Here is a 72,089-nt window from a genome sequence, read left to right as displayed (position 1 = left end):
CTTCTGATGGTCACACTGCAGTTATAGTGTGGCTGCTTTGCCACTCTAATAATATGCCTCATATAAGTAAATGTGGGAGGACAAGACATTAGAAACATCACTCCCTTTACCACATTCTAATGCAAATCCACCACTAACTGCAGCCTCTAAATGAGCACAGATTTAGATCAACACCTCTGAAACAGTGTCAGTAAAAAGCTTCACAAAGACAGGATGTATTCAGGTCAGTTGTGTTGAACTGCACCAGGCTGTACAACCCTGTGTATTTAATAAAGTGGTAACTACAGCCCCCCAATTTGACAGTGAATATTTTGTCACTTGACTAATTGAGCCTTAATTCGCCCAAAATGAAGAAACAATTAACTGCACAACAATGTCAGTCACCCCATGTCTGTCCTCCCCTCCCCACTCTCTCTGTGGTCTCGTTAAAGAGCCATAAGTGAGTGACAGACAGGAAGTCAGATCATAAAGGTGTCATCGTGTCACCTCATCTCTTCTTTTCCCATTTCAATTAACAGATCGCTCCTGATTTGTATTGTCAGGACAGATTTCCCAGCATGTGGTCCTGTGCTGCTCTTTCCTTGCTGCTAATTCTGAGGTTTGGCAGTGGAATTCACCACTATGATCACAGCTATCATACTAAGAAAAGTTAGTACAATATAGTCGATGTATTCAAATTACATGTTATCTATCTATTGTTACATGTTCTCGACTATATGTCTCAACAACATAGATCATTCATCAAACTGTTGTGTACCTGTTAAGTCAGGTTCCTACATCACTGTTTGGTTTTGGACCAATTTAGTTTCAACAATATTGATGAAATCTGGCACCAACAACCAAACAATATACGTGATTAGGAATGCATGATATGTGTGGTCTTGAGGCTAATTTACCTCAGTGGATGTGTAAACTTGGTAATAGAGTTTGGTAAATCAGTTTACAATAAGGTGAAGAGGGGGTTGTTGTGTTTTTTTCTTAATACAATCTGTCATCTGTGATTAAGCCTAACATAAAGAGCTGATAGGGTAATGAACATGAAGATAGAAATAGTAATAGTAATAACAGTAATAGATAATCACACATTCAAACTGTAGGATATTACATGAAATGGTAACAATTGAAATACAAACATGGCATAACATAGCAGGAATAACATGTTTCAAGATTTTTATGTGATGGATAAGGGTTAACACATTTATTTCTTGTCTTTTCTTTGTCTTATCCTCATTCAAGATTTCAAAGTGAGTGGCAGTCAGCCCACAGAAAAATATTTTCACAATTACATATAGGTTCTGTGTATCACTAAAAGCAAAACTTAAGACAAAAAATACTATTATATACTATTATATTTTTGTCTTATGTTTTGTATAAAGTTTTGTTTTTAGTGATACACACAACCTGATATAGTGATACATATGGAGCCCAGGAGGGGGCATGAAAAGATCTTGTGACCTTTGTGAGCTCTTGCAAAAAGTTTGCAAGAGCTCACAAAGGTACATCTTTATTTATTTATTTATTTTTTTAGCATTCATTTTTTTCATGTCCTCTTTGCAAGATCTTCGGAAACTTTTGCGAGAGAAAAAAAACAGGAAGTTGTCGTCAGCGGAACTGAATACAGGCGGACCATACAGCTTGTTTTCAAGGGGACTCTTAACACCGTTGTACACTATGTCGTCTCTCACGCGACAGCACTAGTCTTTAAGGTATGTTCAGAGATGTACACCCAGAACACACACAGAGAAAGACCTAAATGTGTCTGTTTAATGCGCTTTACTTACCACTAGCTAACGTTAAACGGCAACGTTTCCGGATTCATTAACGTTGAACATTGATTCCATACAGTTCATCTCGTGGCTGTGTTTTGGTGTGAGCTAAAGGATTTGTGGACATACCGCAATGTTTTTTTCCATAACTCAGTGTAGATAACGTTGGGGAATAGTTTTTCGAAAACACAGACAGAGTCGCAGCTTCGGACCCAGCATGCTGCTCTCTACACTCCGGTCAGTTCAGTCTGTACCGTGAGTAGCGACTCCACACTGTCTCCAGCTTCACTGCTTCCCAAAACACCTCAAAAATCAACCACTTCGGATGGAGAAGAATCAGTATTGTTAAGAACTCAAAACAAAAGTAAGTCCCCAGTTCAAGCTAGCTTTGCAGAAAAACGTTGATAGCTATCCCTATGTATATTTGTTCAATTCTTTACGTTTATAAAAAGGTCTGTGAGCCTAGTGACTGTTACTAGTTCACTGTCCTACACTTGAAAATATAGTTTGGATAACAATATTTACACTTAAAAAAGTTTTTAATAGGTATATTACTTATATAAAAGTATCTAAATAACTGATTAATTTGTTGATTATTATCTGGATAAATCAATTAATTTTGTGGTTAGAAACTGGTGAAAAATACCGCCATAATACTCTAAAACTCAAGGTGATGGTGTCAAGAAATCCAAATGTCAAAGATATTCAATATTATAAGAATATTGAATATGAATATGGCTGAATATGTAAATATTGAATGGCCAAAGTAGTTGCTGATTAATTGTTTTGTTATCCTAAAACAGTGGTGAGCATTCACAATGATTATGTGAATACAAGAATAGTGAGCATCTTCTTGAGATGTCCCAATCAATTTCCCTTTGAGTGGTAAAACACAGTTTGTTTTAATGTTTATATGTCATATATCATGTAATCCAGCCGCACAGTGAATACTGAGTAAAGTAAATTAGTGTCTCGTTGTATTTGAAATAGTGTCTGTAAAGAGAAGATTGTTAGGTTAGATCTCAATAGCCTCTCCCAGAATACTGAGTGTAGTGTTCAGCTAATAGCAGCAGAAGATGTTTTATCCACCTGACACACTGAAGAGACACAAAATGACCATGTGATGCTTGTTGTATTAATGACACATGTAGAACTGCTACTTCTTCTCTACTATCAATTTATTTGCAGTTCTGACCATTACAAATTCTGGGAGTGTGTAATTTAGTTGTCTTTGAGCTGTGTGCTGGCTACTTATCAAGCAAAACAGCAATTGATCAGGCAGGTTTCAACTATGTTTTTGTAGTTTTAGAGATGCACAGCATTCAGCTGTGAACCCAGTGATGCTTCTATGCAAAGGTCTGTGGGAATGCTTCAGCTCTACCAACAGAGTTGTGTTATTGCTGCGTCAGTCTTATGTCAGTGTTGTGTTGGAGTAGGGATGTGTGAAGCAGAAAAGAAGGACCTGTATGCTATCCTGGGAGCCAGCCCCTCAGACTCAGTCCAGCAGCTCAGACACAGATACCAGCAGCTGGCCTTACAGGTAAACACACTACTCTCTCCATCAGCTTACTAGGGTTGTCACAAGAACCGATACTTCCGGTACCAATTCGATACCAACACGCAAAAAATACATCGATACCTGCTTTTTCTGGTACCGTCAGAACCGAATATTCAACTTTTCCCTCGGCGAGCCGTGTCGATTCTTGGCGGAACTGATGGGGGCAGTATACGCATGTGAGCAGCACAGAGCAGTCAGCGGCACTGAAGAAGAAAACCTGAGATAATAACTTTTATATACAGTCTATTTATAACAATAACAATGGCTTCAGCAAGTGGGAGTGGAAGCACAACACGTTGGCTCGTTGACGAAACAGGTACGAAGAGTCGCGAGTGGAAATATTTTGCATTGGAGGCGGATGAATACGGAGCAATTCTAGACACAAACAGGCCGACATGCAAACAGTGCCTGGTGTTAGAGGTTTTAGTTATGTGAGATCAGGCTCCACACCACTGTTGTTTAGTTATTTATTTGCATATTTATAAGAAGAAGAATATTGTTTGTTTTATATACTTGAAGGCTCCATGCCACTGCTGTTCTTTTTTGAATGTAAATAGTTGAATATTGTTGTTATTTATTACCATAAAGCACAGTATTGCTTGTTTTTATAGTGGTATTAAATACTTGACAGTTTAAAGCACTTTTCAATAAATTTTTTTTTTTAAGATATTTTTTGGGGCATTTTTTTGCCTTTATTGACAGGATAGGGGCAGAGAGAGAGGGGGAATGACACGCAGGAAAGAGTCGGGCCGGTGGGGAGTTGAACCGGCACTCGCCTGCTAAGAGCATCCGCTCATGTGGTACGCGCCCTAACCACTCCGCCATCGGGCCGCCCTGTTTTTTTTTTTTTTTTTTTTTTTTTTTTTTAATTGTGGTATCGAATTAGTATCGAGAATCGTGGAAAATCACAGGTATTGGTATCGACTACTGAAATTCTGGTATCGTGACAACCCTACAGCTTATAGTAACCCACAACTACTACTACATAGTTTATGAGGATATCTCTCCGTCTATCTAAGGTTTGTACTGGGCGTTCAACAAGCCCAACACAGGGTACATCTGACTGATTAAAAGAAATAATAATTCTGTGTTTTGGTCAATTCACGTATCTTCAGCTCATGTAACGTGAATCATTTATTCTAAAATTTTAGCTCAACTGAAATCTGTTTATCAAGTCTGTCTTAATACAACACACAACATCTGCATGTATGTGGAGGAAATTATTATTATGGGTCACTGCAATCATTCTTCCTGCTCATGCTGCTGTAAAGTCATCTTGTCTTGGCTGAACTACATGGTAGAAGAGTCGGGAAAAAATCCTGTCATTGTGTGTGTGTGTGTGCGTGTGTGCGTGTGCGTGCGTGTACCACAGTACCACCCAGACCGTCTCAGAGGTTGTACAGAAGCACAGTCTGGTCTGCAGAAGTTCCTGGAGGTTAATGCAGCCTGGAGGATCCTCAGTGACCAGAACAGCAGGAGACAGTATGACCTGCAGAGGAGAGGTATGACGTCACATTTCACTGTATGTTATAATATATTGTTTTATTAATTGTCACAGAGGTAATAATCATGACACTAATTTTGTGGGATATCACTCAGCCCTTGAAGCTAATGCAGATGAAGGTGGGCAAACTACCTTATCAAGGTACACTCCACTGAAAATTTATCTGGATGTATAGTCTGGCATCATTTAAACATTTTTACACTAGTGCCTATACAATACTTGGTACGGACAGCAGAACAATGCCTTTACAATGCTGAAGTTCAAATCGAGCATCAGAATGAGGAAGAAAGGTGATTTAAGTGACTTTGAACGTGGCATGGTTGTTGGTGCCAGACGGGCTGGTCTGAGTCTTTCAGAAACTGCTGATCTACTGGGATTTTCCCACACAACCATCTCGAGGGTTTACAGAGAATGGTCAGAGAAAGAGAAAATATCCAGTGAGCAGCAGTTCTCTGGGAGAAAATACCTTGTTGATGCCAGAGGTCAGAGGAGAATGGCCAGACTGCTTCGAGCTGATAGGAAGGCAACAGTAACTCAAATAACCACTCATTACAACCAAGGCATGCAGAAGAGCATTTCTGAACGCACAACACGTTGAACATGGAAGCAGATGGGCTACAGCAGCAGAAGACCACATTGGGTACCACTCCTGTCAGCTAAGAACAGGAAACTGAGGCTACAGTTCACATGGGCTCAACAATAGACAATAGAAGATTGAAAAAACATTGCCTTGTCTGATGAGTCTCGATTTCTGCTGCAGCATTTGGATCATATGGTCAGAGGTCAACAACATGAAAGCATAGATCCATCCAGTGGTTCAGGCTGCTGGTGGTGGTGTAATGGTGTGGGGGATATTTTCTTGGCACACTTTGGGCCCCTTAGTACCAACTGAGCATCGTTTAAACGCCACAGCCTACCTGAGCATTGTTGCTGACCATGTCCATCCCTTTATGACCACAGTGTACCATCTTCTGATGCTGCTTCCAGCAGGATAACGCACCATGTCACAAAGCTCAAATCATCTCAGACTGGTTTCTTCAACATGACAATGAGTTCACTGTACTCAAAAGGCCTCCACAGTCACCAGATCTCAGTCCAGTAGAGCAGCTTTGGGATGTGGTGGAACAGGAGATTCACATCATGGATGTGCAGTTGACAAATCTGCAGCAACTGTGTGATGCTATCATTTCAATATGGACCAAAATCTCTGAGGAATGTTACCAGCAACTTGTTGAATCTGTGCCACAAAGAATTAAGGCAGTTCTGAAGGCAAAAGGGGGTCCATCCTGGTACGAGCAAGGTGTAGCTAATAAAGTGGCCGGTGAGTGTAGTCAGCACAGCAATAAAAGCCCTGTCCCTTGAAATGGTTACAGAAGGTGTTGAGTTTGTATTAACAGTTATGGCAGCAACTTTAACATGGAAAATGGGAGCAACTGAAATTGAAGCTTTGTACTAAAATACTGACATGACCAATTCTACATTGCATTACAAAGGGGATTAAAGATAAAGGCCTGCCTTTAATGAAGACCTGTTACTTTATGCAGTTGAGGTAGATAAAGGCCCAACCTATTTTCTGAGGAAATAAAGTAGTTGAAAACTGTTCTGGATCCAGGCAGAGGCTGTGCCATGTGAGAGACAAAATAAGAAAGATATTCTGTCACTTCTAACTTTCTCTACTGCAGTATATACTGCAGAAATCATGGCTCGGTCTTTGTCTGATCCATTTTCATGACAACAGACACAGAAAAAAAACATATGAGCAGCTTTACTGTGAATTCAACTGTATTCAAATATTGTCTATGTGAGCACAACTGACATTAGACTGAAACCAGATGACACTAGGCTGAAACCAGCTTACATTAGACTGAAACCAGATGACACTAGGCTGAAACCAGCTTACATTAGACTGAAACCAGCTGACACTAGGCTGAAATCAGCTGATACTAGGCTGAAACTAGCTGATACTAGACTGAAAACAGCTGACACTAGGTTGACACTAGACTGAATGTAAATACGATGTAATGATGTCAGTTTTCTTCAGTTGTTCCACAACAGTTTTTAACAATGACCACAGTTTCACACATTGTCAATCGGTGCTCCAGCCATATACTAGGTTAAAACCTAGTAGAAAAACCTTGTTTTAAAAATGTCATTCAAGCAAAGATGAAAAGTGTTCCTTGGTCTCTCTCAGGCTGCATTTCTGATGAATGACCATTGTGTGAAATCTGCTGCCTGTTTTATAATATCAGCAGTGACAAGCACTGAATGACGTGACGTTAAGTTGGACACTTGTTTTATTCCTATTTGCATATGAACAAATGGGAATAAAACGCTCTGCTGTATATTCATTTATTCATTCATTAGTAGGCATAAAGAGGGTTGGTCAGATTAATACTTTGTTTTAATCGGTTTAGATATTGTGATTTGAGAAGAATCTTCTCAACAACTTAAAATTGTCTCACAGTGTGTCTTAGTTTATGACACTGATTTTATTTTCTTTGTGCAAAAGGGATGAAGATTGAGATAATTTATTGCAGTGACCTTAGAAGATGGAACAAGAAGCACATTTCTCTCTCTTTCTTTGTTTCCCTTTGTGCTGCCGCAGCTTTCATTTCAGACCCATGTCATGTTCAAAGTGTTACAGAAATCTTACAAGTCTGACTGATTGAGATTGTTGTTGTGACTTTCACAGAAAAGTGACTTAGGTGCTTGTTCTTCCTGAGACTGACATGGGCTGTTGTCAGCTTGGATTCACAACATTTACAGTGTTGTCCTTGAGTCAGTGTGTAAGAAACCTCTCAGGCAATCCTATTGTCGTCTCAGAAACAAAACTGTAGGAATTAAGAGACATGCTTCTGTTGGTTAATGTGAGTAAATGCTTCCTGAAAGCTCCAGCCTCTCCCTCACCATTTATCCTATTTGAAATTATCACTAGTTTAGCAGCAATTATTCCTCACACTAATTAAAACCCAAGCAAAGTTTAGCACTAATTATTCATGGTTCAAAGTCATTATCACTGTCAAACTGTACAACTTGATAATGACTGTTTCCTCAAGAGTGAACTGTAAAAAATAAGTGTGTGCATATCCATCTGCTCACCTGTCTATCCATCCTCCCATCATCACTCTATCCATCAGTCCATTGATTTATCACTTTTCATCAATTGATGACTGAGATTCTGTCCATTGTATTCTGTTTAACAGTACGTCTGTTTGGCAGTGTGTCTGTTTGACAGTGTGTAGTGACCAGGGCTTTGTTTTCCAAAAGGAACTTAAGGTGTATGAGGTCCAAAAATGACGTGAGTATAAATAAATAAATGAATAAATAAATGCAACAATAAAGAATTAAATACAGTTCTCTGTCAGCTGCTGTGTGGACTCAGTGTGCCGCTCTGCCTCTCACTCAGCACAGTAGACGTAGGGCAGTGCTGTGAGTCTGCTTTATGGAAAGTAGCTAAGGTTTGTCCAGAAAGTCACTAGATTTGTTGGTAAGTGCTTTATGAAAAAACAGCCAATAAGAGTCTGAAAAATCGCTAAATCTAGTGTCTAAGTCAACACCTGAAAGGCAAAGCTCCTGTATACCAGTCGAGGCAGTAGTCGTAGTGTATTGTGTAGTAGTGTATTTAATTATTGTTGCAATGCATTTAATTATTTATTTATGCATTTCTAGATGTATTTATTTATACTTAAATGACTAGAACAGGCTTACTTTCACTGCAGGTTCTGTCTTCCAGTATCACATGAGATGTGAGAATGTGGACGTTTGTATCACAGTTTCAGAAAACACTCCTTAGTTTGCGTATATTGTTTATCACACACACACACACACACACACACACACACACACACACAATGACAGGTCCATCTATCTGCTTGTCATGAAGCTGTTAATTACAAAACACAATAAAATCACGATAAACGAGAACAATACAAGCAGCTACAACAACACAACAGACAGCAGATCCAGTGCAGAAATGATGACAGAATGACAGCCACAGAAGAGAAACTTACTGGAAGTGCCACTGCTTCGTTTTAGGTTTAATCAGAGTCTAAAAGGAACGTCTTCCTCGAGCAGCAGCTAAATCAGTTTACTTTCCTAAACTGACTTCATCCATGAAGATGCAGTATAAAGAGCAGCAGACTGACAGCAGTATACTGTTCACATTAGGCTTCATCTTCACACTGAACTATTCTAAGTATAGTGGAAACAGCTTATAGTGATCACGTCTTTCTGGCTCAACTTGTTCACTATAAGTTATGGTGGCGCTGAAGGTCAAAACACATTTCAAAAAACAAAATAACATTTCACAAAACGAAACAACATTTCACAAAATAAAACATTTCACAAAACACATTTCACAAAACAAAACAACATTCCACTAAATAAAACAACATTTCACTAAATAAAACAATGTTTCACAAAAAACATTTCACAAAGCAAATTAACATTTCACTAAACAAAATAAGATTTAACTAAACAAAAAAACATTTCACTTAATAAAACAATATTTCACAAAACAAAACAGCATTTCACTAAACAAAACAACATTTCACAAAACAAAACAACATCTCAGATTACGGAAAGGGTGGGACAACACCTCTTGTTTGTGATTGGACAGAGTCCCTGGCGACAATTGCATGTCATTTCCTGTTTCTTCTGCATACTCTCAACAGTGTTTCTGAAGGAAATTCAAACTGAGTTTGAAAGAATAGAGGTGGAGAGTGGAATTATAGGGGAATATTTTAACAAAGGACATACATATGATGTAATTCTTGATATGCTGTACAGGGCTGAAGCGAGCTTCCGATTCACAGCTTCTGATGCGGCAGTTAAGGGGAAAGTTATGGGAAACTTAACTTACTCAGCTGGGCATGTCACTATGACATCACCAGGTCTCTATGTTTTTGCTGAGAGAAATGTGTGAGAAATTGGCAAGACATTGAATGTCTAGATCACATATCACAGCCGCAAGGTGTGAGACACATGTCTCGTGCAGGCAGTGTGCTTGCTCTACGGGTGTTTAGCAGCTGCCACACACACACCACACAGCCAGGGTGTACCCAGACTAAGTGCATTACTGGATTACAATAATAAAATTATTATAATTATGGCAATGATTCTGTCTGAAGCTTTTTGATCTACAGTACAGGCCAAAAGTTTGGACACACCTTCTCATTCGATGCGTTTCCTTTATTTTCATGACTATTTACATTGTAGATTCTCACTGAAGGCATCAAAACTATGAATGAACACATGTGGAATTATATACTTAACAAAAAAGTGTAAAATAACTGAAAACATGTCTTATTCTAGTTTCTTCAATGTAGCCACCCTTTGCTCTCATTACTGCTTTGCACACTCTTGGCATTCTCTTGATGAGCTTCAAGAGGTAGTCACCTGAAATGGTTTTCCAACAGTCTTGAGTTCCCAGAGATGCTTAGCACTTGTTGGCCCTTTTGCCTTCACTCTGCGGTCCAGCTCACCCCAAACCATCTCGATTGGGTTCAGGTCCGGTGACTGTGGAGGCCAAGTCATCTGGCGCAGCACTCCATCACTCTCCTTCTTGGTCAAATAGCCCTGACACAGCCTGGAGGTGTGTTTGGGGTCATTGTCCTGTTGAAAAATAAATGATGGTCCAACTAAACGCAAACCGGATGGGATGGCATGTTGCTGCAGGATGCTGTGGTAGCCATGCTGGTTCAGTATGCCTTCAATTTTGAATAAATCCCCAACAGTGTCACCAGCAAAGCACCCCCTCACCATCACACCTCCTCCTCCATGCTTCACGGTGGGAACCAGGCATGTAGAATCCATCCGTTCACCTTTTCTGCGTTGCACAAAGACACAGCAGTTGGAACCAAAGATCTCAAATTTGGACTCATCAGATCAAAGCGCAGATTTCCACTGGTCTAATGTCCATTCCTTGTGTTTCTTGGCCCAAACAAATCTCTTTTGCTTGTTGCCTCTCCTTAGCAGTGGTTTCCTAGCAGCTATTTGACCATGAAGGCCTGATTGGCGCAGTCTCCTCTTAACAGTTGTTCTAGAGATGTGTCTGCTGCTAGAACTCTGTGTGGCATTCATCTGGTCTCTAATCTGAGCTGCTGTTAACTTGCGATTTCTGAGGCTGGTGACTGGGATGAACTTATCCTCAGCAGCAGAGGTGACTCTTGGTCTTCCTTTCCTGGGGCGGTCCTCATGTGAGCCAGTTTCGTTGTAGTGCTTGATGGTTTTTGCGACTGCACTTTGGGACACATTCAAAGTTTTCGCAATTTTCCGGACTGACTGACCTTCATTTCTTAAAGTAATGATGGCCACTCGTTTCTCTTTACTTAGCTCATTGGTTCTTGCCATAATATGAATTCTAACAGCTGTCCAATAGGGCTGTCGGCTGTGTATCAACCTGACTTCTGCACAACACAACTGATGGTCCCAACCCCATTAATAAGGCAAGAAATTCCACTAATTAACCCTGACAAGGCACACCTGTGAAGTGAAAACCATTTCAGGTGACTACCTCATGAAGCTCATTGAGAGAACACCAAGGGTTTGCAGCGCTATCAAATAAGCAAAGGGTGGCTACTTTGAGGAATCTAAAATATAAGACCTATTTAAGAGTTAAGAGTTATTTCACACTTTTTTGTTAAGTACATAATTCCACGTGTTCATTCATAGTTTTGATGCCTTCAGTGAGAATCTACAATGTAAATAGTCATGAAAATAAAGAAAACGCATTGAATGAGAAGGTGTGTCCAAACTTTTGGCCTGTACTGTATATAAGCAGTTGGTCACAGTAACTGTGATCACTATAAACTGTTTCTGTGGAGCTAATGCAAGGTAATTGACAAATTAAATCAGAAGGGAAAACATGTTAATGTAAAAAAAAACAATACAAATTATGTTTTAAAATGAAATGTTTAAAGACTCCTTTCATTGTTTTTTTTCCGCATATGAAGGCCTATCAGGCCTATCACTGTCTGACATGTTTCCTCTGCTGTCAGTTCACTCCTGAATGTTTGATTGTTATCATTAAAATCATTAAAAGTCCCCAGAGAACCGTACTGACTTGTGGGAAAGGAGTGTAATGTTTCCCTCAGCCTAGCCAAGCTGTTTTTGTGCTTAAACCTAACCAAACCATGACCATTTTATAAGCTTAACCACCTGTTAAGTAGTATTGTAACCATGACAATGAAGGTCTGGTACGCACGGCGTAATCATGATGACAAAGGTCTGGTACACCTGCCACCGCAGGGTTGCTATTTTGGGGAAAAACAACCTATATGATGGTTCAGGTTGGAGGATGTGTTGGATTAGTCAACCTTCAACAAACATGCTTCTTTTAATACCACAGTTGTAGATAAAAGCAGATCTTTTTCTCTGCATGAATCAGAAAATCATTTTTGAGGAAACACCACTGGAGGTTTGGATGAGGCAGGACCAGGGCACCTTTCCCCCTCACAGACTGAACGCAGACAGAAATGTGCAGTGTTCACAGTAAATTAGTAACATCATTCTGCTCATCCTTCTTCTACTGTAATGATGATGCATTAATGCTTCTCCAGCACAGGAGCTGCAACAGGATTGGCCAGTGGATTCTACAGTCTGTCTGGAGGACATGACCTGGGACAAAGGTAACTACACACCATGTACACTAAAACACACATTAACACATTTCACTCATGTAACTTATTGCTGCCTTAACCACAGCATATCCAGCAGCTGAATTCTGAGTATAAAATGACTTTCTGCTACGTTGTAACTGGTTAGTTTCAGATTAATCTCACTGTCACTACTTACACTACAGCTCAGCTAAGTTTGTCTACTTCAAGTTGTCAGTGCATTATTCAGGTTATAAAGGCAGCGTTACTGCCAGAGAAGTTGTTAGCCAGGTGGTAGGACTTGTATGCTGGGACCACAGATACACGAGGCTCGGGGGGCTCAGGTGAACATGCATCTGTGTAATATGTTTTCAATGACAACCATGATGCACTTTGTTGATTCAAGGCTGGGGGTCGATGAAGTATTTCCAACAGACGTTGCTGGTCTGCTTTCCAGCCCTTATATCTAGGTTTCAAACCAAGATGCCCCAAATCCCCCGATGCTCAGGTCCTATCTGGAGTGGTTACTGTTATGAGTAGCAGTGGTTACAGCCTCCAGTCTTCTTGGGTCTGACACGACAAGCTTTGCACATCTGGATTTGTGGATTTTCTGCAGGTCTTCTCTGCAGATACTCTCAGGCTCTGCCAGGGTCATTGTCCTGTTGAAAGGTGAACCTTCTGCCCAGTCTGAGGTCCTAAGCTCTGGACCAGGTCTTCATTAAGGACCTGTGTACTTTGCTCTGTTCAGCTTCCCCACAGCCCTGACCAGTCTCCCTGCCACCCCCCCACAGCCTGATGCTGCCTCCGCCGTGTTTCACTGGTGGGATGGTGCTGGGCAGGTGATGAGCCTAGTTTCCTAGTTTCTGAGGCCAAACAGTTCAGTCCTGGTTTCATCAGACCAGGCAAACCTGACCTTCTCAGACCTTCTCCCCTGATTATTCAGTTTGACCAGGCGTCCAGTTGCAGGACGAGTGGTTGTTCCAGACTTCTTCATGTCAGAATGATTGAGGTCACTGTTCTCTTGAACCTTCAGTGGAGCAGACATGTTTTTGAGCCTCGACACAGTCCTGTCTGTGAGCTCTGCAGCAGCTCCCTCTGCTCTGATCTGCATCGTCAGCTGTGACACCTGATATAGACAGGTGTGTCTTTCCACATCATGTCCAATCAGGTGAATTTTCACAGGTGGACTCCAGTCAAGGTGTAAAAACATCTTAGGCCAGAGACAAATGGGATGCGTCGTGTGTGTGCGCGTGGTGACTGCAGAATGTCTTGGTTTTTGTTTCAGCGCTCATGTTAACAGATTAGAGTGGACGCACGGCCACACACGTGGCTTGCATCGTGGCTGCGTTGCATAAGCTGGAGATTCGACGTCTTGCCTATTTTTCATCCGCGATGCACGCGTCTTGCAGAAAAAATAGACAAAGAAAAGAGATGCTAACAGTAATTTTGACATCATACCAGAAATATTAAACAAAATGGACACTCTCCACTACAGTCTCTATGTCTAGGCTGAATGAACATAGACATGAAAAAATATTTAAATATATTTTTAACCATTTTAGCAGCTGCATGTGGAGACAGTGGAGTTTAGAGTTATTTTCTGTCAAAAATAAATCAGAAATAAATTCAACATGAAGAGAAATCCAACATTCAAGCATCCTGCAAACTCTATGTAGACAGATAGAGCTGCAGTAGCAGCGACACAGCAGATATGCAGCCGGTGTGAACACAGCAACAGATCAACACAGATCAGCATCGCCAGCCACGCACACGCATCCAGTGTGTCTCTGGCGTTACGGAGGATCAGAGGATGTGTTTGTGATCACTGTCTGATGAAGGTGGATATTTATATTTTTCCATCTAAAATGTTTTTTTGTTTCAGATGAATGTGTGTATACGTACTGTTGTCGCTGTGGAGGAGGATTCAGCGTCTCAGAGGAGGAGGTGGAGGAGGAGTCGCAAAGTCAGCACGATGATGAAGAGGAAACAGTGGAAGGACAGCACAGAGGAGTGGTTGTCTGCTGTGATACATGCTCCCTCAGTGTTAACATCACATGGCCATTACATCGAAAGACTCCAACATTAAAATGCCCATAATAAAACTTGCTCGGAAACCTTTCATGTTTGATAGTGTTGAGCAAACATTGACCAAATCAAGACAGTGTTGGGTTGGTAGAAGTCGATAGTTCTGAGTTTTGCTCTATTGCAAAGATAGATCTCAACAACTCAGATTTCATGTTCAACATGTCCATCACTTCTCTATTCAGGGGCCCACGAAGCAAGGCCCCAATGCACCAATAAAGTGGCTCGCTGAGAACCAACTATGTTCGTATGGAATAGTCTGAATGCCACATAGAAGTATGAAGATGGGGCGCCTCGATGGCTCACCTGGTAGAGCATATAGCATTAAGGCTTAGTCCTACCCACAGCGGCCCTGGGCTTGAATCCGACCCGCGGCCCTTTGCTGCATGTCATTCCCTCTCTCTCCCTGACTTTCCTGTCACTCTCTCACTGACCTATCCAATAAAGGCATTAAAAAGGCCAAAAAAATAACTTAAAAAAAAAAAAGAAGTATGAAGATAAGTGTTGCTTGGCCATCCTCCCTTCCCTCTTTTAAACAATAGGTTGTGGCTGTGGTGGCTGGTTATATGGTTGGCTGGCCTGACACTAATGCAATACACAGCAGTACTGCAGCTGCACAATCAATGTAAAGCTTATTGCTTTTTATTTATGCTATCATGTCCCATAGAGCAAAATAAAGTCAGGGGCATTATGTAAGAAGAGATGTCATTTTTATGATGAGATTGTTACTTGTTAAATTACCAATAATTTATGAAACTGACTTTGTGCAAACTGAGTAGACCTGTGCACAGTTTGTGTGGTATTTTTGAGACACAAAACACAACCCTACAGGCTGTGGCAGATCCAGAGGACAATCACAGTTTAAATAACAAAATGTTGTTATTAAACATAATGTGTTTTCAGTAGTCAGATGCTTTAAGTTCAGTTTATACATTCTGCTCACTGGGAATTTGAAAAGGGCTTTCTATGAAGTGTATTGACATTTTATTTAACTGTGGGTGGGTGTTGTACAAGCACCAGAACAGCATCATGGGGATTGCTCTGAGGGCATGTGATGCTAAAGCAGTAGACAGTGATGATCTGTCCTGGGCAGAGTCAGGCAGACTGGGGGGCGTCTGTACACTCTGGGGTCCTCACAACATGTCTAAACCTGCCTTGATGATGCAGCTTAGGATGCCTGATGCTCATCAACCACATCACACACAAACACACACAACCTGCAGCTACCTGTCTGTTCAAAACCAGGAGCAACGTTAACAGTTATAGCTGATGTGGGAACATGGATAATATGTGTGTTCATGCTGTGCTTATTTATTCCTACATTCCCTGATTAAAAGCACTTCATATTCTACTGCCAGACAGGATAATAAAAAGCTGTTTGCCAGTTAATACATTTTAACATGCAGTTGCTTACTCAGGGAAAAAGACAATAACAGAGACACAAATAGTTCCTCTGAAAATAAATGCTCTTAAAACTCTGTTAAGCATTATAATGAAATTGACATTTCATAAAATGAAGCAGTAATTTGTCCACAGACCACGTTGTCAACAGCAACTTTCACAGTGTCGCTCACGACATAATTTATTCTTACACTCCTTGTTTAACTAATTCCTGCCTGACTTGAGTGGTTGACATACCTGCACACATGGCCCAGTATGTTGTACATGAACAACTGGTATCCCAGTTATCCCAGAGTCTTGTCCTTGTGTTGAACATGTGTATTATTTGATTCACAAGGAACATGTGTAATCAGGTATAGTCATGTCCCCATGATTCATACACAGTGTTGTGAGTCAGTCACCCCTAGTAGAGTGTCCCTTTGTAACCCAGTATCAGGTTTATCATGCAGAGTTTGGGCAGTGGATTTCTTTTTATTTATTTATTTTTTATAAAAATCATCTGGACATTCAACCTTTTTTAATTACAAGGTGAAATCATGAAAGCATCCTTCCAAAGTGCAGGTGCAGCATTGTAATAATCCAGAGGTAAATCAACATTCAGATCCAAATCATTTTCATCATGGTCCAAACAATGATCTGAAATAAACAAAAAAGGGAAAAACAGGGAAAAAAGCAAATCATTTGTATGGTGAACTACATCCTGAAAAATGATCCTGTGACCACCTGGTGTCTTGACCCTCAGGTTTAGAACCGGTGTCCTAAATGACAGCGCTATTCTCCTCTCAGCGGGGCTGTGACAGACACACAAAGGGATAAAGGCTGGTAATGACTCTGCTCTCTCTCTGGTCACTCAGCCTGCAAAGGTCACAACTGACAGAAGCTCCGAGTGATGATCGTCTCTCATCCATTATCCTGCCTCATCCATCCATCCATCCATCCATCCATCCATCCATTTCTGCTCTCCTCACAGAGAGGAGGTGAGGGTGTGACAGAAAGGGGGGGGGGTATTGTCTAAATTTCTCCACTAAATATTTTCTCTCACAGCACTCACTACATCATCAAAATCGGCAATAGTGGTCAGTAGTGTAGGAGCGCCTCTATTGATGCACTGAGAGGGGAGTGGGGGTAGAGGGGTGGGATGGGGTGACAGCTGATGTTTAAATAAGGGGTTGGTAGAATATTGATGTGACAGCCACACAGACGTGCTGGGATGTGCTGGGATATAAAATCACTTTCACCAACGCACCACCTACAATTACAGTGCTTTAGATCACTTTCTACCAACCACCCCTCAATAGCCAACCCCAACCCCCCAGAACTCCACCCCTACCCTGTTCACACTGTAAAATCTTTTGATCTACTTAATTAAATCAACTTCTCTTTTATCAGTAACCCATTTTAATTAGTTAAAGGATAATTCCAGTTTATTACAACTTGGGTGATATTTTTGCAGGTTTAGCCATAATTTCTGACAGATCAAGAAAGCATGACGATCAGATAGGTTAGAAACTGTCCAGCTTAGCCAAACTTATTTGGGTGGATGGAGCTGGCATGGCTGCTGTTCTAATTTAAAACTCTGGAGTGGACAGTCCTTGGAATATTCTGTAAAATGGAATCTGCCAAATTATCCATCTATTGAGGAAATTCATGTACCAATTATTTTTATATTAAGTTTGTGGTTTGTCTCTTCGTAGACCACTCTTCTTCCTCAGACCACTGCTAGTAGGAACTCACAACTGCTGATCCTACAAGCCTTGCCATTTCAGAGCTGCTCTGACCCAGTAGTCTGGCTATAATGATTTGACCCTTGTCAAAGTTGCTCAGATCACCTGCCCATTTCTCCAACATCCAATGCATTGACTGAAAGAACCGATGGTTCACGAACCCACTACTGTTACCAGGAAATAAACATTATTTGCTTCATCTGTGAGTGGTCACAGTGTTTTAGCTCAGTATATTACATACATTTTTTGCCGGGATGATTTTTCAAGTTTTTTTAAATAAAAAATATAAATATTGTATAAACACCCCTGGAAAAACAAAACAAAACTTAGAAATAGTTTTCCCCAAAAATATTTTTAGACTATCCACTCAGGGGGTTTGTTTTCATTGAAAGAAATAAAGATCCTGGCAAAAGGAAAAAAAACAAAGTTTTCTTTTCAAAAAAGAGTGCTGTTAAGTGTGATTAAAACAAGGCCCAGAACAGCTACTAAAAGGGGGTGAGAGTTTGTCGAGAATCAACTTCTACTCTTAAGCCCACACGTTCCTTAAAGTGATCCAAAAACATGGACATTGTGACACTGTTGCTGGGATGGTCATGCAATACGATTGAACATTAGAACGACTGCTAATGGAACTCTTGTTGAGATGGTTTTGACACCCCCTGTTTCCAAGGTCAACAATGAACTTTAAGCCTCAAAATGCTACCAGGGGTGTTAAGGTGTAGTGTGAAAAGCTGTTTTTCAGCCTGTGGTGGGAGATGGGCAGTCACTCTATACTGAGGGTTCATTCCACCACTGAGGCCCTGGAACAGTATATTGACCAAGGTCATTGATCACAGTTTCGTCAGAGTGACAGGATGGCCAATTGTTCAGAGGCAGAGGAGGAATGTAGGGTTTGGCGATGGCTTGCATGCTGGAAAGACCAGTTCCCAGCACTGGTCTATAGGCCAGCACCGGAGTCATGAAATAGATGCAGGTTGCTGTAGGAGCAAGTGTAGTGAAAGGGGAAGTGCTGTGGTGAAACTTTCTTTACTGAAACCGTCAACTTGTCTTTTATACCCTATTATTTACAGATGTCCATATTCAAATTATCTTTATTAGCAGGTTGTTATTTTTTGCTCCTGTGAATTCCTCAAAAAGATACATGAAGTAGGAGACATTTATATTATGCAACCTAGGATCTGCTCAATTGTAAATGGTAAATGCGCTGCACTTGTATTATGCTTTTCTAGTCTTATTAACCACTCAAAGCACTTTACAAGCCACATCCACCCATTCATACACACATTTATACAGTGCTTTTTCTACACATACAGCACTTTTCTACCATATATACACACACCAATGTTAAATATGTGGTTCAGTATCTTGGAGGAGTGGCCATGCCTCATTGAGAATCAAAAACTTACTGCCAAAGTACCTGACTGATTAAGCACCAGGTGGAACTGGAAGGCCTCACACTGGAACACAGACAAACATCTTACCATGCATTATGGCAAGGTGAACCTTAAAAGGCAAAGATAAAGAACCAAAACATAATTAAACCAAACTGTAGGTGCCAAAATTCATAAAGAAAGACTGCAGAAGAGCTGCAGAAGATCTGCAGTAAACGGATGGTCGGAAACACCTGTTCAAAACATCAGAATCAGAATCAGAATCAGAATCAGAATCAGTTTTATTGCCAAGTATGTTTTCACATACAAGGAATTTTTTCTGGTGATTGGTGCAATTGATCAGCAACAGTGGGGCTCTCTAGCCTTGTTGATGAGGCTAATAGCAGATGGGAAGAAGCTATTTTTGTGGCGAGAGGTTTTGGTCCTGAAGGACCGCAGCCTCCTGCCAGAGGGGAGTGTCACAAAGAGTTTGTGTCCAGGGTGGGAGGAGTCAGCTACAATCTTCCCTGCACGCCTCAGAGTCCTTGAGGCGTACAGGTCCTGGAGGGATGGAAGATTGCAGCCAATCACCTTCTCAGCAGAGTGGATGATACGCTGCAGTCTGTTATTGTCCCTCTCCGTGGCAGCAGCGTACCAGATGGTGATGGAGGAGGTGAGGATGGACTCAATGATGGAGGTGTAGAAGTTCACCATCATAGTCCTTGGCAGTTTGAACTTCTTCAACTGCCTCAGGAAATACATCCTCTGCTGAGCTTTTTTGATGAGGGAGCTGATGTTTAGCTCCCATTTGAGATCCTGTGTGATGGTGGTTCCCAAGAAGCGAAAATGCTCCACGGTAGCCACGGGGGAGTCACACAGGGAGATGGGGGTGGGTGGGGCTGGGCTCTTCCTGAAGTCCACTATCATTTCCACTGTCTTCAGAGCGTTTAGCTCTAGGTTGTTCTGCCTGCACCAGGTCACCAGACGGTCAGTCTCCCACCTGTAGGCAGACTCATCGCCATCAGAGATGAGTCCAATGAGAGTGGTGTCGTCTGCAAACTTCAGGAGCTTGACAGACTGATGGCTGGAGGTGCAGGTGTTGGTGTACAGGGAGAAGAGCAGAGGAGAAAGAACGCAGCCTTGTGGGGATCCAGTGCTGATGGTCTGGGAGTCAGACACGTGCTTTCCTAGCTTCACGTGCTGCCTCCTGTCAGACAGGAAGTCGGTGATCCACCTGCAGGTGGAGTCAGGCACGATCAGCCCACATACTTACATGAAGATCACTCAAAACAAGAACAAGAACCAAAGAGAGAACAATCTAAGGGAGTAAGTGAAAGAAAGGAAAGAACACCAGTCAACACAACTACAAAATATCACTACTGTCACTATCTTGATAGGCCTTACAAAAGACTGCCATGACTCTTCCATGCATACAAAGTTAGTCTTGGAGTTTCACAGGGTTCTGTTCCAGGACCATTACTCTTCACACTGTGTATGGTTTGGTTTAGACAATATTATCTGGAAGCGCCATATCACAAGTCACTGCTATAGGAGCCATGATAAGCATTTTAGCTAGATGCAGCATGCATATGTTGGTCATGCATGATTGTACTGGTGCATAAAGTGAGTGATTACCTATGATGGGGCACAATAATGCTAATCAAGACCTAGGATGATGTCATCCTAAATTTTATTGCATATTTGATACATTATAATGTACATGGATAAAGTACAAACAAAAAGTGAGAAAGTAGTTGTGTGAATGTCTTGTCCACTAATGGTCACAACGTGTGGTCACATTTGTGTGAATGTAATTTTTGGGTTTTATTTTATTTCAAAGTGAAATTATTTGCATCTTCTCTCACCTTTTATAAATACAGTCTTTACATTTATTATGAGTAATCTGGTTTGAAACCAAAATAATGAATTTGCCACAGCAGTAGGTGGCAGTGCGAGACAGTGGTTTAACCAAGGAATCATAGTTAGAAGTGCATGTTCTACTGTCTTCTTCTCATACCTGTGGAGAATTCAGCATCAGCAGGCCATGTCTCCATGTCTCATCCTTCTTTCCTGTATTTCAGGTTGGTATTGTGAAGTTTTTTGATGGTGGAAATGGCAAAAATACTTTGGTGTCATCAGCATAGCAGCGGTAGGGGAAGCACTTAGCAAGTAGAACAGAAACGTTCATGGGATTTACCTCACTCTTCCTGCAATGCATGGGCCATTATTACCATTATTTCTGATTATTGAATCTTTCACTGCACACAAACATCCAAAATAAGCTTCAGCTTCAGGTAGTTTGAGTTTCAAATAAAAAAAACAACAATGTGCAGCTGTAGTTGAGGTTGGCTGGTCACAAATTCATGTTTTTTTGGTTTTTTTACAGTGTATCCTGTGCTTGTCTTTCAAAGCCCCACCCCTCTTTATCCTGCAATTAGAGCCCTTAGATCACTTTCTGTCTGTAACCCTCTACCTTTCCTCTCCTCTCTCCTCCTCTTATCCTTTCTCACTCTCTGACCGCCTGCAAATAGACCTATTAGTCCCCTCTCTCTCTCTGCCGGCCCACCTCAGCCTCTGTCTCTCTTTCTGTGTCTATGTTTCTGTTTGGATAGCTGACAGCATTGTAAGGGTGATAGAGGGGGGTGGAGGTGTGATGGATGGCCTTAATAACTGTCAGGATAATAACTGTGAAATGCTGGCATTGCCCTTTAATAACTGTCCCTGGAAGGCTGTGGTGAATGTGGATTACATACTTTGATAATATACTGTCATCTTAAAACCTCCTATCTAAAAAAAGGCCATTAAGAATTATTCTCAATTAGGCTATTGAATGTGTTTTTAAGTCAATTTGGAATTAAACAGAAGTTCTTTGTGGCGCCAAGACATTTTGCTCTTGTTTTTTTTTTTTTTTTGATCAAACTGCATTGGCATGAATGCATTTATTGACATAAATGCACATAATTTGATCTTTTTTCTTTAGAAAGTTGAACTTCTGTCTTTGAAGTATATAAAAACACAGTTAAGAATAAAGTTTAGAAAATTTCACTGATATCTGTATCACATTTTGGAAAATGTGACAAACAAAATGAAAATATGACAAACATGGACACATGTTCAGGATCTGGAGAGGATTACTCTGCATAACAGGGCTGAAGTCATTCATGCATGCCACAGTTTTTGTGTTGCCTCAGCCGAGAGCCAATATAAACTGTTATTGTCGGTGTAATGAAATAAAAAGTTCCTCTCTTTTCCAGCTTTTAAAAAAGGGTAGCACTGACCAGGGTCACCAGCAACAACTGGCCAATGAGAACTCCTTTTGCAAGGCGATTTTTGAGCTTTGATTTTTGAGCACACTGTAACAGTATTGAAGTACTGGAGTAAACAATATTTCAAAATTACTCCCAATCAGGGTCGGCAGAGTGTCTTCAACACTGAACACAAATATCTTAAAGGTCAGTATAGTTTAAAGGTAGATGTCCATTTCTGATTATAAAGCAGGACTTCTGTGAGGGTTCCTTGTAACATAGTACATTTCAACTGAAACTGGTAAAATGTACCTGTTCATGGGGGGTGAAGGCTCTGACACTGCACCACCCAGCAGCCACCTTGTTAAAAAGAGGTGATGTCCCATTGGGCATTAACTAATTGGCCTCAGAGACAGGGCCTCAGAGACACTCAGACCTCAGCTCATTAACATGTTGTTAGCTTGTTATTAGCTTAAAGCTTTTTTTAAGCTGGTTTGCTTGATGAATGATCAGGAAAACAATGAGTGGATCACTCAACCACTGTGGCTCCATGTGAATGAGAGAGAGTCTGTTTTTCCAGCTTGTTAGCACATATTAGAGCTGTTTTAAGTGCCTCTGAATAGTGTCTATATGCAGAGGTGGAAACTCCTTAGCTCTGTTACTTGTGTCAAAGTATTGATCCTCCCTGTCAAGTATTATTCCAATACCAGTGAACTGAAGTCCTTGATATTAAAAATACTTCAGTGTTCAGAAATAATATTTTTCTTATGTCAATTCATTGTGGTATTGTTCACAGTGCATTTACAGAAACTAACGACTCTGACACAACCTACTGAATGAACTGACTGACTGTAGAACAAATAATAATAAAATATGAAATAATAAAACTCTTGAAGAATATGATACAAAGATTGTAGAAATAAACATAAAATCAACTGAATCAACAGAAGGAAAAATGACAGCCATTATCGTGTTCTTATTTCTTCTTTATGAGGCAGGGATGAAGTCTGGTGGTCATGGTCTGACTATGACTGGACTTGTGGCGAGTCCCACTCAGCTGAAAAGGCCTTTTTAATGTCTCATGTGGAGGAGCTTTGTCAAGTCTGACAAAATAACCCTGATGATATCATAAGACATCAAAGTTTATCATACAGAGAGGATCAAAGGAAAGGACAACATCATGTTGCATTGTGGGAAATGTAGGACCCAATGTTACTGGAATTTGAACCATTCTAGTGTCCAAAGTCAGGATATCTCAGCCTCTAACTGCTTCAATTTTTAATCTTGTGGGATTTTATGAACAGGGAGATTTGGTTCGATAGTGACACCCTGGCCAGCAGAACATTTAAATGATCTATCTCTTGATTTGATCATTCATTCCGGTGCTTGTGTCTTGACTTTACAGGGGTGCTCATTATTAACTGAAGATCTCAAACTTGAATCCATCAGTCCATAAAACCTTCTTCCAGTCCTCAGTACTCCTTTCATATTCCAGCTAAAACTTCTTTCTTATCTTTCTTATTTTGCCATTTTATCAGTGATTTTCTTTCTGCCACTAGACCTGTTGTTCTCTCCACAGCTGGAGCTGATACTTTGAAACTTCCTTGGACTGTTGGGACTGAGACTGTTGGCCTGTGAGCTGTCGACTCTCAGAAACTTGTGTTTTGATTCTGTGGTGGCTTTGAGAGAGTTTCAGCATAAACAATTTAATAATGTATGATCTACTTATATACCTTTTAGCTTTGATTATATACAATATCCAACAAAATGATCACAGCCCTGGTCAGTGTCACTGAAATGTTATGTAATGATAAATCCTGTTCATTTAATACATTTGTTTTTAAACTAAAGCCCAAGAAGAATTAAGCCAGCTCATCTGATGTGTTTGACTCATTAAACTATAATTAAAACTAATAACAGACAGTTTTCTTAAGACAGTTTATTTATTTGTTCTACATTTTATATGTCCACCTTTATTTCTAGTGACAGGCTCAATCCTCCTGCACATGGATGAAACCAGTCAGATTCTTTTCTGCTGCTCTTTGCTGGAGGAGTTTTGCTCTACCCTCCACTTTAAAATGCTCCAAACGTCCTCTGTTGGATTCAAGTCACAGGACACACCTGGCCAGGTCGTAGTTTCCACTTATTTCTTCTTTAAAAACTCTTGTGTGATTTTTTTACAGCATGTTTAGGATCATTGTCTCTGTCATTGTCTCTTCTCTCCTGCTTCTTGAGATGTCATCCAGTATTTGAGTATTTTATAGTGTCACCTACAAATCTCCTCTCCCCTACACCTTTAGCTCTCATGCAGCCTCATATCAGTGTTTCACAGTTAGAACTGTGGAGTCACTGTGGTGGCCCTGGTCCAGATCCACACCAAACTTGCTGGACCACATCTGATCCAAATGAATTCATCTTGGTTTCACCTGACCAAAGATTGTGCTGCCAAAATTTATCAGGCCTCTTTTCATGTTATTTAGCAAAGTTTAATCCTGGAGTTCAGTGAGTGTTGGTTTTCTGCTGTCTGTAGAGGTTAGTTTAATACAGTGTCCTCAGTGTCTGATCAGTTTCCACAGATAATCCTTGGGCCAAGTCAGGAGCACTCACCCATTTGCTCTAAATGCACTGTTATGTATATAGTGAATTGTATGTGTAATTTTTTGAGCACGGCCACTGAACCTTTTGTTGTTGGTCGTATGACTTCTCCTTTACCTCCTAACTGCTGCTACAGCTGTGTTTCAGCTCCTGTTCAGTCGCCCAGTCTTGCTCTTCTGCCCTCTCCATCTTTATCAAGACACAACCTTGGCCAGAATAGTAAGATGTGGTGTTCACGGGTTATTTCATAAACTCATTCATGCAATTAAGCTTAATTGGAAATCACAGGAGTAATCAGAAGAGTTTCAGTGAGTTTGGTTTCCATCATCACAGGTGCAGTGATGCTGTTTCACTGAGGCTGGGTCCTGTATTTTCTGTGTAGTCTATCTGACCTGTTTTTTTTTGTTGTTGTTTTTTTAAATGAGCTGCTCCACACATCACAATGCTACAAGAAAAAATATATGAGCATATGAGCAAATATAAATGTGTTTACATGTGCACTAGTATCCTGGTTTTGAGTGTTATCCTTTTTTTGATTATTTTCAGGGCAGGGCCTTTACATGGAGCGTGAAAAACCTGGTCATTCATAGCCCTGTATACATGATCGTAACAGAATCCAAGTGTCTAATCATGTGAATGCAGGTGTGTCCTAGTTTCTCACCATCTCAGCCACTGTGAGATGGTTCAGAAACCTGGATTAGGTGTTTACATGCCTCAGTATCCTGGTTTTCTCTTGTCCAGGTACAGTAATATATCCAGGTTTTCTGAAACTGGGGTAAGCTGTTTACATGTGTAGAATTTAGCCAAGCTAACCTTTCTTCATTTTTGCCTTTATGCCATGAACCTTCTAGAACACTCAGGTCTTCTTATCCTGGCTTTTTAATCAAACCCAAAGTCTGAACAAAAACTCGCAGTATGTTGTCACTGTGGCCCATGTCTGTGGAGTAGCCGCCCTGAAGACCTGAGGGCAGCAGAAAGTGTTGATATTTTTAAAAACTCACTCAAAATTTACCTTTTCAGTCTGGTTTTTAATGGAATTTCATGTATTTGATCCATTTTTATATCTTTATTGATACATTTCAGGCGGTTCTGTGTCCTTTTATTTGTTTGTTAGGATTGTTTTTCTTTTAATACCCTACTTTTGTTTTAAGATTAAGATTAAGATTGTCCTTAGTCCCACACTGCAGGGGAAATTTACAGTGTCACAGCAGCAAAGTGGACAGTACAAGAAAGAAAAACTGCAAGATGTCAGTAACAATACATAAAAAGATGAATAATAGATTGTAATATAATATGTACAATTCAATATTTACAAAGATTCACAAAATGTTAATATAAGATTTACAAATAGCAGCAGATGATGTGTGTTACTTATTTCTGGTTATTTATTAGTCTTCATAGGGTCATTAAGTCATATTTTCCTTTTAGGCAGAAACAAGAAAAGAAACTATTCAGTTTGATAGTACATTGTAAAAAAAACAAAACAAAGAAAAAACAAAACAAGGTCAATATTTTGATTTTGGTTATGTTTGATTGATTCAAATTTTGAAAAAAATTACTAATGAAAATGTTCAAATTTTTTTTGGGCCCCTTTTGGTTACAGGCCACACACACACACACACACACACATACACACACACAACACGCCTGCTTCTTGAGTTAAAGTTTAAATAAAAAAAAAAAGAGAGAGAAAAAGGGGTTGGGGTGGGGGTGGGGTTGGGGGGGCCTGCCCACTGAATAGAGCAGAATAGAATAGTGCAGTGTGTCCTGGCCGGTGCTAAGCCGCTTCAGTCCAGGTTAAGCGTGAGTAATCTGTGTTGGCTCACAGGCCCCCAATAGGCCCTGGACCCCGACTCCCTGTCTGCTTAATCTGTCCATAACTACCTGCCCTCCTGCTCCCCTGCCCTCCTGCCCCCCTGCCCTCCTGCCCTGCCAAATGCTCTGCCCTCACCTCTCGCCACACCATTGTCTCTGTATTATCAGTGGCAGCCACATGGCTGCACAGATGGGGCTCAGAACACTTTGATTCGATGAATGAATGAATCGATAATTCTCAAAAACATATTTGGTCATTAGTTCACAACAACACTGCAGTTTCTTCAGAGCACTCACAAACACAACTGTAATTCAATTATTATTTCTGCTGCTCAAGTTGTTGAGGTGTTCTGTTCTGTATTCTCATCATGTCAACTCCACAATAATCATCAGACCAGTCTCACTCATGTATCAGTTTACAGCAGGTGCTAAGCCAGAAGTGTCACGTCTGCACTGGAACACAAACAGTAGTTGTTTCTGTCATATGTGTCTAACTGTCCAATAACACTTGACCTCTGACCAACACAACCGTGATTCTGACATGTCACATCAAAACATCTCCTTGCAAACCTGAAAGAGTTTCAGGGTGGACAGTTGATTATTTTGTAGTTTATTGAGACAACGTCCTGGTTATTCTGCAAGAGGAGCGCTGCTCTTCTCCTGGAGAGCAGTCAAAAGCAGCAATATTCTACTACATGTACTGCAGGGGAGGAGCTCTGCCTCAGTAAGGATATAGATGGAACAAAATTTACTGTCATCAGGATTTCTGTAACTTTGAGATGTCACAACAAAACAGTCACCGCTCTCAGTTATGTGCCCTGCACGGCCCACCTGGTCCCACCATCCAACCATGCAGGATTTGGTTTCTCTGACTGTTCACCTGAAATCTGCTATATTTTATTTGATCACCCAGAAAACAGTCAGCCAATCAGAAGAGAGGATCTGAACCTCTCTTGACTTGTTGTTATTAGAGCTCCAGAGAGAAGCCTGAGAGAGGAGATGTAAAACTACACTGAGATGGTTTTTGGTTCTTAAAACCACAAATATCAACACCTCAGATAAAACAAAAAAGAAATTCTCAAAAAAATCCCATGTGCAGACCCAAACAATGGTGAATATATGTTATAACCAGTATTTAAGTATTGTGTGTGTGTTTGTGTGTGTGTGTGTGTATCTAAACTAAAGCGGTACTGTTGTATTAATCTGCTGCTGAAAATAATCCCAAACAAATGCACTATTTCCTCCTGTCTGAGAGACATTTATTAAAAACTACAGTGAGCAGCTGTTTCTGGAAATTACACTGCAAAAACTGTTTTGGTCTCTAGAGCTAATTTCCTCCCTCATAACAACTGTGCAGGCTGAATCTTATAGAAGTCACCTGTTTACATTTTATTTTTTAAAGTTATTGAGAATTGAGGGTGAGTCGCTTTGAGTGACAGGTGGGTGAGCATACACATGCCCCACCTCTCTGCACTTTTTTGGATTAGCTGGGAGTGAGGGGTGGAGTCAGGCACTGCCAAGCTGGCGACGGGGGAGCAGCTCACTTTGAGCTTCTGCAGAAGCCTGTGGATGACGTCACGGAGTCTAGGTCCATCTGTATTTAGAATCTACGAGTGTACATCAATGTGTGTCAGTACACCGTGACATCAGTGCTGGGTGTGGTCATAAGTCTTCTCTGACAGACTTGAGCAGGAGCCCAATGAAAAAAAAGCCTATAACTGACAGATGTTACAGATCCCACATCTGAAACTGACTAAAATACCACTAGAGTCCTTCCATACAGTATGTACAGTACATTTCATTTTTCTGCAGAAAGCTGTGAGGAAGAAAGAGGAGGAAGAGGAGAGACAGGAGGTGTTGCGCAACTGTGTGGACAGCTGGAGGCCTCACTTCAGTCAGGGCACAGAGAATTCTCCTCTGACAACAGTGTAACAGCTTTGACAGGAGCAGCTTTTCAGACGTGACCTGACGACAGAGAGCAAGCACTCTGTCATTAGCTGCTCTTCTTCTACATGTGCTGAAGCACAAGAGGGCAGCAGACCTGTCAGCTGCTGCTGCTCTGTCTCCACAGGACCAGAGATGAGATGAAAAGAGCAGTGAAACATCTGTCAGAGGAGAGATGTCTTCATCTGTCTGTTCTTTCTTTTGACTTTCCTCTTCATCCATATTTTTATACTCATACAGTGGGGTAATAATGATGGCTATTGTATATAATAATGACATTAAATGTTTTATATAGTTTGTTTTATATATTGCTTGACCATTAAACACATTTCTTTTGTTTCTTGAAATCCAGCAGACATTGAGGGAAATTAATTAGATCAGGTAATACCTTCATTAATCCAGGCACATAAATTGCCATTAGTGTTTTGTATTATAAATACAAGTGTTGTTAATCTAATGTTAATAATTTTTGCACAAGATTCCTGGCCCCAAACTCCATGCTAAGCTGCTGGTGTAGGATATTTGCCCCATTTTATTCCAGTGTAAGCACTGAGGTGCTAGGGCTGGGCGACATGACTTCAAATTAACATCACAACAATTTCAAACTTCTACCTTGATTGCAATGAATGAATGATTACTCTGCTGCTTATTGGTCTCTCTTTTTTTGAGCCATGCACTTGTCATATTCGACAATGTGATTAAACAAATTGGTGGTGTAACCTTTGGTCACTGTCCACGTTGCATTCACCACTGTCTGGTAGTCATGGCTGATAAAGCAGGTGGGGTCTGCACCATTGTTTCCAAAAGTCTCCTTTTCTGACCGTCCAGACCACATCACAACCCTGGAGTTTTCAAACTGATTGGTGTCAGCAGCATTTCCTGAAGTCTCTGTTTTAGGGGCTTGAAAACTCCTGAGCAGAAGTAATGCATTTTTAAACTAACATTAGCTGGAGGAGGGACAGTTCATGAATGCAGCATTGGGGAAAGTATTAACAGAATTAAGCGACATGAGCAAGATAAAGTTGATGAGAGGTTCTAAATGTCGGATTTGGTACTTTTCTGGTTGATTGCCCAGGCCTATGAAGAGCATCATAATCTGCAAATTTCATACAAATCTGTTGCCAGTATTCAAGTCTCTCCATGGATCAAAGTGCTGCTGGAGCCTTTGAGATGAGGTGACAGCTCTGATGATGGAGATCTAATAATCCAGAGGATCTGTATAGGAGGTCATGTTTCCATGCTTGTTTGTTTGTCAACCAGATTATGCAAAACCTACTGAACTGATTTGCACTGAATTTGTTGGAGGGAGGGATAGGGCATTTTGGTCAGTTGCAGAGAAAATAGTGTTTGGTCTTGATGTGAAAAATCTGACATATTTATGGTGTTGACCTCTATGACAGATCCAGATCATAATCAGATCCAGACCATAATCTGGATCTGACAGACATGTATGATTGTTTGGCCTGAGTACTATTCTAGTGTCAAACACTTGTTCCATTGATCGTGTGTGTCTTTTCAGAGAGAGACAAACAGATGGGACAGAAGCAGAGAAAATGGGTTAAATAACTTCTGCCTCAGTCTCATAACAGTTTGTGTAAATGTGTGAATTCTCTAAATATGATTGTTTCACTGCTCCTCCTGCTTCAGCTCCTCCACTCACGTCTCTGTCTCTTGTGGATCTGCTGGATAAATTACAACATACAATTACAACCAGATTGTTGGTCGTGGCTCCATTGTGCTGACTATTGTGTAAATGTGCACGAGTGGTCACTGTTTACACTGGCTTTATTTCCTAACTCTGCTCAGTGGCTCAGCATAATCACTTGTTGTGAAAATCACTTAACACTTCCATATGGTGTGTGTGTGTGTGTGTGTGTGTGTGTGTGTGTGTGTGTGTGTGTGTCTACACTGATTCACTACACAAACTGAAGTCAGTGATAACTGCCGCTTCATTGGCTGCACAGTGTCTCTTCACATGTTTGCATTGTTTCTGTGTAAACCACTACACACATAATGAAAAGAACCAAACAAGTGAGTCCTTTGTGAAGACCAGGGAAAGCCCAAGGCATGAGTGGCTCCTTGGGGCCCCTCATCCACCAGGGTGTGAGGATGGCTGAACAGCAGCAGAGAAACAGTGGAACAGTGGAGCCAAATGCAGACACCCAGTCCACTCAAGTCCAAGAGGGGCAGATTGCCCTACACACAAACTGAAAATTTGCATTGTGTATTTGGGATCCCAAACAGACAAGGATTGAAATGATTATTTATCACATACACAGATAATATGTGAAATAAGAATGAGTAAATGTATCAATAAATGAATGAAAAATGTGTATGTAAAAACTGACAAATGTCATAACTGTAGGGAGATGATAAAATGAAATCTTGTTCATGTCAAAGTGCGAACATACAGATTTAGTCGTTAATTTCAATTCAATTCAATTTTATTTGTATAGCACCAAATCATAATATACATTATCTTGAGGCACTTTACAGGGTAAGGTTGAGACCTTACTTTGTTACAGAGAAAACAGCTGTATAGGTAATGGTGTTATCAATAATAATGACAGATAACAGTGGTTAATAGTAATGATGAGTAGTGGTGGATCTAGATCCTGTTGTTCCAGAGGCAGAGAGACCTGCAGAATGAGGACAGAGAGAGGGAGAGAGAGGAGAAGCACAAACTACGGGAGAGAAAAAAAATACAAAGTTAATGGCATAAAGTAATCGAGGAGAGAGAGAGAGAGAGAGAGAGAGAGAGAGAGAGAGAGAGAGAGGGAGCCCAGTGCATCATGGGAATCCCCCAGCAGTCTAGCTCTATAGCAGCTTAACTAAGGGATGGGTCAGGACATACCCGAGCCAGCCCTAACTATAAGCTTTACTAAACAGGACAGTTTGAAGCCTGATCTTAAAGGTAGAGAGGGGGTCTGCCTCCCGAACCCACACTGGGAGCTGGTTCCACAGGAGAGGAGCCTGATAGCTGAAGGCTCTGCCCCCATTCTACTCTTACAAACTCTGGGAACCACAAGTTGACCTGCATTTAGAGAGCGAAGTGTCCTATTGGGAAAATAGGGAACTATAAGCTCTCCAAGGTACGATGGTGCCTGACCATTAATGGCTTTGTAGGTGAGGAGGAGGATTTTAAATTCTATCCTGGAGTTTACAGGGAGCCAATGCAGAGAAGCTAACACAGGAGAGATGTGATCTCGTTTCCTAGTTCCTGTCAGTACTCGTGCTGCCGCATTCTGGATCAATTGGAGGCTTTTTACTGAACTTTTGGGACATCCTGATAATAAAGAGTTACAGTAGTCCAGTCTTGAGGTAACAAATGCATGAACTAGCTTTTCAGCATCCTTTAGACATAGAATGGGTCTGATTTTAGCAATATTGCGCAGGTGGAAGAAGGCTGTCTTAGAGACTTGCTTTATATGTGAAGTAAAGGACAAGTCCTGGTCAAAAATGACACCAAAGTTTTTGACTGTAGCACTGGAGGCCAAGGTAATGCCATCCAGAGTCAGTATATTATCACATAGTGTATCTCTGAGGTGTTAATCAGGCTGAAAGCATTTCACCTCACAGTCACCAGAAATAAACCCAGCTGAGCACCTGTGGGAGACTTTGGAGCGATATGTTGGACTGCGAGCTCCACCTCCTTCATCTAAACAACAAGTAAGGGAATATGTTAAGGGAGAATAGTTTTCATCCAGTGGAGTCAGAGACTTGGAGCATCTTGTTCTGATTAAGTAGCTTAGCTTCTAGTGTAACTGTGTAGTATATGACATGTGGATGTGAATCCTAATGTCTCTGTTATGTTATAAAGGAACTAATTCCTCAGTGAAAACTCAGCAACTACTTTCACTTTTGTGTGATGATGCCACACAAGAAAACAATTAATGATGAAGTCATGAATAAGTAATGAGTCGTTACTCAGTTGTTGATTCAATTAATCAGGAACCATAAAAGAAGAATGGTTGTTATTTCATTAATATACAGTACTATTCTATTGGTTGTATCCTGTAAAGTATTTTGTTTTATACTGTCTGTGAAAAGTGCTATACAAATAATGAGGGCTGACAAACCTAACTCCACAGCAATGTCTCAAAATGTGACTCCCTGCCCCTTAAACAACCAGTGGACTATTTACAATGACACCAGAAGCAGTGCTACCAACTGTTTTCACTAAAGCTGCACATAAAAGATTTTTCTGAATCTAATGATAATCAAATTCAACTAAACTGACTGTTACTACAAATGTAATTAGCTACTTTTCAAGCAGCTCCTCAATGGCTGTTGCATAGACTGTGTAACTGAAGTATCATGAACATAGCATAGGAATAAATTCACTATTGTTAATTCTGTCTATGTCTGTACAAAACAAAACCAATTTGGACAGTAAAGTTAAGGACTGAAGGTGAAAAGAAAGAAGAGAGAAAAGCAGCAAGTTACCAACAACACCAACAAGTTACCAAACCTCCTTAAAGAGCATTATGTGTTGATGAGATCTGGTCTTATATTGTGGGATATGTACAATGTGACAATGTTGAAGTTATTTACTGTAGATATTTAGTTAGCTATTTATTGTTGTTATTTTGAAAATCCAAATAATGTGAACATTTGGAATTTAAAATATATTTATTTATTCTATAATGGCGATGAACCCTGATTGGAAGGGCCCCCTTGCATTTTTTTGCCTAGGGCCCCACCGGACTTTAGAATCCCCACTGCTCATTCTTTAGTAAAGTGAAGTGTTTAAACCTGAAATCTGCTTAGAGCTTTTTAAAATATGTGAAGGACAATCACAGGGAATTCACAGGGCTGCAGGTCAAACTCTCTGAAGAGAAGTGAGTTTTAGTGAATCATGTGACTGGTGCTGCAAACGTCCTCATGATGAAACTCAGCTCAACATCTTTTTTATTATTTTTTCTGCCTCTTCAGTAAGAAATAGTCAAGCCATTACCATTGACAAGATAATGATAATGATGATCATGTGTGTGTGTGTGTGTGTGTGTGTGTGTGTGTGTAGCTTGGTGACACCACAGGAGGGAACTGTTATGACATGCCCGTTGCCTAGAAACCCAAGGGTGGGGGTGCCTGTCAGGAACCATTTCTACTCCCTCAGGGGAATACACACATATACACAGATTTGTTTTCCAGTGTGTGTGTGTGTGTGTGTGTGTGTGCATGTGTGTGTGTGTGTCTGTTTGGCAGGCTCAAACTGTCTCTTGCGTTCTCTTTGTGTGTCAGTTTGGTCCCCAGGGACCCACAGGAAAACAACTGTACTTGCCAGCTAAATGATGACAAACAATGTCTGAGAGACTGTGTGTGTGTGTGTGTGTGTGTGTGTGTGTGTGTGTGTGTGAGAAACAGATTTCAGCAGCTGGATTTCTGCCAGTCCTCCCCATTAGTTATCAGTGTTTCCCCTGAGGAGCCAATTGCCACAAGTTCTGAAAACTCTAACCTGATCTGATCAGACACAACAGAACAACTGATCAGAGGTCATTACATTTATATTGTTATATTCTGAATATTTGTGACATTAAACAAGGGTCATGCATGAAACGTGTATCTGAAGGAAGTTTTCACAGTGGTCTGGTCATAAGATGAAAGTACATTGATGCGTGTCTGTGTGTGTGTGTCTGTGTGTTTGCGCTAACTGAGCAGCAGCAATAAGATTAGCCATTTTAGCTATAGCTGAAATTAGTCAGTTTTTTGTCTCAGTTTACTTTACCATTAAACAACGCTGTTGTTTTTACTGAAAGATAATTTAAGTGATGTAGTGAGGTGGTAAGTCTAACATAATGTTTTGTTTTCCAGTTGGCAAAAGGAGTCATACAAGACTTATTTCAGACATTTCTACAGTCATGTAGAAACATTATAGAGGGTCTGATAGGTTCTTGTCCATGTAGACACTGTGACCAAAAGTGCCTTGTGGTGTTTACATTTTCATCCCATTTATCAAGAACTCAAAAACTGTTTTGTGAGAGATATTTCAAGATGAATTTTTATTTTGTTCTAAATTGTTTTTCAGAACCTGCACTGATATTAATCCTCAGTGGCATAAAAGCGAGACATGAGAAGGTGCAGACCAAGAAAAGCAGGAACATGGTCAAAGAGAAGTGAACCTGCATTGTATGTACTGCCATTTGAGTTAACGGTGGTCATATTTTTATTTCAATAAATATTTATAAATGAACTGTATAATGCATGTTTTTTCATGAATTAGTTTATAAGTATGATTATGATTACTATTATTATTAACAGTAGAAGCAGCAGTAATAGTAGTAGTAGTAGAAGTAATTTTACTATAGTAACATTAATTAATTTTAATTATCATTAAATACAAAATAAATACTGTACAATGAAATAAAGTTTCATACTGTAAATATATGGTAATTTCCTGACAAAACAGTGAGCAGTATTGTGTTGTAAATTTACAAGAATACAGTAAAGAACATGTATTTCTAGTAAATAAACTGCAATTAAAAAATACAGGAAGAAACCGTAAAAAACACAGTACAGTACAGACAAAGCTACTGACAGATAATTACTGTAAATTCACACTTAAAAGTCTTACAGTGTATGCAGTGAGTATTTATTAGCTTTTGGTCATTTCATTAAGCATTTGCACCATGCACACATGATATAAGTGAAATAATTACAATGTTAAAATACATTTTAACTTTGGCCCCTTTGTGAAACAGGACTCAAGATTAGGAAATTGGCTCATACAGTATTACCAATGAATTAAATGAGCACAAATGTAATTTTTTAGGGTCCATAGGCACTGAGAGTAACAGGACATTGTTTGGTGGACAGGGACATACTGTACTGTTAAGGTACTTCAGAGACACTGGACTTTTTACTTGACTCTATAGCAAGTCCATTGAATTGTGCGCTGTCCCTGCAAATCAAATCAAATCAAATCAAATCAAATCAAATCAAATCAAATCAAATCAAATCAAATCAAATCAAATCAAATCAAATCAAATCAAATCAAATCGTGAAAATATATAATCATTTTATAAAAAAACAATGGTTACAGATGAGGAGAATAGTTAGAATTTTTTACACCTTAACCAGCTATTCTTTTTAAATTTTTATTGGACAGTGTTAATCCAATAATTTTAATAATCTAATATATCACATAACACTGTATGGAAGAGCTTCTGTCTACATAGATGATTAATTTTAGTTTGATTAAAGTACATTTTGCTGCTAATATTTTATCCTTTGACTGAAGTAAATTTTTTTGAGTGCAGGACTACGTTTGAGTATTTTTATAGTTTTGCTTAATTAAATGTTTGTTCCACTGTTTCCTGAAAGACATGCTGCTGGAAATGTAATATTTCAGTGAAGTTCAGCAACAAATTAAATTCCTTTCATATTGCAGTGGAGGCAGAAATCGTAGCGATAAATATCTCCAGCTGACACAAATAAAAACCAAAACTAATTTCAAAAAAGTGTGTTTTTTTGAAGCTTGGTTGAACTAATCTTGTAACATTTTCCATTTTCCACTGCAGTCTTAAGGCACAGAGACCAGGCACAACCTCAGTAATTATCACCAATCACACAAGGTCCTCAGGTTATAGTGGTCCTGTGTGAGGGGGCTTTATTGAGACACTTGATCAGCTCAGGCCCTGCCACAGCCTTTTGTTGGGTGTCAGTCTTTTAAGTATCCGGGTGGGCTGGACGTCTTCATCACCTCTCTGCATCTAGCTGTCTATTGTACTAAGGTCTTGTATTCAGTGAAAGCCTCTTACTGGACCTCCCTCACTCACTTTTGCCAGTGAAGGTTAGCCACAGTCAGCACAACAGTTGTATTGGACTGCTCCATGCTCTCTACAGTTGTTTAGTGTTTGGCCTCCATACAGCCAGAGAGCAGACAAAGCCTCTTATGCTGCCAAGGGAGCCTGTGAGTACAAGTACCTAATGGGTGACTGCCCTCTCTTCACATGGCTCTCACATCAGTAAAGCCTCTTATCAGAGTCCCTCTTCAGCCTCAACTCTAAATGGACATTAATTGATACTTCACCTCTCAGAAAGCTGCTCATTTGGCATCAAAACCTGTTCAAATCTATTGATGACAATGTTTTTAATGTGGTTCCAGGGATATGGAGGACTTGAGGTGTTTGAATTCAAAAAGTTTTTCTATTGTGAACCACCTGTATTCTTTAGGAAAAGTTTGGATTTATTTTGTATTGAAGTTGTGATGGTATACAGTTTGGAAAGGCAGCATATTTGTACAACAACTGTCAAACACGGAGGTACAAAATGGCTTAGACCAACAATTAAAGAAAAAGGTTGTTGTGTGTGTATGTAGTTAATTAGTGAAAATTATTTGCAGTATAGACATTCATGATTAATATTTTGATTGACCTTGGCCCACTTTTAGAAAATGTCCTCACCAGATGTTCCCTGTGTGGCACCAGTCTGCGTTTTGTTAATCTTTGCTGCCTATTTTGCTTGCTGCACGTGTAACATCTAGTTCCTGCAGTTCCAAAAAATTCCAAGGATTTGATCAATTTTAATCTTCATTGCACCTCCTCTCCTCCTGGATAAATCCCCTCCATTTTGTTAATGAAATCTCCATCACAGTAATGAAGCCTTAAGTGTAATTGTGGCATCTCTGAGTTTGTGTGTGTGTGTGTGTGTGGCTTTCCAGGTGAGAATTAATGAATTAATTCATGAATAGAGGTCTATATTTGTGTGCTAGTGGTTGCAGATGCACTGGTGACCTGTTAAAAACCACATGATCTTGTTGAGTCACTGGCTCTTAAACTTGAACATTTAACAAATACAAAGGGGTCTGAGAAGTGACGAGTGAGTCATGTAGAGTTTCGTATCAGATGCCTGGTCACAATGTTAAAAACAATCACTTTTCCGTTCCATGAGTTTTATGTGATAACAAGCTTTGTCAAAGTGTTTATTCTTCCATTCAGAGCTCAGGAGAGGACAGTAAACACTGGCACACGTTATTTGGGGTAAATGTTGATCCAAGGCAATGTTAGCTATTCTTAGGGCATCCAGAGGCAGCCAACATACTTCAGTTAGTAGCACTGACAACCATTCAGTTTGTTAAGTCAGCGTTAAGCTCCTGTCGTTATGAGTCAAGCTGAACTCTTGACTGAGCATCCCAACTGGAATTCTCTCCATTCTGCCACTCATTCATCCACAGCAGCAACAAACTGAGCCCAGAGCACTGAGGGCTTCAGGTAGTGAATCTGAGCTGCTGAATGGTTTCATAGACCTGCTCTGTGGCTGTATTTAGATCTGCTGCAGCTGTATTGAGATGTACTGAGCCGTATTAAGACGTAGGCACAGAGTATTGAAGCTGTATTGAGAAGCACTGAGGTTGAATTGAAATGTTTTGAGCCATATTTAAATTGTACTGAAGCCGTATTGAAGCTGTATTGAGATGTATCAGAGCACAGCTAATTTAAGCTGAGCAGCAGAGAATGTCGTGCTTTGTAGCCCGATGGGATTGTCCATGCTGCAGCAGCAGGGCATTGTGGTCTAAAAGGATCCACCATGCTATTGTGGCATTAGGAGATTGTCCACAGTAGAAGGTAAGAAAAGGAGAAAAGCCATGAAGAGAAGGAGCACTCGAGCTGCCAGAGGTGATGTAAGTCTGCTCGGCCGTGTGTTGTCTGTCTGGGCTCTCTGTCCCAATAGGAGGGCTGGGCTCAGATTAAATGTGTCCAGTGTGTGGCCCAGAGCTGCTATGCTGTGTGATGTGTGGCCTGGGCCAGCCTCTCTATTTGATACGTGGATCAGTTTGACCTCCACATTTGATGTGCAGAGCAGCCTAGCCCTTTTTTGTCCAGAGGAAAAGCTTCTAATACTCACAGCAAAGACTTTGAAAAGGCTCCGCTTAGGTGCTGCTGCAACAAACAAACAACCAAAACTCTGCTTCATGTCCACACTGAATGGTCATTTGATTATCACTCCAATAGGCAGTCTAGCATTTCATCAGGTGTTTCTGTCTGTTTATTAGTAGAAATATTTCCGACCACGGAGGTCAGATTCATTTGAGAGAGCAGTGAGTTGAAGTCTTTGGTTGACCGGAGTAACATAAACACTATTTCTGCAGAATTTAAAATATTAACTGTGACCCATGACTGAACACCGTCCATTTGATTTTCAGTATAAACCCACACACTGGTGTATGCTGTGGATGCATGCATTCGACCCTATTTTCTCCTATGAGTCATGTTTATAAGCAAACATACTCACACAAAGGATTTGATGGGTACTAGATACGGGGCACTAAATGTGGTTTTCTTTAAGCTAGTATACAGATGCAGAATAAAAATACATGCTGCTTATATCTGTTACCAAATTGATCATGACTGAGCTGCTATGAACAATATTAAAATGTATCTGTTGAAGGACAAAAGGCTTGAAGATGCTCCACTTTTCAAAAACCTTGTTTAAGCTTTCGAACTATGACAAAGGCATGAGTGGAGCAACTGGAGGCAGCATTGCCACACAGAGTGGACCTGAGGGATGATGTTGGAGTATATTAACCTGATTTGCTGGTGACATGATTAGATACGTGTATTTGGACCTTTAAAGTGAACCAGAGCTGACTCCAGTGTTTACACTGTTTACCTGCAGCCTTTGTTCATGCCTCATCCATCCAGATCTCCAGTGAGTTTAAATAAAAGAAGATGAGGGTGGGGCAGTCAAGGGCCCGTCCCCATGGACTCGGCGCTGCCAACACCCCAGAAGAGTCACCAGCTGAACATTCAGGACACTGGTGTCACCAGACATCTGATTCCTGTTGGTGTCCACATATGACCTAAATCTGATCTGAAAATATGAGATTCCACATCTCACATGTTCATGATATGTATGTCCTGTGTGTGACATGTGTGAGGAGAAATCAATTATTGTATCAGTGCTCAGTGAATTTTTTTGTGGAGCTGTGTGTATCGGCTGAGTGAAACAGTTTTATTTATTCCACTTAGGCGCTCAGTGGTGGGAGATTGAATGAGAGAATAATTGCTTTGATAGGATTCCTTCTTCTATTGACACTTGACAAGCTTCCATTGTGGTCACAACCTGCAAGTCTTTTATTTATTTGTTATCAGAGGCTGCAGGACGGCAGCAATCATCACAGTACAGTTTATTTATTAGGGCCTGTGTGTACAGGGGTCTCTGAGGGAAAAAATCTCCCACTGGTTGAAATAAGGATGTCAAAGTGAATCAAACACTGAACTGATTCCCATCTGCTCAGAGTGGTTTCATTTCACTTCGCCTTTATCTATCAGTCTGTCCACTCCGTCTGTCTGTCTCTTTATTTGTCTGTAAAAGGCAGAGTGCTTCCTTGTCACAATACCACCTAGCTGTGATTACCATGCAAATGTATTTCATTAGGATGTAAATTATCAACATAATGATGATTTTTAATTAGAATGTAAATGATGATTATTTGTATGAAGATATCAGCAGCTGTGGGAGAAAAGGGTGACAGCGAGCTGTTGTCTCTCTGACTGACTGTCTGACTGAATGGATGGATGCCTGCTCTTTCATTCATCTACTAACAATATTCTGTTCTTCCCTCCTCTTTCATTCCTCCCTCTGTTTCTCTTTCTGTTCTTCCTGCCCGAGGTGTTGGAGATGCACACACACACACACACACACACACACACGTTCACATTCATTTAATTCACCGATCGTCAGTTTGCAGCAGCTGAAGTTCCAGTGAGCAGAAACAGAATGAATCTCTCTCTTAGAGGTGTGCTGACTTTGTCTCCATTCAGTTGTCACGTGAACATTGCTAAACTAATGCCAGGATCAAACTACAACAGTGGTAATGGTCCAACTATCATGGCCCAAAGAGTTGTCTAGTGAATCATACCATTTCCACACTTTAACCAGCATTCAGATGAGTTCATTTCATTTTATTTATTTAATGGAGACAATGCAGTTAAACATAGTTCAATACAGAGCATGAACAGAGAATTTTCAACTCTGTCCCTACTTGGGTTTTAGATGTACTTTGTAATCAAAATAGTCAGTTTTCATTATCATAAAACCACAATACACTACAGATATGAAAGTAGAGTAAAATACTATACTGAAATGCATTATGGGATAGCCAGTTGTGGGTTGAGCTCCCCCAAAAGGGTCTCAGAAAGTTAACAAATACACATGAATAATAAAAGAAAAATAAAGTTAAAATCTTGTGTTGTGCCATCAGTTACTTTAAATGTATGCATGTGTTGCTGTGTGTGGATCTGGTCTCAGATCAATGACTGTCAACGACTGGCTACTGGAGCATAACTCCAATTCTTCCAGAAATCACAAATGAATTATGAAATTAATTTAGTTATGAAACAGCCCTACAGTTTTCATCAGGTACACTGAGCTTTTTTGCCTTGTGATATCTGGTATCAGGCAGTGACAGCTTTCTCACTCCTCTCCTGAAGCTGTGCACAGCTTTTCACAGAAAGACAAAGAATATCATGGAGCCTGATCCAGCATTGAAGAAACTATGGATAAAGCACAAAACCACCCAATTCTGGGCCTCATCTGGCACTGTCTAGGCAGATGGACCCCCTTCTCTTCATGTATTTATTTATTTTTCACTTTGGTTCGGTTTAAGATGGCTTCATTGTCCAATGTAAACAAGTATTTTTATGATGAAAAGCAGCACAGAGAACTGGCTGCCTGTTCAGACAGGCACAGCTTGGAAACTCTAATTCAGTTTGTGGCATTCAGTGTGTGAACATGTAAACACAGACTTTTCCAAGTAAACACAGATTGAGACTAGAACAACATCTGTAACCATGGTGACTGTATTCAGCAAAGATGGCGGCAGCTTCAGCCTCAAAATGCTCAGAAGACGTGAAATAAAAAATGCAACAAAAATGAGACTAAAATGTCACTGATGAAAACAGGGAGTAGAAAGTTTATGTTCGGTTTTGTTTTTGAGACTGACAGACAAACTAAATCAACATTAGGTGCAAAAATGAACATTTGTGGCCACAGGCTCCTCAAAGTTTATGGTTTTTCAGCATGTCTGAGACTGTGGTTCTCAGCCAGAAAAAAGTGGACTGAGTTGTTGCCCCAAGTTAAGGAATTAAAGTATCTTGGGGATTTGTTCACGAGTGATGGTAAAATGGAGTGGGAGATTGACAGATGGATCGGTGCAGTGTCAGCACTAATTCAGATGTTTTACTCGGCCATTGTGGTGAAGAGGGGCTGAGCCAGAAGGCAAAGCTCTTGATTTACCAGCCTTCACCTGTGGTCAAAGAGGGACATCTGTAACATCCTGCTTAGCCTGCTGCCATCATGTGCCATCAAGTGCACAGAAAAACTACAGAATGGTTTGTCTCCTGCTACACAGCCATCCACCACTCTGACCTCCACATCCTTATTTTTGGCCTCACTTCATAAAGAGTGTACTACTAACATTTACACTCATCAAGAATGGAGCTGACAGAAAGGCCAGAAAGGCCACGATCACTTGTGGACAGCAGAGACCACGTCAGGTTCCACTTCCTGTCACCAAGAGCAGAAACCTGAGGCTGCAATGGACGCAGGCTCAGCAACCACTGGTGGTGGTGTGATGGTGTGGGGAATGTTTTCTTGACTCACTTTGGGCCTTAACACCAATCAGTGCTGGTCTGAATGTCTCAGTCTGTCTGAGTGTTGTTGCTGACCATGTTCACCCTTCATGGCCACAGTTCACCATCTTCTGATGGCTCCTTCCTGCAGGATAATGCTCCACGTCTCAAACTGGTTTCAACATGACAGTGAGTTCAGTTCAGGCTCCAGATCTGGATCCAGTAGAACACCTTGTGATGTGGTAGATTGGCAGCGTGAATGTGCAGCTGACAAATCTGCAGAAATGATGTGATGCAGTCAGGTCAACATGGAGCAGAGTCTCAGAGGAAAGTTTCCATCATCTGGTGGATCCATGACATGAAGAAATGAGGCTGTTTGAGAGCAGAGTAGGAACTTGGTGAATGCAAATTTATTCAATGTAACCTTTATACATAAATATTTATTTAAAGGTTATTGTTTTAACATATTTAAATTGTCATATTTGCATTAATAAATTATTATTGGCATTAATACTGGAGTCCTTGAACTGTTCTTGAATGAAAAATGTGAATTTAAATTTTTACACTTTCTTTTTCTAAATGTCTTTAATTATGGGATTAGATTTCTCCATAATTTCTCCATATTAAATGACAAAATACATTGTCCATGTGTTCTAAAACAATACCCATTTATTTTATGATGCTCCAACCTGTCATATCTCATCTGTTTAGGTTGAGGAGTGTATGTTTCTGTTTCATTCATTATTTCCTGTTTTATTTTGAAGTACTCACCTCTTGTCTAACTTTCTGCCCTTGTGTTTCCTTGCGTGTATGATTACCTGTTTCACCTGTATCTAACTGTATCTATCAAACTGTTTCAGTACTTACGCTGTGCCTCAATTCTCATATTTCCAAATTCAAGTGCATAAGTGCGTTTACACTGACAACTACGGCAACCTGCAGGGCACTATGAGCACTATGATGCTCTCAAAACCATCAAAATATTGAGTGTAAAATGATGGACACTTCTCCCTCTCTGAAGTTACCATCTTGGCTACATAGTGGAAAGGGAGGGACCACCAACATATTCTCAAATACAACAAAAACTACGTCTTCATTAAGGTAAGCTCCGTGGTCATGGTTACAGTTAGCCTGACTGTGGTCATGCTTTAAAAAAAACAAAAAACAAAACACTGACAGACAAACAGCAGACCCATCCATCCACCTCCTCCTCCCTATGCTGACTGTGTCGCTCTTAACAGTGGCCTGCAGAGACTTTTACAGAGGGAGAAACAGAGAATAAACCGACCGGATTAACAGAAAGAGGAGAATATTAATATGAAACTAAAAAGCAGAACAGAATCAAAAGGCTGTGGTATTATGTCACATGGCGTAAGTTATAATCTGTTACTTTTCCACATTAAAATGTATAAAATGACTAGGTCTACATTATATATGTTGTTGAGTTGTGTTCTGACACTATAACAAATGTGTTCTCAAAATCAATTCCCAAATCACAGAAATCTGTGACAAAGGTTGTTTTTGATGTGAACCTGTTTTATTCTGTGGTGTGATGGTTTTAATCCCCCATCTGTTGGTTATGGTCAGACGGACAATTCTGTGGATAATTTGGCTGCTGGTTAAAACCTATTGAACACTGTTTCATATGTTATAAGAGAAACAATCGAACCAAAGGTTAGCAACAGTCTTAGCTTCCCACCCTTCCCTGATGTCCTGTGTCCGCCGTACAGCATTGGGGAAATGCTGACTTTAAACGTTAAACAGTTTCATTAACTTCAGCAGAATTCCTTCAAAGAGTAAAAATATCTTTATATATCAAATATCAAGTCTGCAGGGATTTACAGTTAGTGCTCACTTAATGATAAGAATATAATTTATCAGGTAGGAGGTGGCAATCAAAGGTAAATAGATTTTGAATACTTGTGATTGAAATGTGGTTCAAGTCTTACTTCCTATGGGTGTGGCCTAAATTTGATTAGAATTTCGATCTCATATATTATTGTGAATATGACTCCAAATCAAGCTGAAGGACGAGAGGTGTGGATGCAGTGAGAGTAGCTGAATGCTATGTTGGAAAGCCTTGGAAAATGGGTGTGGTGCATCATCTTGTGTGCACACACACGCGCGCGCACACACACACACACACACACACAATCATAGTCCCTTTATGACCAGAATAACCTAATGATCTTGTCATCACTCTTGTTTCAGTGATGGAAGGTAGGACGCCATCATTGATCACTCTGCAAATGCTCTTTGATGATGAGAATTCCTATAATGCTGTTTGATGCAGACAGTAATTGATAGGTGCTGACATGATGTGGATTGTGTGAGATGTAATGGAATGAAACTTTTCAGAGTGAAGCTGCAGGTCATCTGTCTTGATCCCCTCTCTCTTTCTCTCTGTGACAGCCGTCAGCTCTTCTTTCTCTCTCTCTTTTTTCCAGTCTTTTGTTAGGTAAATGAGGAGAGGTTGACCCCATTCTCATTTTGCAGCCACCCGCTGGCCGATGGAAGACAGAAAGAAATGACGGGCTGAATGAATGAATGAAACAGAGGGAGAGAGCCAATGAATAGTTTTTTTTCCTTTTCAAAAGTGTATGAAATTTGTGTGAACCTCTACATGTGTGTGCGTGTGTGTGTGCAGTTGCAATATTCTGAGTATTCTGAATGTCATTTCCTAGTTCCCTGCCAGCTCCTGTTGCTAGCTTCACCTAACTTCACACGATTCCTATCAACCATTCCAAATCTGAACTCTTTTGATTGATTGCAGTGCTTCATTTATCCACCACACTGAGCTCCAGTGTGGTGGATATGGAGGTGGTCAGGGTGGATGGTGTCGTCTGCACGGAACAGATTCTGGAGTCCAGGGTTCGCATCCTGACTCTTATCTACTGTTAGGTTTAAGGCAACAAAAGCACACTGACGAAAGTTGGGGAAAGATTGTGGTTTTGTTTAATGTTAATAAACTCACTGGGCCCTCTCTTACATTTGGTTCAAAGTACAACACAAATTTCAGACTGACTCAGTTGTTATTATCCTGTTCATACACCCAGCATCCATGGCTGTGTTGGTCTGAAAATGAGGTGTGGTAAGGAACATTGTTATTGTGAGGCAACAGAAAGTGCACAACTGACCAACAAAAACCTGGTCTGAAGTCAGTGTTGCAGTTATTTTAAAGATGCTTTCACTGTTCACTGTTATTTTAAAGACGCACTATAAAGAGAGTAAGAGTAACACACAAGCAGAGTGAGCTGATAATGTGCCTCAGATGTTTGGATATGTTCACTGAAACATTAGAATACAGAAGGTTGGAGTTATATACTGCATATAAAACTAGGTGTAGACTCCAGGTCTGCCTTAAAGCTGCATTCTATCTAATGACCATCAGGGGGCGACTCCACTGGTTGTGAAAAGAAGTCTGATTGTATTGAACTCCGTGTAAAAATGTCTCTACTTCTCATTTGATTTATTACTTCAGTAAAGGTTTTCCTGATGAGTTTATGGTCTCAGTCTCTAGTTTCATGTCTTCTTCTTCAATTATGGTCCATTTAGTGTGATTGACAGACTGTACCACACAGCGACCTGCCTGACAATCAGGATAGAGGACAGAGCAGGTCAGCTCCACCCCTCACTCCTCCTCAGCTCCACCCTCTCCTCCAAATATGGTTTCTTTTGTTTTCAAAACACCAAGATGGCGACGGACAAATTACAAACTGGAGGCTTCAAAACAGCAGTCCACAAACCACTGGGTGATGTCACAGTGGGTTGGAACAGTCTTTGTGGCATATTGTATGTTGCACAATGTTGCCATGTGTCATGGACGTCTCCTTGACATAAATGAGGCTCTGCAAAGAAGCTTCTTTCCTACTACTTGGTAAATCCACCACAGTCTCCCATTCATCAACTAAATTTGGTTCATAATGAACCTAGGATTTATTTATACTTCTCACAATAAACATAAAAGATGTCTAACATTCTGATTAGTGCTGTTACATCTGTGTAGAGCTGTGTGCAGAGCATTGAGTCACTCAGCCCTTCATTCGCCTCAGGACACACAGAACTGCTGCTGCTGTGTGTCAGGACTGGGCTCACTGTTCAGGACTGGATTCAGCATAGTTAACTGTGTCCCGTATTTTCCCATCTAAAAGTGTTGAAAAACCACCCACTACGGCCATGTTTTGATGTTTTGTGTTTATTAATGTTTCCGCTAACGGTTTGCTGTATGTTTTGATCATTTAGGACGTGTACTTTAATTGTTTGATGGGTTTGGCAAAGTGTTGGTCATGGCTGCTAGCACGCCATAAACAAAAACTAGCATGTGGTAAATGAGTATCTGTGTGAAGTCTGTGTAAACGGTGCAGAGCATAGCTTTTATTATTTTTGGTAGATGCTAATTGTTGCTTGGTTCAGAGATATCGTTATTAAGAGAGTTTACTTTCCTTGCCCCGCAAGGTTCTGCAGCCAGCAGCCACGGTGTTAAAGAGCCCATGCAGACTGTTTGGAATAAATGCTCAGCTACAGCCTCGTCACAATCCCGAACTTAGCGTCTGGTGCCTCCTTTCTCTCCGCACGACACTCCTCCACAAATATTACATCAAAACACAACGCAGAGTCTTGGGGAGGTGTAGAGGGAAAGGCAGCGGATGCACAGAGCGTGTGGGTTACATTTACACTGCTCTTTCTTCTTACTCTTGCCAAGAAGGAGTGTCTGGGCAGAAACCGATACAGTTCTATAAGGCTGGCTCACTAAATTCATGTCAGGGAAAAATGTAAACCAGTGCTGTTACAAGACTGAAAAATATGAATCGATTTTTTTTTAATTTTAATTGATTTTGAATCTGTAGAGAAAGAATCATGATTCTCATGGGAATTGATTTTTCTTGCACACCTCTAGTAGTTATGGTAATATGACATGTTTAGGTGCCCTGTTAGCATGCTAGCACCCTTTCTCTGTTTCTCATCCTCTCTTTCACCTGTGCTGTCTGTGTTTTCTCCACATGCTCTATGCACAGACTGAACCTTGATGTGTATGTACATGTGACCAGTCATGACAGGCAGACATCATACCATCAGATTAATTGTGTCTGGGTCTGACAGTCTTCAGTTCTGAGTGACTGTAGCTGTGTCGTGTTGTTTTCATTTTACTGTTCAACACTGGCCTGATGCTTCAAGCCAACCAGACCTCCAGAAAGTCCCCCAGCACTCCCATTGCCCATTGCAGGCATGTTGAAAATTAGCTCACGTCACAGATAATTTGTGTTTAATGAAGGGATGAGCAGCTTTCTTTCAAAGGTTATTTTGATGATGGTTATGAAGGGAAACACGCAACTTCCCAGTGTCGATGCAATTTTATCACATCCACTCCTCAGCACATCGTAGCCATCACACTGTGACTATTTCCGTACATCTGTACGGTGCTTTCGGTACAGCTGCACAATAAGATTTGTCCTGTGTGTGTTGTAGTTAACATGTTGCTCCAAAATTTCCCAGAGGTATTTATGGGCAGAGATGTGTCTGTCTGCAACAGCCATAGCACGTGACTTACATCATTTTCAGTTAGGCGAGTATGGAAGGGTACACATTTTTTCTCTAAATTGATTACATTTACTACATTTTAACATTAACTGAAGTTCCTGGCATGTATCTGCATCTTTTACGTCGGCAGTCTGGCTGATACCAGCTCCTGACAGTCCCTGCTCACTGCCCAGACCATCAGTCTACGACTGCCGGACTCTTGTTTGGCAAGAGTCCTCTCCTCTCCTCTCCTTTATTCTTTCAATGCTCAATCACCTGAACCCAGTTACCCCATCATTCACTCTTTATATATACCTGCCATTGTCACCAGTTCATTGTCAGTTTGCCTTTTTCTGTTCTCAGTGAATTTGCAACCTGTCTGTGTCCTGTTGTCTGCATCTGCCTGATCATCCAGCCTGTTGTCATTAAAGGTCCCTCATTGCTCTCTGCCAGCCTTCGACTTCTGTGTTTGTGTTTTCCCTTCTTGAGCTGCTATAAATGTTACAAAATGAAGGTAAACAAAGTGGACATTGTGTGTAATGACACTGTGCCCAGATTTATAGATATACATCAGCTGTTGTGATGCCTTCAGATGGCTGCATGGTGCCGCATAATCTAGAAATTCTGTGTCTCGCCTATTTTTCCACATGTGATGTGTTTGAGAAAAGACCTGTTGACAGCCATTGTGAGTCATTCTGAACGGTTGCAGCACTGCATGCTGGAAGTTGTGTCATCACAAAAATGTAGAAAAAATGTAGTAGATGTCAACCAGCAACCATCAACACAACAGCCATGTGCTCCGCTAACAAGTGTGTCCCAAGGTTTTTGTTCTGTTGTGTATTCTCTACATATAAACACACATCCCTGATACACAAGCTGAGCTCTCGTCATAGAAACTCCAAGTCCGTACTGGAGGGGATGGAGACGAGAGTCCACTTCAGATTGATGCTTTTCTCATGGGGCAGTACATTTTCTATATAGCAGATATATTCAGTTTCAACAAATAAAAATGTGTTATAAAAAATCCATAACAATAATATAGAATGCAACAAGCTATAAAATTGAAATAATTTTATTATGGAAAACCTCCCAGACCACTGGAGAAGACAAATACTTTACACTTTGAAATTAGAAACAGATTTACATGCCAGACACAATTAAATGTTCACTCTTTATAAGTTCGCATAGTATTTGTTCTGTTTCCACTCTTTTTGTTGGTTTACTGTTGAATCTCTGGACATTGGCGCTTTGGAATCAAAAGAAACTGAGATATCAGTTAGCAGATCACATCCATGTCAGGGTTTTTACATTATCAAACACATATCACCAGAGTCCACATTCTGAATTTCTATACACATCCCAGACCAGGGCTTTTGGAATCTGCTGATGAAACAAATTCGCAGCAGACAATGAATTTCAAGTTTCATTAAGTTCTTCCCTTTTCAGTCATTTCAGTCAACATCTTTGTTTTTGCTACAAATACACCAACATGATATAAATTAGGTACTGAAAGTAGAGGTAATATGCTTTCCCACAGGACACTGAGCAGTTTCTTCCTGTCTGGAGCTCATTTTTACCAAAGGATGGTCCACCTTCCTCAGCTTCCTGTGTACAGCTCAGGCTACAGCTTTTCATCCTTGGCTAGTGCCAGAGTGTCCTCACCAGCCAGAGTGTGAATGGCAGCAGATGGAAGTAATGTGGAGAGAGGGCTCCCAGACACCTTTGATCCAGTTGTAGCTGAACTTGTTAAAGTTTGCAGTAATAATTAAATCCTTTAGCTGGAAGAGTATTCAAACTCCCTCTGTCCTGCTTATCTCTCGAATTTGAATCTCATGTTTTCTCGCAAGCATTAATAAGAGTCACTTCTTCATATTGATTTGCTGTAGTGCAGTCTGTTTCAGTCAACAACTGTAAAGCAGGGATGGAACATGCTTTGATGTCCCACTCAGTCCTGTCGCTGCGGTCACTGCCGACGATCACTGCAGGCAACAACAATTGCTGTCAGCAATGACATCACTGCAGGCGTGGCCAGTACTGTGACATGTCTGCTTCACTTCCTGGAACTTGGACTGGCACTGAGACACCAGGGGAAATCAGACCTAGTAAAAGTAGAACAAAGAGGTTATTAGACTACAGTTATATCACAGACATGACAGAACAACTTTTAAAGGTGTGTTTGCACAGCTGCAAATGAATTAATGCAAAGACACGAGCAGATTTGTGAAGAATAATCTAATAATTATTGATCCAAGTTTCTTTTTAAGTCTATGTTGTAAAAATGGTCCGTTTGCATGTTTTAGTTTTAATCTGACATGCTCTGCTGCACCCTCCATCATCACAAACTAATGCTAAGCTAAGCTTTGTCCAAACCCACACATCTTTATTATACATACAAGAGGAGATCCCAAATGATGAGAAATTGTGATTTTGGGGAAATTAATATAAAAAGATGCAAAAGAAATGTATAATATTTACATTTGATGGGATGGTGTAAGAGCATGGCATAAACATAACATCTTGTACTGAACCAAATCTTTGAAAAGTGACCGAAGTAAACTTTATTTTTGTGAGCAGCTCAAGCAGGTTGACCTGTGAGTGTGAGTTAAAGTGAACTGCTCAAAGTGACAGTTCAGAATTAACAGCTCCTTTAGAAGGGCCATGTTTTAATGGTTGCATCACCGATCATCATCACGTTTGTGTGAAAGACACAAAACATTTCTGCCCCTGTCATCTAACTATCTTAACTATGTATTAACACACATCCTGTTAGCAGGGGCAGAGGGAGGGGAGGGGAGGGGATGTAGGCAGTTGAGTAACTACCTACCTGTCGACGAAGTTGCAGAGGATGTCATTGACTGGCTGTTGATGTGTGGCTGCATGTGTGGAGGAGTATATGTCTCATAACTTCTTCCATTTACAGCGGGGCTGGTGGGCAGCATGCAGGAATAAGAGGTCTGGCTGGATGCCTGGAAATATAAATTGATATTACCTACTCAAACACCAGAATTTAACACCCAGATAATCCATTCACCAGTGGGTAACAACAACAACAGTGTTACAGCCTCATTTCTGTCAAGGTCATTACACAGCAAAGGAATCATATCTTCCTTCAACAAAGATTTCTGCTTATCATGTCTTAACAACTACACCAAAGAGGTCGGTGCAGTTTCTTTCTCCCAGACTGTGAAGAAGTTTGTCAAGTGAGTCCCGACATCCCTCTCCAAAGTCAAAGTAAATGTGTTTTTCCCAAAAGACACAAATTTCTCTTGGCAGTGAGACGCACACCATGCTGGTGGTTTCAGATCCACACAGAATACCCACAACAGGAGGTCAGAGTTTATCAGATACAGACACTGCAAAAATATTTTTTAATACTAAGAGCAAGTATTTTACAGCTCTGGAACGCTGTCATGGCCACATCTACTTTATCCTCCATCATGACAATGCTGAGGTCATCTTTTGCAGCATCACAAAGTAATCTAGCAGGAATATGTGATCGGTTGTATTTGATTGGCCAGATTGGTCAATGCATTCCCACATCAACTGGTCACATGTACATCAGCCAGCCCAAGGTGAGGTCACATACTGACCACCTCTTATTCTAGCTGTTCCAGTGCCCGAATACAGACTGTGAATTAGCTGTGTATTGTTCTGTCTTACTTGCATCGGCAGGCTGGCAGCCATGCTGAAGCTGGGCATGGCTGGTATGCTGTAGCTGTTGGACAGAACTGGATCTGGCCTTCCCAACATAGATCCTGATGAGAAGGACACTGGAGACATAGGGAAGGTGAAACAGAGAGAACAGCGAGATTTGCACAGTGTCCCAGGCAAAATAACTTAACATACAACTAAAAGCTTTAGTGTATCTCCATGTAGGAGAGATAGTTGGTCCAAGTCCAAGTAAATTGTGCTCCTCAGAACTCTACCACCTGATTTAAGGGGTGGATCACACACATAGAAAATGATCCTTTTTTAATTTAGGAGTATAAATAGGTTTTTTGATGAACTCACTTTTACTACTAACTGTTAAAATTACAATTTAAAACCAGGAACAATGTGATCAGAGAATGAGTACACAGGTATCTGTGTGACCAGACAATGAGTGACTGTTATACTACATGTGATTTGTACATATTTCCATTGGTACCAAAAAAGTATGAAATAAAATAGTTCAATATCCAGCTGCTCACCATAGTCACAACAAGAACTCACTGCAAACAGATGAGTACAGCCACTGTCAGCAGACATGTCACATTTTAGATGTCATAGTGGGTGTGAATAATAAACTGAATGATGTCTGAATTCTGTTAAGCTGCTTGAGTTTCACAGTCCTGGTATTGGTATGGTGCATCCTGGCTCCATGCCACACTGTCATTTTACTAGGTTTACTAAGACACTCCAAAAGAACAGTCTTCATTCATGTTATTAGTGATATCTGTGTTTCTCCTACTGTGACAAGTCAGAATGCATTCGGTGAAACAGGCCTGAAGACATAGAATAAAATTAAAGACTAGACTGAATAGTTATCATGTATAAGTACTAGTAGTTTATGCCCTCATCAGTACCTGGTGTCGTGGGCTGTGGTAGAGGCTGGTAAACACTGGTGTTGAAGCTGCTGCTGATGGGGATATGGTTGGAGGAGTTGGACGCCTGGCGACGTTGGTTCCTCAGCTTCTCCTCTCTTCTCCACTTTGCTCGTCTGTTGGAAAACCAAACCTACACATCCCAGAGAAGAAAGGAAAAGAAAGCACACTGGTTGTTAAAGGGTAACTTGACAAAATCTGCAGTCGTCCATACAATAACAGATTCTAATGTTGGAGCTAAAGAGAATGCAACTTTGGAATATAGGTCCGAAAGAGATTCACTTCATGGCCACTGTGGTGGTGGAGCAGGAGGAAACCACCCCCACCCAACCTCCATACCCCAACATAAACACACATGCACACATATACACAAACAGACACTGACTTTTAAGCCTAAGCAATAAAGGGCACAAGAACCTACCTGTATTCTTGCCTCTGGAAGGTCGATTTTGTTGGCAAGGCGTTCTCGGGCAAACACATCTGGATAGTGAGTCCTTTCAAATTCTGGAACAAAACAACATTGTGTCATTACATAATAATAACAGTTGATATATCTGGACAGTGACTAGAGACTAATGATAATAGTGAAGCAAAGGATGCTGCAAAGGACCAACAGTTCTGTATCTGTATTGTTTTTCATCACAATCAACTAGTCAATAGAAACAATATTTCAGAAACGGCGTTAGATCTTTATGGATGACAGCAGGATATGGCAGGTCTCTTCACTTATATGTCAAAATGGACCATTCCTGATTGGACAAATTCAAAACTGGCTGAGTTGTCATTGGCCTTTGTTTCTGATTATCAGAGTAGAAGAACATGAAGCCTTTTATATAAAAATTTCTCCTTAAATACCAGAATCAAGTTTTGAATAAAATGAGGAATAGGCCATGCAATTGGTGAAATGTGTTTTGATTTACAACCCCTGTGTCTATAGTTGAAATAGTTTAATCTGGAAAACCTCAATAAAAAGATTTGGAAAAAAAAAAGAAATAGTTTAATCTGACCTGACTCAGTCGAGTTTTCCTCACAAACAAAAGCAACATTTACATAGATAATGACACTGTGTAGCTCATTGTTCCTACTCACATGTATAAATGTGTCCTGATGTGTCCAAAGCTGTATGATGTACTGACGAACAACTGACAGTTACCTTTCTCTAGTGCTTCTATCTGGTCCTGTGTGAAAGATGTTCGGTTTCTCTGCAGTTTTCGCTTCAGCTGAAGTCTCATCTGAGTTTCCTCTGAGTCTTCACCATTGGAGCTGACTGATATGGAGCTGTCCCCCCCCTCTGCCTGTGGGCACTCTGCACAGGGGAAGGAAGGGAGGATGGCGGGAAGAAAGGAGTAGTAGTAGAAGTAGAAAAAAGGAAAGAAGGAAGGAACAAACAACAATAATTAGTGTGGTTTCAGAGCAGCTATGCTACTAAATTTTCACATATAGAGAAGAAAGAAAGAAAAACAAACCACAAGACAATGTAAGACCATCGTATTATAAGTGAAAGTCATGCATTCAAAATACAGTACAGTACATCTGGTAATAATGCATCATTTTGTTTTATATGTGAAATCTGAATCTAAATAGATTTTTTTTTTCTGAATAATTACATGTTCATTTGAATGCTAACAATATATTATTAAAATCCCAGTCCAACACTGAAACAGCTTTATTCAAGGTAGTGAATGACATGAAAGCAGGTATAGTTTATACATTAATACTGTGAAAGTATCAAAGCCTCAGTCCACACCACTCAGTCCACCATCCAACCTCACAGCACCTGCAGAGACCGACCTGTTGTTACTAGAGCTCCAGAGAGAAGCCTGAGAGAGGAGATGTAAAACTACACTGAGATAGTTTTTGGTTCTTAAAACCACAAATATATCTTCTGATGGAGATCAAACTTCAAATAAAACAATGGAAAAGTGTAAAATATATGACCTTTGCTGAAATGCTGATACATTATTTTATTACAAGTTGCTCAGGTTACTGCAGCTGTCTTTTTACCAGCTCCTCTGAGAATATGATAAGAAAATTACAGTAAATGCTCCAGCCAGGATGTTGACAAATGCAAAAAAGGAGTTCACATCACACCTCTGCTCATGCACTGAGAGAAAGAAATGAAATCTGACATTTAAATTGGTGTCATTCAATCTAAATTTATTATTATTATTATTACTAAATCTTAGTGTCTTTTGACCAGCCTCATTTACATCTGCAGTTGCTTTAGTGACAAAGCCGATAAACCCAGAGGAGACTGACTGATCAGTACCAAATATCTGACAGACACAGTCAGAAACTGGTGGAGCATTCAGCACCTAAGGACCAGATATTTTTCTCAGGAGGTGGAGGAGACCAAAAATGGATTGAACATTGGACTTACCATCATTTGGAGAACACACCACAAACATGACAAGTACTCATGTTTTATTCATGCTGTTTCCCTCTTTGTTCTTGTCTTTTATCTTTTTATTTCAAACCTCGACTCTATGATTTCAATACTATTACTTTCTTTTTCCCTTTTCTTTTTTTTTTATCCTTACATATTCTACTTTACTAAAACCTAATGTAATATCCAAATCCATGAAATGAAACCATGTATGTGTGTTAATGCAGAGTGAAGGTACAGTGTGAGCAGAGATCTCCAACATGTGATCCCTGAGCTGGAGAGAGCTTGAGTCCTGATCCCTGTGGAACTTCTGTTATTTGTGATGCTAGCCTAATTATTCATTATCCCCAGCAGACAGAGACTGCAAAACAGAATGAAGCCATTGCTCAGTGTCACAGTCAGTCAGGCAGAAAGAGACACAAATGAGAGCAGACGCCCTCTGTTCCACCCCTTCTCTCAGACACACACACACACACACACACACACACACACACACACAGGCACAGACATGCTGTAGACTGATGGGGAGGCAGCAGCCGTGCTTGTATAGCATGACTTTGTTTCACTGTTATAATCCCAAGGTGCTGGAGGAGGAGCAGCAGCATATGAGTGAGCTCCATACAGCAAATGGGGCCCTCAGCCATACACATTGAAGCAACAGGAAAGGAAGCTGTTCATGTCAAATCTGTAATGTGGCCTCTGTCCCATGTTATGGGAATTTGAGTAAATTTGGCAAGTGGGCAATTCACTGTTTATGCTGCATACATTTTTTTTTAAACTTCAGACACAATGACACTGAGTAACACAACAGGGAAAAACTGACTGAATGTAACATGAGATCAAGCCAGCGAAATGTAAGAATCGTGGTATTTTAAAACTTTTTTAAAGCACCTGATTTTATCCATCCTGGGTCTGCCCCTGTTTGGCTGCTGCCATCAATGAGTCAGTCACACACACATGTGCTCATCCCAGAGATGCACTTGTGCTCGGTTTTAGAGAAACTGAGCCCTGAGCATCTCAGCAGTGGCAGTAACAGCCTTGTGTAGTTAGTATGAGTTAGTGTCTTACCTGAGGTAGTGAGTGTAGTCCCGCTGTACCACCCTGAGCGTCCTCCCCAGGTGCTTTGTCCATTGAGCATCTTGAGTTTGTCAAACATCCCTTCAGTTCCCACTGTGCCCATTTGCTGCTTGTCACTGGCCAGGTTCCTGAGCACCCGATTTATTGATGAAACCTGGCAACAAGCACAATGGGATTACATGAGAGCAGCTATTTTGTTTGGATATGAAAGGCACTGGTGGACAGAATCTAAGGAACCGAACAGTGTCAAAAACCAAAGCAAAGCACTTACAGTCCACTGTCAACCATCAACCATCCCAACCATCTCCATTAAAAGAAACACTCCAGAGATTTAATGAAAAATATTAAGGTCAGATTGGTCCCAGCCTTTACATTTTGACATGATCTGATTCATTTATATTACACTTTTAACCAGTGGCATATATGAGTTGTCCAAAAAGTGATCAAAAGTCTTTTGAACCTCAGCTCATATCCTGTCTGCTTGGCTGATGGGGTATTTTTATTGACACATTCAAAATGTGAGAAAACATTGTCAACCAAACTTCACTGGGATGGTTACAAATTTGGCACAAACATTAATTTGCAGTCAAGGATGAACTGAAGATTTTGGTGGGTAAAGGCTACTTCATAGAGTCCAAACACTCCAATAAAAGGGTGGATAATGAGTATAAAGAAAGAATAAGGGGTGATTTCATACACAGCCCTGTTCAGATATGTTAGGTTTGATGTAATCACATTTCTTACAATGAAAGCATTACAATTACAATTTGAGCTTTTGTACCAGCCTCAGTATTTGAAAAGGTTTAAAGGTGTATCCTGAAATTTCTTTCTTTCTTTCTTTCTTTTTAATTGAAAAAAAAACACAACATAAATAGCCAGAAGACAAAACAATAAACACAAATCAAACTGAAAAGACTAGGTCACACCAAACAAACCAAATAATAAACATAAACACATGAGATTACAATATCAATCGGGCTTGTCAACCTAAATATGTAACACGATATTAAAGAATATCTAAATAAATAAATGAATAAAAAACAAAACAAAGGCAAAAATAATTCAGTTTCTGCATTTTTCTTAACCTTTCCCATTTTTTCTAAATGTTATTTTCACATCATCATTTATTTTTGCAATATACCCTTCCAAGTTAAGTGACATTTAATAAACATTCTAAATCGATTGATATTCAAGGAATTCCATATCAGCAGCTTTGAAAAGAAATCAAAAACAATCAAATTAATAACATTACTATTTTTGGCTGTACTGCAACAAGGCCAGCCATGTAATCTGAAAAGTTCCTGACTGACCAACTGACTGACCACTTTCCACAACTGGTCAGCTGACTGCCTTATCACTGAGTTGGAATTTGTGGTGCAAACAGGTTCTATCAGGGGGGTGTTTACAGTCTGCAGTGTTACTAACTTAGCACATTGTCTCCAGATTTAGAGACTTCTTTTCAACAGACTGAGTGTAAACCTGGTCCATGACTGGACCATGTATGGAACTGGGATGAGCCATTCTGGTTACTTGGCTGCTTGGGAACTTCAGGGAAGCAAGGGAGCACTTCCAGTTCACTGAGCCTTGCCTCCATTACAACCAATAAACTACTTTCATTACATGTATCATTATTACTAAAGGAGGCAGAGGAAGAACTAAACATAAGACACACTGAACAGAGACAGCAGGAGAGAGCGAGGGAAAGAGAGAAATCATTGCTAACTGCTAAAGAAACTAGCAGATCTGAACAACATGTAAACAACAGAAACACCAGCAACAGGAAATGAGACAATGAGCTTACTGCAGCAGAGCAGTAAAAGCCCTGTTAAGAAATAAAGTGTGTCTGTCCACTGAAACATTAGAGAGCTTTTAATTTGCAGTGGTTACAGGAAGTGTTGAGTTTGTATTCAAATGTGTAGTAACTTTAACACGGAAAATGGGAGCAACTGAAAATGAGACTTCACACTGAAATTCTGCAATGACCAATTCTACATTTCAAACAGAGGGAGTTAGAATTAAAGACCTGCCTCTAATAAAAGTCTTGCTGCATATGATACTCTCTCTCTCTCCCCAACCCTCTCGTGTCTCTCTTTCACTGTGACTGTAATTAAGGCAAAAGCCTGAAAAAATAACTGTAAAAAACAAAGTATAGTCTGTCTCTTTTTACTTTTTCACTGAGTGATCATTTCATAGGTGGATGCTGAAATCCCTAAGTATTATTCCTGAACTGAGCTATACCAGCTTAGCGAAACTGTCCCACATTCAGAACTTTAAATGTGTGTGCTGAGATATGACAATGTGGCGGCATTGTTATCTCTGTGTTTGACTCTGGAAAAGTAGAAAAGTCTAAAATAAAAAGTGTACCAGTTTGGTTCACTTCAGCGTTGACTATATGGAATTTAACTGAGGTCGATATCAAAGGTATGTGCATTTCTTAAGGTTGCATGTGTCTGTTGAACTGGGTTATGTGCCCCACCCACCTCCTGACTCCCACTAACTATTAGTCTAAGCCCTCCTGTAAGGCTGCTGATACAGTGTAAAATATCAGCTATTATTGTACAAGCTTTTAGCAATGAGCCTAGTGTTGTGGCTAGCTTGTCCTACAAAAACTTCTGATTGACATGACTTGGCTGAAGAACTGCGGGGTCTTACACTGGGTATGTTGTCGTTGGTGCAGACTCCTTCTGCCAGCAGTCGGTCTCTGATCTCCCAAGCAAAAATGGATGGACACTCTCTCTTGTACTGAGCGATCTTTCCCACCACCTCTGGTGTGGCTACCCTTGGTTTACTCCCTCCAATGGCCCTGGGACGGATCGAACCTGTCTCGTAATACCGGCCCAAGATCTTACTCACACAGCCGTTAGACACCTGGATCCAAAAACAGCCCACATTACACACATTATTCAGATGATCTAGGGAACAATCATGGCAATTTATCACATCAAAGTCTGTTTAGAGGTGTTTGGGTAGTACTACCCCAATTGTGAAAAAAGTTGTACAAAGTCTTTCATGGCTTCAGTGGGAGCTGAGCAAAATCTGACAAACTGCCTCAGTGAATGTCATTTGAGTCAGTACTGGTTGGAGCTGAAGACTACAAGTTTGAAAATTAAAAAACTGAGACCTCTCTCTCCTCATTTCTATTTGAAGATATAAGGCTTAAGGCTACATAAGCACGACACTGAACTGTCAGAGTTGGGCTGCATTGTGGGTAATCTAGGTACCAGGAAGAATAATGTGTGGAATAAAAATGACAACATCTCTGATTCTGCTGATTTAGTTTAGTTACTTTTAAACTGTCCATCACGAATCCAACAATGTGATGTTCAACATGTAGCCACGTGATGCTAAATCTGTGTTTAAATACTCTTTTTAATGAAACCATAAGGAACCAGCACATGAGCAGTGGTCTCCAGTGTCAAGGTCAGATGCTTTGTCAATCCAATCATCCACCCAGACTTCCTTGCTACATCACCATCATGTTCTCCCGACAGAAGACAGTCAGAAATCACACAGGCACCAGAGCCTGTCAGCTGAATGTGAACACAGGTCAAGGCATTTGAGCAAATAACTGATACCACTACTCTGCCCAGGGATATAGTGTATATTGTAATATTTCTACCTTGTTTCTGTGGATGACCTCTGACCTATATCAATGTGGTTCTGCAACCAGCTCACAAGGTCCATCATTCATTCCCACTGTTAGTATCAGTGCTGACAGATTCAACTGTCATCATGGTCAGTTTACCTGTAATATTCTGGATATGTCACAGGGTCGAGCTCCACTGTGAGCCAGCTCCACTATCTTCTGCCTGGTTGAGTCAGGTAAAGGTCTCCCATTCACAAACACACCTCCCAGCTGGTTTACTCCACTGTGACCTACACACACACACACACACACACACAAAGTAAAAAAAAAAATGCTTTCATTAATTCGTTTACTTCATAATCATAATCAAATAAAACCATAATCAAAAGTCTAACACAAATGGACTGAACAGCCACACTGATCAGGCACATGCATGAGGAGGGGGGCGGAGCCAGCGAGGACAAGACAAAGACAAAAAAAGCATCTTAAGTCAAAAACATGAAGTTTCTCATGTGGGTTTTTATGGAAGAATTTAACATCACAACATCACAAACATGTTAATACACTGACTTCTACTTGTTATCACAACTATATCAACTGATGCTTCGAGGGTACTGGCCCAACTACTGAACTTAAGTGTCAGGCAATACTGAGGTCTTCAATTGTGTCAGCTGTCAATTGTCAATTTTATCTGACTGAGGGAAAGCAATATGATCTACAGTCAGAGTGAACACACCACTATTCAATGAATACACAGTAAAGTGTATATTCATATATGGTACTATATTCTTTTTCTAATACAGATTATTTACTGCAATATAAATTAGCTGTAATTCTAGTGTCTTTCAAATTATGATGCTTACACACTCTGACAAGCCCGAGAGAAAGTGTGACCTGAGAGACCTAAAATAGGGCCAAGGTTTCCAAAGACTGATAAATCTCAGATTGAAATAATCATCTCAGGTCACTGTGTTATCTGAATAGTTGACAGCTGAGGAATGAAGAGCAAACTCTTCAGTTTAAGCACTGAAGCCAAATTCCAGCTTTGGACGGAGGTAAATGACCAAGCTGCAGACAGGTGAAGTTTAGAATGCTGTCTGCTGATCAGCATGTTGCAGGTCTGACATTTTCCTCTTAGCAGCAGCAGACATCAGTCATCTGTGACATTTTGCAGGTTAAGTCGGGATTTACACTAAATCAATTGTCTATTGTTTGTTAATGGCTCTGTGGGGGAAAGCATATTGCAGATTTATAAACCTCTCAACAGGACATTAATAAACCATTCGACCAGCCAACATACACACACACACACACACACACACACACACACATACTTGTACTTCTATTTTTGTGAGGACTCTCATTGTCATAATGCATTCCCTAGCCCCTTACCCTAACCTTAACCATCACAACTGAGTGCCTAATCCTAACCCTAACCCTAACCTTAACCTAAACCTAATTCTAACCATAACTCTAAAACCAAGTCTTAACCCTCAAAATGTGATTTTAAGGTGTCTCAAAAAGTGAGGACCGGCCAAAATGTCCTCACTTTCCCAAAATGTCCTCACACTGTTAGTAAAATACTTTTTTTGGTCCTTACTATGTAGCAAGTACAATTACACACACACACACACACACTCAACATTATAAAACACTATTTTGTGTTCATCTTATTGATGATGTGATGAGAAGGAGATTTTTGCAGTGGGCGTCACAGTGATATTACTGGTCCCTCCCAAAAGGCCTTTAGTTTAACAGTATTTTCCCTGACAGCCACTGAGCAGCAGCTCAGGCTGATGAGTCAGTAATGGGTGGTCAGCTTTGTTAAATCAGGATCATTAATCTCAGCACCTCTGTATATTGTCCTGTATAACAAGCAGGGAAGGAGAGTGTCTCTTCACAAGAAAACTGGTAGCATCAGTCATTGCTTCAAATTAAAATACTGAAATCTGACCTGTGCTCATGATTTCCCTAAATCAACAAAGCATGTGATCTGAACATGGGAGGTAAAAGATAATATATTTCCTGTATGTCTTTATAATCATTAATCACTTCTTTAATTAATGAGCTCATAATTATTTAAAAAATTGCAAGTCATTAAAATTACTAATTAATTTAGTGTGTACATTGTGAGATAGGGCGGCACGGTGGTGCAGTGGTTAGCGATGTTGCCTCGCAGCAAGAAGGTTCTGGGTTCACACCCTGGGCAGTTTGCATGTTCTCCCTGTGTCTGTGTGGGTTCCCTCCGGGTTCTCCAGCTTCCCACAGTCTAAAATATGCACATTAGGTTGGTGACTCTAAATTGCCCATAGGTGTGAATGTGAGTGTGACTGGTTGTTTGTCTGGATATGTCAGCCCAGCCCTGTGATAGACCGGCAACCTGTCCATTGTGTATGCTGTGATGTTATGTTGAGATATATATATATATATATATATATATTTATATATATATATATATATATAATTGAAATGAGTTGTTCACTTAAAAAAGAAGACAGACCTGCACTGGGTCTGCTTGTTTATTCATTTCAATGCATGTAGAGGACAGAAGGTAGAGGCAAAGGGAGGTTCTCTCTGACCCCTAACTCCACCCCCACCCTCTTCTTCTTTGAGCAGAGCTTCTCCACTGGAAACCTCAATCAGAGGTTTTCCTTCCAATACACTTGACACTGTCTTGGCTTTGAACTTCTCCTCTGGTTAATTAAATTATAGGAGGAATCATGGCCCCTGTCAAAGCTGCCGTTAACTTTGAGTGTGATACTGGATCCTTTCACCCTCTGACTCTCCCCCACGCTGCCTCACATCATGTTCACTTTGTGTTTTGGGGTCGATCGTTTTGCCGTAGAAATGTTAATGACAGTGTCATTTCCCAGAGGAACACGCCTGGGCTTTCCTCTGCTGACACACAATTAATAGACAGACATATGGAGTCAATTTGGCTGTGGTCCCTCTGTGGCACACACGCAGCAGGCGGGCCCCTGAGAGCAGCTCAGCAGCTTTCACTTTAAATCAGCTCATTCACACTGAACCTGTCTTCAATTAATTTTCACTTTAACCATGCACTGTTATCATCAACAAAGTCTACCACATTAAACAACAGAATACGTTGTTTTTCATACAGTACAACGCACAGGTCTTTTCTGATCTGAGCAGGATCAGGTGGCTATGGTAAATGTTTGCTTCGATTTAAACAACACATCTTGATCAGGTTTGAAGAAATGTTAAAATGATCATTCATATTAGCAGAGATTCATCACCATGGTTACAATAATAAACACTTGTTTAAGGTTAGGGAGCAAACACCGACAGAAATTGGAAATGAATAGCTGTTGACCAATCCATCCACACCAGCCTGACATCACATCACTGAATGAACACTGGGAAAAGACAACATCGGCTGTCTGTGAACACTAGACCAAAACCAATCGCAAGCATCCACTTGGAAGAGGTCAAAGGTCATCAATCAGGAGTCACTAGGTAGCCAGAGAAAGATCAAGGAAGATATTCACAGACCATCTTTGAACAGAGACAGGGGTTATCATGTCTCCCAGTACGGGACCACCTGCTATCCCTCAACTGAAGTTCGACTCTTGTCATGTGACAACTGAGTCAGATCCATTTGCCAACAAGGATCCTAAGATGTGGATGAAAGCTCAGAGAAGATTCATCTGTTACATGTATTTTCTGATATATTTATTCTGTACGAGTATTTCTGAAAGGCTGTGTGTGGGTGTGAAAACACTAATGGGGAGGAATAGGTAGCAGATCCTGTGAGGTTGTTTGTCATTTGATACCAAGTTGGGAAACCTTCTTTAGCTTGTGTTTAAATCTCCGTGAGGTGGATAATTCCAAATGCAAATGTATTAGTTTACACTGACACTGGCAGGTAGTGAGACACTGCAGGACTAAAAATGTAGAGAGGAAGAGATGGACATGACATGAAGCAAAGGTCCCCAGCTGGATTCAAACCAAGGACAGCTCAGAAATTCAATCCTATTTTAACAACAGCACCACAACATTACGGTATAATTCAAGTTTATACACACACTCCACTCTGCTGCCCTTACACATGCATACTGTACACACATATACACACACACACACACACAGACTCACACATATTGTTAGATGCTGAGCAGAATGTCAGCACTCGTGGAGCATGCTGCAGACTGGCTCAACCCACTTTCATTTCAATCAATTCCTAATGTAACCTGTGGCTCACTCACTAATGATCTGTTCACCTTCAGTTACTGCTCAACACCCTCCAGCTGCTCTTTTTCTACTTTTTGGAATTAGAATTGATTAAAGTGAAGGTGGTGTAATAATAGCATCCAGTCTGACCTCCAACCCAATGCTACAGAAACATGGCTAAAATTTTTGATCACATCCAGTCATAACCAGGGTGAGATGGATGCAAGGGGCAGAGGCAGTGCACTGTGGGATTAATACTGGTCAGAGGAGAGATGCAGGACAAGGAAACACAACGACACATGGTAAGAAGTAATCCACACACCTTCACTGCAGACAGCATGGACCTCTTGTCCCGCAGTAAGAAAAAAAGAAGAAATCAGGTGCAGGTTCATTGTCAGTGCCACCCAGAGGGTTTAATACAGCCCAGCATTAAGACTTCATCACTTACATTTACAATATTTAAAGGTCCAGGCAGTAACTTTGTCTGAATTTAATGTGCATTCACATACAATACATGACTGAAGAGTTTGACTTATTGAAGGCAGACCTGCATCAACAGATCAAAATTCAAAGCATCATCGTAGTTTATTCCAACATGGGCCTAATTTTTGTAGTTTTTTGCATCACTTCTATCAGTGATACAGTCTTCACCTAAAGAACTGCTGAGATCTGACAACATGATGACATCACTGGGACAACATCCAATAAAAAGCAGTCAGTGTTTTTGGTCCCATCACACTTCTTTTTCCTGATGTTGCCACATTCCCAACATGGTGAGTACAAAGTTATTATTACTGATAGAAATTAAACACAAAATTACCAAAAATGAAAGTTGCACCTTATCCAAACCCAAATTCAGTTGTAAAAGTCCAAAAGTTGAAGGTGCAGTCAGTCTTGGATGGTGTATCTGAATGACTGGCAGTGTGTTCAAGTTAGAAATGTTTTATTTCTCTACACGGACACTAAATATCTGTTGTAGCTATATGAGTGAAAAGAGACTCTTTCCTCTTCCTGTTAGTGGCTTTTATCCTGCAGTTTGTATTGCCATGATAACCTCAGCCTGCGCTGATGACTCAGATCATTTGTAAAATAAGATTTCTTTGTCACACAGCAACATATTTCATCAGTCATTTCAACATTTTTGACAGCAAATTTCAGAATAAACAGCCTAACTGACTGACACAACTTTCTCATGGTACAAAATAACATCTTTGCACAAAACAGGAACACAAGTTAATTTGGATTGACTGCAAACACCAAAGTTATACTAGCAATAACTCACTTGAGAGCAGTGGAAACAAATTGTGAACACAACATTGACATATCCTCACCTTTCAAGTTCATGTAGCAAACTTGTGAGTTTTCTATATATATATACATCCAGCAGTTACAGAGCAACACTCATTCAGAGTTTATTTTCTGGCTACCTGGTGAATCTCTGTCCAGTGTTCCCTCTCTTTTAGCTCTGTTTTTGGTCTCCACCAAAAATATCTGGCTCTTTAGTTGCAATATGCTCTACCCTGTGCACAGCACATATCGTATATGGTATATAGTTTTGAGCAGGTAGTGGACAGTGGGTCAGCTTGGGCTGCTGAAAAGCTCATCAATGAGCTGAACTTGACCGTAGAGCTGAGGGGAGTGAACCCATTTCACACTGTCACATTGTTTTCACGTTGATATATTTGAACCTTTGATACATTGTTATCATAAAAATATTAATTATATCTGATTTAAGATCCAAGATGAAATAAAACAGAATTCGGCTCTGCTGATTTTACAGCTCCAGAAAACATTACCAGATATTCAAATGTGGAATTATAGTCAGTAATGAAACAGAAGAAGAGTGGACTCCAGTTTTTAATGTTGGTAGTGGAGCATGTTATTATTTGCATCTAGTTTTAGTCTGTCAGGTAGTGCACACCACCTTCAGGTGGTTGTTTTTGTCTTATATCTATTTGTTAATCAAGTTTTTCATGAGAAATATGAAATGCAATTATTGATGCACCTGTAGATACAGTAACATCAAATACATAAATAATAAAAACAAGAAATACTTTTGAGATGTAACTCACTGTTTTGCATCATGGAAGCCACACCGGTCTCCCAGCTCGTCTGACTCCTGTAATCTGTACAAACAAACAACAAATATTTTTTTAATCTTATTTTATTTATTTTATAATACATACAAAGTCAATATAATGCACACATCTTTCCCTGGATACTGAATCACAGTACAGGAAGAGAAAGTATTGATCTGATCTTTTCAAATTTGTTTGTAGGAAAATTCAAGAAACAGTGAAGGTTTTTGGGGTTTTTTTCAGGGAAAAGCATGTTGAGGTTAAAAACACCCTTCACACTGACTGGACAGAATGGCTGAATGCCAAGCCATCCTGTGATTGGTTCATATGCTAATGTATGCTAATGTCCATAAAGTTATGAGCACAGAGTTGGAGTCCAGCTCTCACACTCAGGTCCAGCCTCACATCTAACACAGAGTATTGTTTTGTTGTATTTATACTCAGACATTAAGCTAAAAGGTGATTTAATAATTAATGTAATCAATTAATATCAACTACTGACAATCTTTATACTTTCTCTACAACACAATACAAAATGTCACTGAGAGACCAGCTTTTGTTTTATGAATGTGTGTGTGTGTGTGAGCCCAATGACATTGTGGGATTTGGGAACATTACAAGAAAATCAGGGAGTGTATGTTTCAAGTAGATAGGTAAACTACTGTAATGAGAGGTGAGAACTGAGATGATGTGTGGGAAGAAAGTCAGAGTCAAGTTTATTTTACAAAATCTAATTCAGGATCATTCAGAGTGAAATACTGAAAAGAGAGGCAGGTTTTTCCTGAGCACTCATGCATGTGTAACAGACCTAAGTCCTATAGAGTGGGTTGTGTAAATGTTTCATTCTCACAGTTTTCCATGGAGCCTCAGAGATCATGAAGAGAAAAAAATCACACCCTCTAACAGGTTTTTATTGGTCTGAGTGAGACAGGTCAATTTACAGGCAGACACCTTGGAGACCCCAAATTTTAAAAAAATAAATGATGGTATGAATAAATATAGACAATATAGCCTGTTTAATATGATGATGATTTGTGAATTATTTTGCAGTATTATTTCATCCTGCTTCCTTTCACAGTAAGTGAGTTTATTGTATTATATTGGTTATTCCTGCTCATTCAGACCAAAACAACAACCAATCACAGAACTGGCTCTTCCCTGTTTGTCTGGATTTATGGATTAATACTTCACCTCATGATTAGTGACATTATCATTGAAAAAAATGTGCCATGAATAAAAACAGGCTTTGGAACAAGAACATTTTGAAATAAGAACTGAACTACTATGACTAACAATGGACTGCAGCAAAAGATCAAGATGAAAAGGTTTTCATTTCGTGCTTATCTTTAATATTTTGTTTTAGTTGTTCATATGGCTATTTAATATTGTCTTCTTTATGTATTTAATTCTGACGAATTTGGGCCTTACTAAATGAGCACAAACTTATCAGACATTACATGAAGTCAGTTTAAAAAAAAAAAACAACAGCCCTGAGTTACTAAATGAGATAGGCCTATTGTTTGTAGACTTGAATAAAAAAAATAAAATAAATAAATAAAAAGAAATCTATATTGTTATATTAGGTGAAATTTGGAAATAATGTGAAGTTTCTGTGTCCTGGTGGAACAATGATTAATGAAGGCTCAGTTCCAGCCAAGAAGCTTGTTCCCTGTCTTCCCTACACTGCCATGGATTACAGAGACATAGTAGATAATTATTATACAACATTTGATAACTCCTCCATTATCACCAGAAAGTGCATTGTTATGGGACGATTGGGAGGATGACCAGTTTAACTATCTGTTGAGAAAGCACGACATGCATTCTACTTCATCAGTCCTCCAGACCAAAGCCTTTTGAGGTTTTCTGTTGAAAAAATCGAACCAATAAAGGCTTCAGAGCAGCTCCCTCTCTGAAGCTCTTGTAATTAACAACCTGCATAATGAACGTGAAGCAGCTCCACACAGGAACAAACACACACACAGGCCGGCTATAGGCACCTTGTCCCCGCTATAACTCAGCGCCCTTCTCCCTGTGAAAGGAGACAAAGAGCCGGGGGAGCGGAGCCGCGGCTCTGCTCGGTAAATACCCGCCAGGCTTTGTGTGTCCGCGGGATTTTGGTGTAGTTGCCTCGTTAGTTGCGGCTCGTTAAAAAACCCCGCGACACAAAACCGCGGCGGGGAGCCCAATTTGACCAGCACAAGGGACATAAAGGAGTTCTGTTGAACACACTGATGACAATATAAAAGTTTCATTCAGCCGCATTCAGCGCGCTGATATGAGGAGAAAGAGCCGAGAGACTCAGAGCTGGTGCCGAACACACTGCTTAGTCCTCTAGGTAGTCTCACTGCAGGCTCAGAATCAATAATAATAATAATAATAATAAATAGTTGCATACCCCAATAACAGGGCGGTTAACGGGACTTTGGAAAACTCAATATTCCATAAAAGTTCATAGAAAATAATTTTATATTCTCTTTTTTTACACATTATCAGAAACTATAAAGCAGCCCTCATCCATTGTGTTGGCCTATTACAAAAAGTTACAAATTTAATCTGACAGGGAGAGATGCGTAAAATATTAAAGGTAGCAGACGCTTTTATATTATTTTTCTCTGTCTGTTTATATGATGCTTTTATTCGCAGCCTGCGCTGTGTCATCTGTGTCTGCGCAAGTTCGTGACAACTTCATTTGAAGTGAACTCAATTTAATGTGAAAACACGCGAGAAACGAACTTTTTACAAAGAGGTGAAAGTGAAATGATCCGGGTTTGAAACTCTTCAGTCGGTTCAGGATGGAGGCGGCTGCTCAGTAAACGTCCGTTTCCTGCACCAAACACTTTTACATGACACATCACACAACTGCAGGTTAATCATGTATTTGATCTGATTTAGTATTTTAGTGAGACAGCAGTCCGGTGGATTCAGCCGAAGCAGCTTCCAATGGAAAAACGTGAAATGTCAAAAGAAAAGCAACGATCTGATTTTTGGATAATCACGTCTCCGCTGGTCTGAATAAACATGCGGCTCAGGTGCGTGCGCAGATTACAGGGCTGTTTGTGCACGTGCAGTAGAAGCTGCGCGCGCTCCGCGTCCTCGCTCACACAAACGATGAAATGCTCCAAATTCACGTGTTGGATGAATTCCGCCGACCTGATTCATCATGCGGTTAATTGACTCCGATTTAATTAAGCCGTTAATTAACAGTCGATTTAGATCATCAATTAAGACGAATTTTATCGTCCTGTATTCGCTGGTTCTGGATTTTAAAAGGCCCCGCACCGCAGACAGCCTGGATTAAGCACAAGCAGCATATAAAAATTATTTTCTGCTCTCTGTTTGTTTTCAGTGGCAGCTGTAATTTTAACATTCTCACATATTTTTGTCTGGGACTGCATCAACTAAATCTTGACAGGCCTTCGGTGGAATAAACCGCCAAGGCCAAATGCCTTCATTTATATCTACAGAGCTTCATTAAGTGTAATTTAAAGAAATTAATATTCTAACAATACGTATTTTTAGCTGACACACAAAAACATGAAGGAAGGCCCCGACAAGCTACAGATGATGGCTTGAAATCAAAGAGTTGTAGTTTAAATTTTAATCGAGGCTTTTAACCTATGAAAACTCTCAGCGACAGTCTCGCTCAGAAATAACCAGTGACCACTGTGATAATATTTTTTTATGTTCTCATGAACACCGTTTGAGTGCTCCAGTATATCTGAACAAAGAAAGATCTTTGATGGTGATTGTAAAAAGTGTATTTTGTCAATTGTGTCGATTAATAAAACAAATCTGAGAGGTGCGAAATGACAAAGGTCGTATAGGTTTATATTATTTGGGGTAAAGTCTGAAATTAACTCAAATCTTAAATAAAATCTTGTAATAAGCCAAAAACTTTATTATCAGATGTCTGATGGGTGAAAATAGTTTCTGGACCTTGAAGCCGGAACTGTAGGCCTACTCTCTAGTTTTTATTATCTAGTAGCCTGTCGCGATGATAATTTTCAATAAACACACACACACACACTGGTGATAAAATTCGCCTCTCTCGTGGGTGGCTTCATAATCCAGCCGAGAATCTGATCCACATCACTCACCGTGGATTCACCACGCGTTCTCAGCTCTTCAGGGTTGTGTTGTTCATGTCGTTGTTGACTCAGTTTAGACCTGTTTGTCCTGAGCTGTTTGTCCTGAGCTGTGTCTCCACTCTACCCGGGACTGGCGGAACGGAAGCCCGGACCGTGCTCCACAGTCCGGCCTCAGCAGGGAAAAGCAGACGCAGATGCCTTTGACCTTTTAGAAACCAGTTGTAAATACAGCTAAACAGTGGCCTGTATTTCTGAGGCTGGTTCATCTTAACACAACAGCCTTTTTAAAGATTGTTTGAGTGTTACAAAGAGCACTTTCTCCTGATTATCCTGTTTTCTTTTACTTTGAGTTTTTTCTTAGTGGGGACTCTGTGAGTGAGATTGTGACACTAACTGCAGAATAACTACTGAAACTAAACATAAGCATCTGGTGGTTTTACACTTCCATAGGAAATGCCAGATTGTGGGTGATGTAGTCAATAATACAGCTGTTAGACATGATTCACTATTTTGTTGTACTTCTACCATTTCAGGACAGTACACTGAAAAAAAAAATCAAAATAAATCCAAAAGTTTTCTACTTTCTCTTTTTGTCTCTTTGAACGGCTAATTCTTAAAACTCTTCCTCCTCTTTACTTTTGTCATTCTGTCATATCTTCCTTATTTTCTCTTCCTTTCTCACCTCTGCTCTTAAAGCTACTAAATTGTTTAGTTGTTTCTAATTTTTCTCTCATGTTCTCTCATTCTTTTTCTTTTTCTCTCTCTCCTTTTTCCTGTCTTTTTTTAATATTAGACTTCAATAATTTTGTCTTCCGTTCTTCTATGTCCAGTTCCACATTATCAGCCAGTCTTCATCTTGTCCGAATCTGCTAAACAAACTAACTTTTTAACTCCTGTTCAGACGGACGGAGCGAGAGAAGAGAGAGATGAGCGGGAGAGGGACAGAGAGAGAAAGGGAGAGCAAGCTTACCTTTCTGTGGCATACTGTAGAGAAGTGAAGTTTTGCTGCGTTTAGTTTCCCAACAGCTCCTTTCTTCTATTCTTTCCTCCAATTAGTTTCTCCTTGACTGAAGAGACAAGTGCAGAGAGAGACAGAGCTGGCCCTCTGAGGAGGAGGGAGGAGAGAGGGAGGAGGGAGGGAGGGTGGGAGGGAGGGAGGGAGGGAGAGTGAGTGGGAGGGCTGAGAGACTGCCAAAGAGAGAGAGGGTGGGCAGAGAGAGAGAGAGAGAGCGGAGGGGAAGCGATAGAGAGTTTGAACAGTGAGAGCTGAGAGTTTGTTGAGTGAAAAAGAGAGCGAGAGGGAGGAGTGTGTGTGTGTGTGTGTGTGTGTTCAATGTTCTTTACTGTTATGTAAAGGGTCAATACTCAGGCTGAGACAGTTAAAATACAGTTAATGCAATTAAAACATACAAAAAATGTATACACACCGTTGGTTTTGGGGTGGTCTTTTACCAGGTACCTGCCACCCTGATCTCTGTCCAAGACTACAGAGATGTCCTTGTAGCCCTGTTAAATTGTGCAAATGGGGACTAACAGTCTCTCTTCAGATGTTCAGTGATAGAAGTAGCTGTTTGAAGAATGAAAAAAATCTTGAGAGGGGTGTTCATCATCACCTTTTACACCTCTACACACCTGGGCATCAGTGTGTGACATGCCCAACCTTGTTGGATTGTGTGTTTCAGACTGTTGGACACAGTCACCCCTATTCCAGTGTCAGAGGGAAGTGGGATGAGGTGGTTGCAGACACTGTTAGACCGTCTTAACAGTACTCTGTCTGAATTATGTCCAGGTTCATTAATGACCCTATATTGTTTGATGGAGACTTTAACTTGGTCTGTGATCTAGTAATGGATCACTCTAACCACTTCCAACAGATGCTTCCCTCTCAGCAGCTTTTGAAGAAACTCAGAAAATATTAAGTTTGACTGATATATGATGTTGCCTTAATCCAAGATACTGTGAATATACTTTCTGTTCTAATGCTCACAACTCTTACTCCAGGATAAACTACCTGTTAGTGTCAAACTTCTTAAATGAAAATGTGATCAGCGCTGAGATCCATAATATATGAATATCTGACCATGCACCTATTTCTGTACTATTTCCTCCTCTCTTAAATATACATAAAACTAAATATTGGAAGTTGTACCTTCACTAATTCACATTGATCAAGTGGATTTTATTGCTGGTCGCCTTGCTTCCAATAATATGAGGAGGCTTTTTCATGTCAAGAGCTTCATCATTGCAGCATCCAGCTGTGGCAATATCACTGAAACTATTCATTCAGTTCTTGTGGAAAGAAAGAAAACCTAGAATAAGTTTTTTTTAACTGAAAAAACCCAGAAAAAGGGGTGGCTTAGGTCTACCTGATGTGTATTCATATTACTTATCTTATAAGGGCAGATAT

General features: G+C 40.3%; 2 protein-coding genes across 7 annotated transcripts; one reads left to right on the top strand and one right to left on the bottom strand.

The window, feature by feature from the left end:
* The first annotated feature begins 1,547 nt into the window (after window positions 1-1,547).
* On the top strand, window positions 1,548-15,412 carry dnajc24 (DnaJ (Hsp40) homolog, subfamily C, member 24). Of its 3 annotated transcripts, XM_071489108.1 has the most exons (6): window positions 1,548-1,706; window positions 1,921-2,130; window positions 3,203-3,306; window positions 4,697-4,826; window positions 12,388-12,456; window positions 14,306-15,412. In XM_071489108.1, exons 3-6 carry the CDS (start codon window positions 3,205-3,207, stop codon window positions 14,518-14,520), a joined length of 516 nt encoding a protein of 171 aa, XP_071345209.1. In that variant the 5' UTR covers window positions 1,548-1,706; window positions 1,921-2,130; window positions 3,203-3,204; the 3' UTR covers window positions 14,521-15,412. The 3 variants fall into 3 exon arrangements, with proteins under 3 accessions (XP_071345209.1, XP_071345217.1, XP_071345200.1); XM_071489116.1 differs by having other exon boundaries at window positions 1,633-2,130; window positions 3,200-3,306; XM_071489099.1 differs by having other exon boundaries at window positions 1,634-2,130.
* Window positions 15,413-48,746: 33,334 nt separating this feature from the next.
* LOC139627838 (paired box protein Pax-6-like) lies at window positions 48,747-70,746 on the bottom strand. Of its 4 annotated transcripts, none has more exons than XM_071488973.1 (12): window positions 70,653-70,744; window positions 65,586-65,639; window positions 63,836-63,859; window positions 59,482-59,612; window positions 58,389-58,604; window positions 55,728-55,890; window positions 53,427-53,579; window positions 52,695-52,777; window positions 52,256-52,406; window positions 51,351-51,460; window positions 50,515-50,656; window positions 48,747-49,789 (listed from the first exon to the last, which is right to left on the bottom strand). In XM_071488973.1, the coding sequence occupies exons 1-12, from the start codon at window positions 70,663-70,665 to the stop codon at window positions 49,704-49,706; spliced, it is 1,326 nt and encodes a 441-aa protein (XP_071345074.1). In that variant the 5' UTR covers window positions 70,666-70,744; the 3' UTR covers window positions 48,747-49,703. The 4 variants fall into 4 exon arrangements, with proteins under 4 accessions (XP_071345074.1, XP_071345091.1, XP_071345083.1 ...); XM_071488990.1 differs by lacking the exon at window positions 70,653-70,744 and adding an exon at window positions 69,692-70,637; XM_071488982.1 differs by lacking the exon at window positions 63,836-63,859 and having other exon boundaries at window positions 70,653-70,746.
* Window positions 70,747-72,089: the final 1,343 nt, after the last annotated feature.

Source organism: Trachinotus anak, unplaced genomic scaffold, assembly GCF_046630095.1.
Source record: "Trachinotus anak isolate AG129_WGS33_773 ecotype Australia unplaced genomic scaffold, CSIRO_AGI_Tana_v1 ptg000002l, whole genome shotgun sequence".
Taxonomy (NCBI): Eukaryota; Metazoa; Chordata; class Actinopteri; order Carangiformes; family Carangidae; genus Trachinotus; species Trachinotus anak.
Note: the sequence above shows the minus strand (reverse complement) of the source record. Positions and strands in the feature narration are given on the sequence as shown.

Bases quoted from the DNA above. Each gene is read 5' to 3' on its own strand.
- dnajc24 (XM_071489108.1), top strand. From the start codon at position 3,205: ATGTGTGAAGCAGAAAAGAAGGACCTGTATGCTATCCTGGGAGCCAGC. The intron at 3,307-4,696 runs GTAAACACACTA...CGTGTACCACAG, and splicing joins ACCAGCAGCTGGCCTTACAG to TACCACCCAGACCGTCTCAG. The intron at 4,827-12,387 runs GTATGACGTCAC...ATGCTTCTCCAG, and splicing joins GTATGACCTGCAGAGGAGAG to CACAGGAGCTGCAACAGGAT.
- LOC139627838 (XM_071488973.1), bottom strand. The intron at 55,891-58,388 runs GTAAGACCCCGC...GCTTGTTGCCAG, and splicing joins CCAACGACAACATACCCAGT to GTTTCATCAATAAATCGGGT. The intron at 52,407-52,694 runs GTAGGTTCTTGT...TGGGATGTGTAG, and splicing joins TTCCAGAGGCAAGAATACAG to GTTTGGTTTTCCAACAGACG.